The sequence below is a fragment of the Urtica dioica genome, chromosome 8 (genome assembly GCF_054948205.1).
Source record: "Urtica dioica subsp. dioica isolate 48M chromosome 8, U.dioica_male_clone48M_v1_H2, whole genome shotgun sequence".
In the NCBI taxonomy this organism is placed as follows: Eukaryota; Viridiplantae; Streptophyta; class Magnoliopsida; order Rosales; family Urticaceae; genus Urtica; species Urtica dioica.
Window position 1 is genome coordinate 9,185,001 of NC_142763.1, and position 57,500 is coordinate 9,242,500.

The 57,500-nt window shown below is 33.8% G+C and overlaps 1 protein-coding gene, 3 long non-coding RNA genes and 1 pseudogene across 5 annotated transcripts; 4 read left to right on the forward strand and 1 right to left on the reverse strand.

Annotated features, from left to right (window-relative positions):
- Positions 1-13,180: 13,180 nt before the first annotated feature.
- On the forward strand, positions 13,181-16,193 carry LOC149387912 (uncharacterized). The gene is made up of 3 exons (XR_016300753.1): positions 13,181-14,180; positions 14,687-15,298; positions 15,403-16,193. It is a non-coding gene; the product is annotated as an uncharacterized LOC149387912 (long non-coding RNA).
- A 1,601-nt stretch (positions 16,194-17,794) lies between these two features.
- LOC149387913 (uncharacterized) lies at positions 17,795-19,759 on the forward strand. Its single transcript, XR_016300580.1, has 8 exons — positions 17,795-17,966; positions 18,038-18,144; positions 18,334-18,487; positions 18,654-18,693; positions 18,781-18,949; positions 19,126-19,234; positions 19,404-19,452; positions 19,551-19,759. It is a non-coding gene; the product is annotated as an uncharacterized LOC149387913 (long non-coding RNA).
- Positions 19,760-21,748: 1,989 nt separating this feature from the next.
- Positions 21,749-22,456, reverse strand: LOC149387914 (putative galacturonosyltransferase-like 7 pseudogene; annotated as a pseudogene).
- A 482-nt stretch (positions 22,457-22,938) lies between these two features.
- Positions 22,939-25,353, forward strand: LOC149387915 (uncharacterized). Its single transcript, XM_089623827.1, has 6 exons — positions 22,939-23,080; positions 23,165-23,251; positions 23,572-23,717; positions 23,803-23,881; positions 23,990-24,114; positions 24,646-25,353. The coding sequence occupies exons 3-6, from the start codon at positions 23,646-23,648 to the stop codon at positions 24,697-24,699; spliced, it is 330 nt and encodes a 109-aa protein (XP_089479953.1). The 5' UTR covers positions 22,939-23,080; positions 23,165-23,251; positions 23,572-23,645; the 3' UTR covers positions 24,700-25,353.
- Positions 25,354-26,559: 1,206 nt separating this feature from the next.
- Positions 26,560-27,470, forward strand: LOC149387916 (uncharacterized). Of its 2 annotated transcripts, none has more exons than XR_016300510.1 (3): positions 26,560-26,732; positions 27,156-27,214; positions 27,362-27,470. It is a non-coding gene; the product is annotated as an uncharacterized LOC149387916 (long non-coding RNA). The 2 variants fall into 2 exon arrangements; XR_016300511.1 differs by having other exon boundaries at positions 27,408-27,470.
- The last annotated feature ends 30,030 nt before the right edge of the window (positions 27,471-57,500 follow it).

Sequence of the window (57,500 nt, forward strand, 5' to 3'; positions counted from 1 at the left end):
ACTCATATTCTGGAAAAATAAAATGGCGGAAGCAAAATGAGGAAGAAGAAGATGAGAGAGGGGAGAGGAGAGAGACGAAGTGAGAAGAGGGAGAGAGAGAGAGAGAGACCTGACCTACAATACACTACGTATATAATATACAATCACTGCATAATAGATAACATATTATATCATGACCTGACCTATATGCACTAAGGCCCATTTTCAACAAAAATGTGTAATAAGTGGGAAAATTACAATACTAACGCTTATACGCTTCTTTCAAAACATTATAATGTTTTTCTTTTTTTTTTTGAAATATTTAGGATATTAATACATTCAATATACACTCTTTAGTATATATATTACACAATTATACAATTTCAGTCTACATATTTTAGTATACAATTACATGGTACTGTATAAAAAAAAAAATTAAAGTGATAACAATGATAAGAGTATACAAAATAATTGAATGAGCGAAAGACACAAATACTACTTCAAAAATGTTAATTTCGATGATAAAATTAATAAGAGCGTTCATTTTGCAGGTGCGTTTGCGCTTGGCCAATTTTGACGCACGTAGGTAAAAACTCAAATTATTATGATGAAATCATGAATTAGGACTACCAACATAATTGCAATCTGTATTGTATAATTTTGTAATAATTTTATTTAGCACTGCAGTTAAATAGCCTTCTTCAATCATTGAAATTTTATTTTAACAGCCAACGTTCGATTGATAATTGAAAATTCGTTACTCAACTTATGAACTAATCGAAAGGGTCAAAAATACCTTTTGACCGGTTTTAAATTAAAAAATAAATAAAATAATAAATTATTTACATGGCAGTTTCTTAACTTAATTAATATTTAATTAATTTTCTTTCTCCATATAATTATTGATAAGTGTTAATGACAGTTTATCATAGTTTTGTTTTTTGTTTGCTGTTTAAATTGATTAATGGTAGTTTAACAAATGGGTTTTAGAATTACTTGTTTTTTTACGCTATAGTAGTTTATAACACACTTTTTTATTTAAAATATTCAGAAATGAAAGCTTACCCATAAATAATTGAAATCATACATGCATGTATTATACAAAGAATAATCAAACACGTGCAATTTATGATACTACATAACAAAAAATTGAAACGTAAAAGTCCTTGAATGCTCTCTTTCCTGGATTCAGGCTGAAATACAGCTCAATTAAAAAATAAATATTAATTATTAACTATACGAGATTTAGAAAGAAAAAATCAGAAACACATAATTGATAATTGTAGTAACTGTTATTACATATAGTGAACGCCGTTAAATAAAACTTGTTATCGTAGAGGGAGACATCTGGCTGAAAAAGCATAACATGCAATGACTAATGACTAAGTTAAGAATTGGAGAGATCGTGATTGTACCACCTTGCTTGTGTTTAGCAGCTGCTGCTGACAAGTAACAGACATGTAATAACATTTGCCACGTTATAATAAGGAAGAATTTCGCAATAATGCGTTTTTTATGAGCAAAAAACAGCTGTATTTATATATATAGACAAATGTCAAGCGTATAAGAGAGGAAAGAAAATACAGCTGCCCAAAGCGACGTGGCTTGCTCAGGATTCATTAGCTTGTTCTTAATTTTTTTTTTTAATTAATCTATGTAGATAAATGAAAGTTCAGGAAGTATATAACAACAACTATTTTAATGAGTTGGTTTTGATTGCGAGATTCTACAAAGAAAACATGTCTGAAAATATTTTTGTATTGTTATGAGAAATATCTGATGTTGGACTTAATGTTATGATAGTACCTATAATAATAGAACCGAGAGAGAGAGTATGTGGATAGTAACAAATCTATTTTGAAAGGCGGTTTGACCCATTCTTGTTTGCTTTCTTCAAGTTTCATTATATCTCTGTAACAGTTTAAGAAGAAAAAAGCTTGCGTTTATGCATTGTTTTGAATAATGAAATGTTAAGCCACTTCTGATTCTAATTTTAAATTTTTTTGTATTATGCATTCATATATGTTAACGTTTGGATGGGAGGTATATCCAGGGTGGGCAAAGAAGGGGTGAGAGAGAGATAGAGAGATTGAATTCATAGAATCATCAATCAATATGAAAAACCATACACAATTCCGAGCCCAATACACCAAAACCTACTAGAAAATAAACTCTGTTCACAATTCAAGAAGTGAACCAATCCCTCCGATTAGACTCCACTATCCAGCTAATAGAAAATTAATAGTCTAAAATAATAGATTAAACAACTCTTTTCATAAGCCTACCCACTCCGAACACTTATTTATACTAAAACATAATTAAATAAATAAATAGCATGTAACTCAATAACTAATGTACTAATTTACCAAACCTAAGAGCAGCCAATGCATATGTCACGACCCGCGAGCTCTAGCTCGCACGCGAGCCGCGACGTACTTACATCTCTTTCCTCCAGAATATTTAAATAAACATAGCATTTGTATATAGTAAGCGGAAATAAATTAAATAGCTATAAGACATATATCATAAGTAATAGAATTTTCGGGGAAATTTTTCGCTTTTATTTCACATACAAGTCTTATAGCGACTATATACATAACAAAACACACTCGTTTGTTTTGGACATATCTTACATATAACTTATATACAAACATGGACGCAAAACAAGTAACTAGAATACAAGTTTACTAGTTACATAATAAAACACCATTTTTCCCCGTTTAAAACAAAAACTCTCATTGCCACAGGTCGAGCGACGCAAGCCTGGACTAGATCTCCTCCTTCTACCCGAGTAAAGCCTTTCCTTTGCCTACATTACCAAGGGTCATAAACTATGAGTCGAAAGACTCAGCAAGTGGGAGTCTATCTAGTAATAAAAGCGACTAGATGACATGTGACGTGCACATAACACATAAATTATGCATGAAAGACATATGATTCCTATCATATGATATGCAAGCACGTGCATACTTACTACATGTGAACTTGTCATCCTGATCTTCAGGTCATCCAACCACCCACTGCAACAACCCTCAGAATGACAAGTAGCCAACCCTCAGACCCGAGCAATTTAATCATGAGGGTGACTCCAAGTTTTAAACTTCGTCTAGGATCCTCTAATGGTACCATCTCCAATCATAGGGGCGCTCAGGAGCTCCCTGAAAGCTCAGACGTGCCCGGCACGCCGGCAGTTACCAATTACAACACTGCGCCCGTCAGGTATCCCTGACAAAAACACAAGTCTTCAGACTTGCTGGTACCACCGACATCTGTTCTTTTTAAATGTTTGGTACCCGATGGAATCAGAGTACAGCCCCAACTACAACGGGAAGAGCATCGTTTCGAGTAAAACTCGATTAAATATTGTTTAATATGCTCGTCATAGTATTTTGAAAGAGAAATCAAGGTGTGACCCTTGTAGTCCCTAGAACAGATATCTCAGCTGGAATCTGAGAAACGTCTGTCCCTGCTTTTCCCGTAAACCCGTCTATCGGGTGAATCTAAAATTAGTAAGTCAAAGGAAGATTAACTAATCAAATAAGAAACGGCTTGGGTTGTTAGCGGGTTACGCTTGAACTTAACGGGACAAACCCGAAGCTACATTTTCAATAATAGTAGCCGAAGCCTTAATCTTGATTAGTTTGTCAAATTCATGGGCTTTCAACTACTCTTGTTTACTAACACAGTAAAATGCACATAAACATGTGATTCCCTTGGTAAGTAGTTGACTTAATTCCCACTTACATGGACTCCTGATTCGCTAGCTCCTTCCCCCTCTAACGCCTAATCGTTACGGCGATAGCTGAAAATATCTGAGGAATAAAATGGAGCGTTGAACACCATTAGTTCTGCACTAGCAGAAATACTAGTCTACAAATTCTCATCCCAGAGAAACTGAACAAGGCGCACAGAACTCATATCCGTCACACGCAAAACATACGTTCTTACTTAAGAGAATCAGAGAAAACAAGAACACGATTCCCACATGAAACAGTGATCAAGAGAGAGAACAAGTCCTACAAGTAGCGACTAAACATGAAACTCGAGATTAGCTATGCTAAGGAAGCATTTAATAACCCAAATCCCTTGGGCCGAGCCCAAAACTAGAACCGAAACTCAACGTTAAGAACCCAAGAGGGAGAAAAACTTGTTCCTTTCCACAACGATCCACAAGAACCAAAATCACTACTCTTAGACTTGTAAAGAAAGTCTTACCTCTAAGATCATAGAAATTAGAATAACCCGTTGGTTAGACTATAAGCGTAGTTAATAAAACAACCCGTTTAAAAACTATAGATATAGGTTTTGAAAATAATACTAATCTTAATTATGGAAATATGTTATAATAAGTAAAATAATTAATTAAAAATAATTAGAATACTTAGCTTAAATAATAATCAAGAAAGAATAATAATAAGTAAGGTTGTACAAACCTTTATTTTCAAAACCACTTAATTATTTTTTTTCAAAACTTAATACTTGTAATAAGAAACATAAAATATGGTTTAGCTTAATTATGAGCTGTAACAAAAATACTTTAAGCTTAATCATAAGCTTATAGGTTATAAAATTATTTTTGAAAAACATTACAATACGGGAATGTTTCGGATTCAATCACACACGTTCGGTACTCGTAACTCACGGAAACCGACACTCACGGAAACCGACACTCTCGGTTTATCTCGAACCCACGAACCATAGCACACCTGAAGCACCCGATTTGAATCCGAAACAACTCACTAACTCACGTGATTAGTATCATAAACGTACATAACTATTTTACGAATAATATTACATATTATAGTTAAAAGACTTTTAGTAGAAACGACTCGGTTAACAATTAGAGTCGGGAGCCGGTACATTCACGACTCGTCGTCGCCGCCGTCGCTGTTCAAACGCATCGTCGCCGACGCGGAAACGAAAGGATGCCGAGTCGCTGTCGTCGCTGCGTAACTCACTCTGCCTCGACACGCTGAGGTTTCGCAGCCCGTGTCTGCACCGTCGCTGCGCGCTGTCACAGCCTCAAGACATCTCACCGAGCCGTTGACGTATCGCTCGAACTGAACAGCCCCTCTTTGCCTTGTCGCTGAACCCGAACAGCCCTCGCTGCTCGCCCGCGACTCGCCGGAACCATCCTTGCTGCATCCTCGTACCTGCGGTACGAGCTCGGAGAGACACGCAGCACCAACAAGAGAGCATGGTTAGATTAAAAATTGAACCGAGGATACCCAAGTTTCTCGATTCGAAATCAATTCCCGAACAAGGCATTCGGAAATCGAACACTCACCCGATCCTAACCCGTCCCACGCTCAGCAACAACAACAACAAAAACCAAAGACGAGCAACACTTTCAACCAAGTAAATTTTCTAAAAAGAACCTATGTTATTCACATCCTAGCGAGTCTCCGACTCGTCTAAAAACACCACAAATTCAGATCCGATCCTACGCATATCAGTACCACACCACAGACAAAACAAAAATCCACTCAACATACTTCAAAGCCAAGCACATACTCTGAAATCCGAAACCTCCAAAAATCAGCCCAAAAGTGAACCAAAACACAACTTACGTGAAAACTGAAATTGAACAAGTAAAACTCCAATTTTCAACACTTAAAATCAGAGTCCTAATCAACAATTAACTGATTCAAGCATCACACATGAAAACCCCCAATTTTCCCTTCCAAATTTTCGGCCAAAATATCCATAAAAATCTGAAAATCCTAACTCAAATAATTTCAGCTCACTACAAGCACAAACCGAGCCCAAACACAAGCAACCCACGAAATCAACCAAATGAACTCAAAAACCCCTAATAGGAAAACATAGGAATCGGACTAGAAACAAAGAAAACGAGTTGGATTTCCTACCTTGATGTAGAAAACGAACCCACAACTCTCGGCTTCTCCTACTCCACGAAATCCCGCTCAACCTTGTGGAGAGAACAAAATCGGAGCCAATGATTCTCAGCGTGATTGAAGAAGATGAACGAAGGAAAAGAAAAAGAAATGGAGATGAAGAAGATGAATAACGGGAAGGAGAAGAAGAGGACGAACTCACCTAAACCACTCCGGCGTCTCTCGGTCGTTGTTCTCTCTTTTTTTTTTCTTCCGTGCGTTTTTTTTTTTCCCCTTCTTGCTTTGGTTTGTTCCAACGTGAAAGTGAAAAGATAAGGGTAATAGAAGAGTCTAGAATACTATATGTGTGGCTGAGAAATTAATGGGATAAGGACCAAAAATAATCCTACTAACTTCCTCATTCTCAAATTTCCTTTCAAATAAACCACCTTTTGTTTGCAAATCGATCCTTTTACTCTCAAAATAAACATCTCGTCCATAATTAAATGGAAACGATTTAGAAAATAAACCGAGATAATTTCTCGTTGATTCTAATTTATTTTGAATATATTTAAGGTGTTTCGGAAATTATTTTCACTCCCGAGACTCTTCTTAGTACTCGAGGACTCACCGAAAATATTATTCGGGAAATTAAAATCATTCGAGTCCAACTCGAAATTCTCAACTCATTCCGAAATCTTTAATTGACCTTAAATATTTATTTTCTAAATCTAGGACCATTTCACGCTCTAGTGAAATTATAATTTGCAACAATACTCGATTCAAGGAAAAAACTCGTTCATTGATTCCAACGTTCACAAGACGAGTTACACAAAAAGCCTTACTTTACAGCATACCTCCGATGAGTCTACGGAACTGATGCTTCTGAGGAAGGGTGACAGATAGGCTAAAGGGTGGGCTTTCAGCTTTTCTATGAGGGGGTTTTTAATATTATTTTATTATTATAATGCTTTAGCTAGCTATAATGCTTTAACCCTATAGGCTACGTAAGCTAGCTAGGGTTTGTGAAAGCTCACACGTCCATTCACCTCTGCTCTCCTCAAAACCTGGTGGTACATTAATCTCTCTCTTCTCTGACACTCCCTTCCTCTGCCTCGTCACCTTGATACGTAATAACGTGTGATATATTAAAGCGGATTTATATATGTATGGTTCATTGATTTCAACTATCGCAATTATTGATTTTTGCATAAATGAGATTGTCGTTCGTCATATATAAATTGGGTTCACCGGCTTATCTGCTGTTTTTTAAGACCACAAGCAAAAAGTCACGCGCATGAGAATAGTTTGCGATGAAAAAGAAGAAGAAGAGAGCACAGTGGTTCCCAAAAAGTTCAACAAAGCTCTTCTTACTCTATCTATCTACTTCTTCTCACTTAATTCCTCGTCACGTGACTTCTATTATTATGGCTGTGTATTGCGATGACGATGTGATATGCCCTTGAAAAAGACGTAAATCATAAATAAACAACTAATTAACATATATATGGTTGTGCGTTGAATATAGGAATCTAACCACACTATGTGTATATATAAAAGCCGGAGGAAAATGTTTTTCTTTTAATCTTAATACTACCTTAATTTAACTGTTAACTATTTTCTTTCTCTCTCTCTTTTTTTTTTTTTGCTAGCAAACTGTTAACTATTTTCAGGAATCCCCGGTGGGCGATGACGAACAATTTTCATAGCAAGTTAGCAACTTCTTCAACTATAAAAAGTTTTGCCTAAAAATTAAAACCCGTCACAAAAGTATTAACAAAGAGAGTGAGAATAAAGAAACCCACATCCTCATTTTAAAGGAATAATACTAGAATTATGATCACTTTAATAATTTTGTACCAAAATTCATTAATTACATTTTAATAAAAAAAATTATTACTTATCTATAGGAGAGAGAAATGTTTGGTATCAAAATATTTCTAAATGACTAGTCATTTAATTTTTTTTTGTATTTATTTCTTAATCATTTAATTTAATTACATTTAATATTTTAACAAACACATTATGTTTAAAAAATAAATAAACTAACACATTTAACTCTCTCTCTCTCTCTCTCTCTCTCTCTCTCTCTCTCTCTCTCTCTCTCTTGCGTGGCTGATTATATGGGTTGTTAAATGCTAACGGCGTCGGACTGCATAAAAGCGACGTATGGTTCATTTTCGTTCTTGATATTTATTTTGTTCTTCGTGTTAGATTTTGTTCTTCCTTTACATTTTTTTCCTAGTTTAGAGTTTAGATCTTTTCATTAATATATAATGTATGCGAAATGGAGTGATATGTGAAGTAAATTAATATAATTTTTTAAAAGTTTTTTGGAATCTGGAAAAAAAAATTATTTCTTTGAAGATCTATTGATATCTTTGTCAATAAATTTTTGTACGTCAATAAATCTTCAAAGAATATGAAAGTGAAGTATTAAAAGAGATGTAATTTATAAGAGAAATGAAAAAGGAAATTAATAAAGTTAAAAAGGTGAATGTACAAAAGGCAGTAATAGTTCCAAATTAAAACACAAGTAATGGGTTTTGATACTATCAAAATGATCATAATTTCGATATTATCTCAATTTTAAATATATGTTTCTCTTTACTCTGGTTTCCATCGAATCTTCTCGAATCTAAATAATTCAATAAAAATTAAATTGGTTGTCGTTTTTTCTTAATTAGATTTTTCATGTTTTACGCATACCCAATTTTTCTTGTGTTGTTTAAATGGAGAGAATATATAAAAGAAAGGAAATTATGATGGAAAATGTTTAACTAACATTGGGATTTCATTGGAAAAATTACATGGATGGTATTTTAAAAGTGCAACGTTCCAAATATAGTTGGTGTTTTGAATCCTTTCAAAGTTTAGAGGTTTTCAAACTGTAAATGTCATCTTTCTTTTAAATAAAATAGTAAACAGTAAATTAAATTAAATATAACCCAAAACAGTAACAATTTTTGGATTAAAAAAAATCTATAAACATAAAAAAAATGACAATTAAAAACTTGAAAAAGATTATTTTTGTGATAAATATTTGGACCATATTAGTTTTAAAAAAAACACTATCACAAACAATTTTCACAAATATATTCTATTTTTCATGAAAAATAGGGTGGAAAATAAAGCGTCTAAATTTTAAATGCGGGCCGTATAAATTTCTATTTTCTCACTTTATTCTCATATTTACCCTTTATTTTCCATAACATCAAAAACAAGATATAATTTTTATTTTTTCCTCTTAATTTCACTTCCATTTATATGATCACTCGTGTTTTCTCATTCTCTCATATATTGAATTCCAAACGGGTAACAGAGGATAGTCTATGAGGTGTCAGTTTCCTTCTAATGCAATTCTTGCGTATGCGGTCAATCGTGGTATCCTTTTTTTTTTTAGATACAATTAAGAAGTAAAAAGTTATTCAACTTTTCGTTTTGTTGCAACTATTTACGATTTTGTATCTTAAGAAGCATAATAGAATTTCAAGGAATATGCAAATAAAAAAATAAAAATAAAAACTTGTAAATTTCGGATTCACACATCTTATAATACAATGAACTTGATAAGATTATAGCTAGTTTCTAGTAATGGTATCCGATTCTCTACCAAAGTTCATTGAAAAGACCAAGCATTTTGTGCCTTTCTTTTTCTTCTAGCACAAAACATAGCTCACAAAGTTCACAACATCATAGCAAAAAAATAAGAATTTTTTTTTCCTTTGACATAAATTTTGTTGTTCAGTCACCATATCTTATCCAATGGTGAAAATAATAATAATAAATATTATTTTGCTAATTAATATTCAGAAATGAAAGCTTACCCATAAATAATTGAAATCATACATGCATGTATTATACAAAGAATAATCAAACACGTGCAATTTATGATACTACATAACAAAAAATTGAAACGTAAAAGTCCTTGAATGCTCTCTTTCCTGGATTCAGGCTGAAATACAGCTCAATTAAAAAATAAATATTAATTATTAACTATACGAGATTTAGAAAGAAAAAATCAGAAACCCATAATTGATAATTGTAGTAACTGTTATTACCAATTATTAATCATACGTGATAAAAAAAATAATAATAAAAAAACCCAAAACTCAAGAATGAATTCATAGAATCATCAATCAATATGAAAAACCACACACAATTCCGAGACCAATACACCAAAACCTACTAGAAAATAAACTCTGTTCACAATTCAAGAAGTGAACCAATCCCTCCGATTAGACTCCACTATCCAGCTAATAGAAAATTAATAGTCTAAAATAATAGATTAAACAACTCTTTTCATAAGCCTACCCAGTACTCCGAACACTTATTTATACTAAAACATAATTAAAATAGCATGGAACTCAATAACTAATGTACTAATTTACCAAACGAGTGTACCATGCTAAGTAGAACTAAAAAAGTCAGGATGAGTCTACGGAAGTGATGCTTCTGAGGAGGGGCTCTTAAGAACGGAGCGAAAGCGTGAGGCACAAAGAGACCTTTGACTCGCCTGACGTGAAGCGCTTCGTTTGTGGGAGCTCGAGCTTGGTGAATATGGTCAAGTTTGCAGCTGGAAAGCAGGATTTCTTCCTCGGTTTCTCCTATTTCGTTTGTGTTCGGTTCGTCCTCGGAATCCCGTGGATTTTCTCCCACGGGCTTGAGTTCGACGTCTTTCAACTCTACTGTCGGTATCTTTTGAATATAGTATACCAACAAAAAAAAATTATGATCAAGTCAGCGAAACATTCTTCTTCTGATTCACTTTAATTATTGTTGAACACTGAAATCACATTGTGAACGATAAATTAACTTTTAATATTTTGTCCCTTCTTTTGGATTTAGGCTTATAGTTTAGTGGCACGAGAATGGAGATCATCTTCGATCAACATGAATACCATCATTTAGACAAAATTCTGTAAGTGCTCTAAATAGTGGATCATTTTATATGTGTTTTTCGATTTCACAAGAAGAAAGAAAGTTGATATGAACCTGGAAGATTTCAATAGAATGGTACTGAATACAAGATAATCAAGGAATTCGAGAGACCCCAAACTCTCTCAGAAGGCTAGCCTTGCACAAAGGTAAATGATTATTTCTAACCTCTATTTATAGACTAAGTGACAGTCAACATATAAATTATATTTCCAGTCCTAACAAAAACATCTATAGTTTGGACTATCCCACGAACCACGTATTAAATGAACATTTTGGAGCCAAAATTACCAAGACATGAGAAAAGGAAAGCAATTTTCTTTTGTGTTGTCATACATCTTTTGTGTTGTCATACATCTCTTGGCAACGTGAGTGTTGTCGTAACATAACCTTATCACATAATTATTAACCTTATCTCTTACTGAAAAAAATAAACTTATCTTTTGCAGCCTTTTTTTTTTTTTTTTTGCTTACCCCAATGCTTTTATCTTCTGCCAACTGAAATTTTTTACATTTCATTCATGTCCCACCTCGTTTAATTAAAGTCCCACCTCGTTTTATTAGTTATTTTGTTGGACATAACGTTAAATGACATTTCATTCAAACAACTAATGGTTCGAATAGAATTAACCATGCAAGTGTCACTGTGAAGTTTCAAGACACATGAATGTGAACTAAAATAAATATCCACTTTCTATTCAAAAAGTCATGTTTACGCATGAAACATTATATATAATACGACAACAATATATATACTCTTTTTTTTTTCAACCCCTATGTGTGTGAATCAATGAGACAAGCTAGAGATATGACATGTGTGACGAGGGATTCTCTTTTGTGTTGTCATACATCTCTTGGCAACGTGAGTGTTGTCATTGTAACATTAATTATTAACCTTATCTCTTTCTGAAAAAAAAAAATAAAAAAACTTATCTCTTGCAGCTTTTTTTTTTTTTTTTTTTTTGCTTACCCTAATGCTTTTATCTTCTGCCAACCGAAATTTTTTACATTTCATTCATGTCCCACCTCGTTTTATTAGTTATTTTGTTGGACATAACATTAAATGACATTTCTCTCTAACCAAACAAATAATGGTTCGAATAGAATTAACCATGCAAGTGCCACTGTGAAGTTTCAAGACACATGAATGTGAACTAAAATAAATATCCACTTTCTATTCAAAAAGCCATGTTTACGCATGAAACATTATATATAATACGACAACAATATATATATATATATATATATATATATATATGTGTGTGTGTGTGTGTGTGTATTGAGCAGGAAATAAAATTTCAAGAAAGGCAGATGTGTCTAAATTTATTTCATAAGGGTAAATTAAAATAATTATTTTATCATATGCTTAATTATTTCAACTCATTTAATTGTTCACTTGATTAAAAAATATGGTTATAAGTATATACTTGTCATGTGTAAACATATAAGATATATGTATGTCTATGGAATTTATGTATGGTATTATATATGTATTTGTGTTATTATAAACCAAACCAAATATCAAATATCAGCCAGTTTACTGGTTCTTGAAAGGAAAAAATAAAAAGGTCCAGTCAAACCTATGTGTAATTGTGTGTTTTAGTCTTGCTCTTAATACAAAATTTCTCTCTTTCCTAAATAACAAGTTTCAAAGCACAAAAAGGACACCATGCATGATTGCCAGTATGAGTGGGATGCAATAATGGTGGGATGCAGAACATTCAACGAATTATTTTTTGTTTCAGCCAACGAATTATATATATATATCAAAATTTAAAAGCAGATTCATATATGAAGACAAAAGTCCCAATAGGACATATTTTTAACTGTAAATGTGTGAGTTGTCTATGCTTCTACTCGAGCATGATCAACTTTTTGTTTGCTCAACTTGCTCTCCATATATTTATTGTTTTGCGTTCATAGGCTCACAGTTTTTTTTTTTTTAATATAAGCTTATTGTTTCTCACGAATTAACAAGTAATAAAAGACAATTTAAAATAATGATTGCATAACCACAAGTTTCCCTATAAATATAGACTTCATCCACAACAAGTTTTCATATCTTTCAACAAACACATAAGTTAATAACATCACTGCGCTTCTCATCTCTCTCTCTCTCTCTCTCTCTCTCTCTCTCTCTCTCTCTCCCACTCTCTAAATTTGCCTATATCAAGTATCAACCACAAAAAGTTAATATCACCGCTAGAAGCATTTAAAAAAAATATTACCGCTACTCTCTCCCTCTCGCTTGATGTATATATATATATATCTATTAAAATATTAAAATATAATAAGTGTAAATCCGAAGTTACTGTTCATAAGGTTTTATCCAATTAAAATATGCCACGTAAGCCAACTCTTTATACAAACCGTTTTAATTTTTTTGTTTTTAATTTGTAACCGTTTGTGGGTTTGTTGTTAACGCTCTTTTTCTCTCAAGTGAGAATACCCAGAGTTTTTTTATTCACACAAATACCCAGACCACGATATATAAACACGTCGATTCATTGTTTCTCAATCGATACATCTTTTCACTTAAAATAATAAAAACCGTTGTTGGGATATAAAGAAACTTTACAATTTGTTGCTTGACACATTTAATATATCGACGGAAACTCGAGTGATTTTTTAATATTTAATTCTCAGGTTTCTCTTGATTCTTGATTTTGAATGGAATCTCTTCACTTCCACGCGCCGATCATTCCTCGGCTATGAAGACGGCGACGAAACCGACATCCAGGGAATCGGAGACGGCGACGAGGAGGAAGAGGAGGTCTCGATCAGGATCATCGGCGCGTCGGAGCACGAAAGAGATAGCGCCGGAAACCGGACTGGAAATGCCGGAACGAGTGACGGTGGCGCCGGGGACGGAGTCGCTGGAGACTCGGTGGCGGAACGAGAGAGTCTTCGTACCAGAGATAGGATATCCAACATTTTGCGCGGTGGTTTGAGCAGATTTTGCCGTTTACTCTGTTTCTTCTCTCGTTGGAATTGTGCGAAAGTAGCCTCTACGCCAGAAAATCCGGAGACATAAACGAACCCTAAAATGTTTCGTCTGACAATGGCCCTATTCCTTCCTCGCTCCTCCCCTGTGAAACGTTTGTTACTGAACACGAATTTTGTATTGTACATGAACATTTTTTTTTCTTCATAGAAATGGGGGATTTTGAAATTGTGTGTTTGATTTTGGGGTTCTTGTGCTCTGGATCCAAATTTGAAATTATAATTTTAGTCTTTTCACGTGTGCTAGGTTTGAAATTGCTACAGCCTTGCATACTTCCAGGTTCTCTAGCAGCAGGTTGTGCAGAACAACTGTGTATTATTACTACAGCTTTGCATACTTGCAGGTTCTATAGCTTTGGAGGCGACAAGAACTGAGGAAATAATTTCTCCACATCTACCTTCAAATATGATACCCACTCTTTCGTAAGTCTGCTTGTTTGTTATTTTTAATTTGGCTTATGTCGATTATCATGCTTATGTAATCACTGTATGGTTTACTTTTTTTTATTTGAATTTCTTTTAATTGCCCTATTCTGCAAAGTTTTTTCACTGTTTGTTGAAATGCCTCAGTCAAGGTTTGTTGAAATGCCTCAGTCAAGTTTTTTTTTCCTTTTTCTTTGGTCAAAATTACCAATCCTTCGTGTTCCAATTTATCACCCTAAACTTCCAAGACGACATTTAAACCCTAATCCTCAATTTAGCTCATGAAAATAGGCTGCTTTTTTTTTATATATATATAATTCAACGAAATGGTGCACTGCATATATATTTTTCTTAGCCTTTGGTCGATTTGCATTAGTATTTAGTCAGTTAGAGCAGAATACTCTGTATACTGAAATCAATGATTATCGCATGTTGTAGTTAGTGGATGAAATTACAATGTGTTCTCTTTTTTTTTTTATTGATTAGCTTAATTTGTAATTATGCAGGACCATTTAGTTTTGAAGAAAGAAAGCCAAAAGGGAGTTTGCTAAAATTGCATCTTAATCCACATTTTTTCCCAGGTTTCAAGTATCATATATTTGGATACTCCTGTTGGCATTGGCTATTCTTACTCAAGACGCCGAACCAAACAATCCTTGATTAAGAGAAGCCACATGCAAGCCCTGGTCCCACCACGAGACGTCAGCTCACAGGCTCCCAATCTCTCTCTCATTTTCTAATTTTGATTTCATGTTGTAATTTTCCTCTTTTCTTTTAGATTGCAGGATCTTGGGGTTTGTACAAACACCAAAAGTATTTTGGTTGTGAATTCGTGCGCGGCTTTGCCTTTGTCCAAAATCAATTAGGAAGTTATGAATTCGTCCTTATTCTGATTGGCCATTGTTCTATGGTTTGTTTGTTAGACTTGTACACGCTTTTGTATCAGACCATATAAAATTGAGGATTGTTTCTTCTGTTGAATTTATAGTTTGGGTTCTTAAAGAAAACATATTCAATCTATTTGATTCTTTGGGCTTTACTCTTTTAAAATGTATATCATCAGGTGGAGGACAATGTTTGGTATCCCAGCTGTGCCTCTATTTTGTTGGCTCTTTCAGGTTTTCGTATTTTTAATTAAGCTCTCGACACAATTCGTTCTGGATATGATTGATTTGTTTGCTTTAATATCCTAATGACAAATATATGTCCACTTTTCTTTCAGCAAGAGAAGATTCCTCAAGCCGAAAAGGCCATCAAAACATTGTATGGAAAAGAGGATGAGGTCATCGCTTATTTATCATCTGCAGGCCAAGGTTCCACTGATCCCGATGCGCACTGGTTTGATCTGTTTAGTACCCGTTTCTGGAAAGGTATATTGATCTCATGTCTAGCTAAGGATAGTATTTCGTGTGGGCTACTTTTTGGAAAAGCTTCGTATCATGGTCGGGTGGTTCTTGGTTATGTCCAGTCTTCTAACCGAACCAAACATGACCAAATAAATTAAAGGAAAAAAAAACAGATTGAAAGTGTTCTTGTTATATGATGGAAGTACTTTGTAGGTTACGCATTTAGTTCATTTTGAAACAATAACTCTCACATGCGCGTATGTACTTTGTAGGTTACGCATTCAGTTCACTTTGACGGATGGCTCAGAGAAGTTCGAAGCTGCGTGCTTTGGTTACACTGCTGAAAAGATCTTTTCATGCAAGGCTTCACAAATATCCAAAATTTTGGAGCAGGTTAATCAATAAATGAAAATGTGTACTGCTTATCTAAATTATTTTGAATAATTTACAAAACTAATTCACATTTGCTAAAACAAGCTACGCAAAAAGATTCTTTGAAACCAATATTCGAGGCCAAAGAAGCTATCACAAAAACATTCTATGTTCAAGACACGAGAATTCTAAATTCAAGAGGAATGTAAGACCAATTCACCGTTAGCCAAGTTTACAAGCTCTCCGAGCTTAATTGTGTCGACCAAGAATTGAAGAACGAAGATGATGATCTCTTCCCTGCAACATCCACCTCCAACAGAAAACCTAGGCTTTGATTGAACTATTTTTTTATTTTATTTTAAAAGATTATCATGCATTTTCTATGTTTTTCTTTTTTTTTCTTCCATACATTATCGTTGCGTTTTGGGATTGCGCGTGTTGATTGAAAAACTATGGGAAATATTAGTTTTATTTATTTGTTTGTGAATACGATACTTGCTTTATATTTCTTATTATCACAAAATTCAAATGGCTTCACTATTAAGTGTATCATCCACTTAAGTATTCAGTTTAGAGATCTCACTTGAATTGGTTGTTGTTGAACTATCTCTTGAATATTTTAATTACGTTCTTATTAGCCTCGGATCTGCTAATCTATTAAAATCTATTAATCTATTTCTATTAATCTATTAAAATATAATAAGTGTAAATCCGAAGTTACTGTTCATAAGGTTTTATCCAATTAAAATATGCCACGTAAGCCAACTCTTTATACAAACCGTTTTAATTTTTTTGTTTTTAATTTGTAACCCTTGTGGGTTTGTTGTTAACGCTCTTTTTCTCTCAAGTCTCTTTTCTTTCTCTTCTCTTTCTTCTATCATTCTTTCTTCTTCCCTCGCCGCCAGCGAAACACTCACCTAATGCCTCGCGCGTCATCACCGGTGTTCATCGTCTCCGCTCCTCTTTACGGTACGCTCTCTTTGTTTCATCATCTCGAGTCCCCGTTTATGTCTCGATTGGTACGAAGTGGTATATAACTTCGGCTTTTCAGATTAGACATAGGTTTTGCTCCAATTTAATTTGGAAATTAGGTTCTCAGATTTTATATAGGTTTTGCTCGAATTTACTTTTAAATTGGGGCTTTCATTCTTGCTCATTCTTGTTACGGTTCCGGTTTCAAATCTGAAAGGTTGTGCTTGGGACTGGTGCAGGCGAAGCGAACAGAACCACGCTCGGGTGGAGAAGAGAGACTAGACACGACCATGTACTGATCGAATCATCATTCTCGAACTAGGGAAGCTGTAAACATATAGAGAGTACTCTCTTTTTCTTTTCTTTTTACCCTGTTTTGTGTTTAATTCTAACCCAATAAGGCTATGCGACATAGGTTTGATTCATTAGGCTCGATCTTTGGTGAGGGAGATCAAAGCTCTTTGCAAGCAGGTCTGATAGAGAAAGTCAGTGATAAGACCACCGTTGTATGTGAACCATCTCTGAAATGTTTTCCAGTGCATCAAGATTGTGCTCATCAACCTAAATTCACGCCTAAACCTTAGATTATTGTTATCGTCTAGGATTTGGCGCGGAAAAATACTATGTCAACAGCGTGAAAAATTAGTAGAATTTAAATACCGTTCTGACATGTTGCATCACTTTGTGGTTGCTATTTCTTCTGTTTTATTTTGTTCTTTAAATAAAAACGACTCTTAGGTTTGGTTTTAAACTAAGTCATCTTTCTACCATTTGTCTGGTTTTGTTCTTCAAATAAAACACTCTCGGTTTTTGTTTTCAACTTCTTCATCTTTCTACCTTCTGTTTAGTCTTGTTTTTGTTTTTGTTTGTTTGTTTTTTTTTTTTATAAAAAAACTCAAGTTTGGTTTTTTTATTTCCCATTTGCTTGAGCTGAAGCAAATTTGATGTGATCGCCTCTGCGTTATGAATACAGTTTTATTGAATGGTACCCTGTTTCTAAATTTAATGTACATTTCCCTGGTGCTGACAGTGAAGATTTCTTTTTCATTTTACATTCTTGTGCTATAACTTCAACCATCCTCACTTTGATAACATGGTAAGAGTCAGCAGAAAATAGTGTTGGTTTGATGATATATTTGATGCTTATAAAAATTGCTGCTTTGGTAGTAGGTGTTTTAGTGCATTCCATAATGCGTAGCCTATATGCAATCATAACCTTATGTCGAGTATCAATGGTTCAAAAGTAGATATTTGCTACAAAGATCCATATAAAGGTACATTCTTTTATATTCTGCAAAATATATGTTTCTTATTTGCGGGTTATTTCTATTTATATTACTTGTGTGTTCGTGTGTGAGGATATTTCTATTTATATTACTTGGATTTGTCTACATTCAAGTTCACCAGACATTAATGAACGATTTTTTTTTAAAAGCGCGATATGGATGTTATCTTTGTTGCAGAGCTCGGAGTTTGGTTGGAAAGTCACGGTGGCGATGGAGATCGGGTCAGTTGAGGGAGCTCGATCAGATGCCGACCTTAGTGGCCGCCGGAGTTTGCGCTGTCATAATCATCATCCCCATTGTCTTGGAGAAAGTACTTCACAAGTTTGGCAGTGTAAGTGCTTGTTGTGTTTCTTTTTGTCGCTTGAAAGTGATTAGGATATTGGTCTTTGTTTTTTACTGTTTTGAAATGAAGTTTGGTTCTTTGTTTTATGAAATAAAAGCGAAAGCATAAGTTTGATTTATTTGAATAATTTTTCATGGTTTTATTTTATATATAGGCTTGCTCTCTATATGAAGCTCTTGAGAAGGTCAAAGCAGGTAGATTTTACTGAGTTCTGTTTTTCAGGGCTGATATTAAGTTATGTGAATACTGATAGTGTGATTTTCGGTGTGTCAATTTCACAGAGCTGATGATTCTCTGGGCTTCATTTCGCTGCTCTTAACTTTAAGTCAGAACTACATTGCCAAAGTATATATCCCCATTAAAATTGCAGAGACCATGTTACCATGTTCTATCAAGGAAACGAAATCGAGCGATGAGGAACACGGGAGAAAACTGTTGTGGTTCAAAACCGTAAGTATCTACTACTTCATTGGAAAAAGAAACCAACATGCTCATGAGTTTGATGATAAAAACATGTTTTGTCTGGTGAACTAGATTGTTACAGTCCACTCTCTTACTTGAAAACAATTTTAATGAAGATTTTTTTCATTAGTAAACAAGACCTCTAATCCGATTATTGCTGACAGGAAAATGAGCCACTTATTTCTGTAAATGGTTCGCATCAGTTGCACATTATTTTTCGTGCTATTTCATGTGATGTTTAGTGGTTTTACAATGATGCTCGGGAGGCTAAAGGTATGATTAATTTTTTGTAATAATTTTTAAATCTATTTATTATTCAATTAGCATTTGTATTCCTGGTTTCTGCCAGTTTATTGAAATGAACAAAGTTCTTTTTTCTTAAAAAAAAAAATTACATTTGTGTAAAAATGAGAGGTAATTGACTGTGGTTCTATTTTCTCAGATTCATGGATGGAAGAAATGGGAGCAGAAACATCTATTTTTGTCTCTCTGTTAGTTCTTTTGATTTTTATCTAATTCAAAGTTCTGGATTTTGTCAAACCTTGCAAAGTTCTGGATTTTCTTCTTCATCTTCCCCGCCTGCATCTAGGCCATCCGCTCCGTCCGCCGTTGCTTTTCAACACTCAGCTACTCCTGGGGATCAGACAGTAAGTAAGTTCCAGGCTCCCCCATGTGTCGTCCTCTGATGACAATCTGCTCCTTGAGAAGCTACGCATTTATTTTCTCGAACCAGATTTGGCGAAGGCTGTTTCTGCCACAAGTTGCGGCAACAACGGCGGTGTTTGTGATATTCCTAAAGGTGGGCAAAATGGTTAACCGGTTAAACCTTTAAACGTTCTAAAGGTTAAAGGTTAACCGTCTAAAACGGTAATGGTTTAGCCGGTTAAGCGTCTAAATTGTTTAACAGTGACTTAACAAGCATGTGCAAATCTATTTGTTTTTAAAATGGTTTGTTAACCATAAAATAACCGGTTAAAATTAATCGCTTTGGTTAATTTTAACCGGAACGAAAGGTTAATATTATCTGCTCGGTTAATTTTAACAGGATAAAATGTCAATCAATCGATCGCTTAATTTAAACCGGATAAAATACCCATCTTTAGATATTCCCTGTGACATTTGCCGATGGTGTTCGTAATACTCGCGGAGGCGCTCGTGAATGTTGTTGGTGATACTCATTCGTGACCGGAGGGACTTCGACAATCCCAATCGTGGCAACATAGAGGCTCTTTGTAATTGAAGTTCACCATGAACAGTGCATATCTTTTTTTTTTTAATTGAGTTTAATGGTGTTTGTTTTTTTTCCAGCAAGTGTTCATATCGTGGGTGAAGTTTTTGTTGAGATTTTGAAAATGATTTTTTGTATGCTTAGAAATTTCGGGGGTAGTTATTGTAAAATAATTGATTACAAGGTGGAATGATTCATTCCACTGGTTTTGATAGTGATAACTCAAATTAAAAGTACTGATTATTCTATAGAATTATAGTTCTAATATTTCAAACAGAACCAAACATAGCAATACTAAGTCTTATGAATCATTTCCATAACATTAATTCAGTTTGAGCCTAACTAAATATGCCATTTTATAATTCAATATGTGCTTGAATTTATGTTTTATTATTGTATACTTTGGCGAACGTGATGGCCCTTTGGCAGATTCAATAGTAACAGCGATAGTGATTGATAATTAACATAACTCATTGCGAGGAAATTAACTTTGATTTCAAAGTATTTATCAATAATTTCCATTTTCTATGGACACTTTCTGCTTTATATGCCAAATATACATGACATATAACATTTGTTTCACATAGTTAAGATATATAGTGAAAGTCCAACTTTTGCCTCTTATGATTTATCTAATTTTAATGGACATAATAATTTATTCTTTTGACAGAGTTATTTAACTAATCTCATCTTCATTGACCAAAAAATATCAAAATGTCGATGCATGTCTTACATAACAGTATCTAATTACAAAACATTTTGAATGTACACATTCTCATTTTTAAAAGAACATGTGTTTACAATGGTCTTCGTATTGATTTTTATTATTTTATAATTTTTTTATTTTAAATTTAAGTTTTTTTAACGCATTTTAATAACTTCAAAATATGTTAGTTAAGTAATTTTTATTAATTATAAATTATATTTTCTAAGTAAATCTTTATTATCCACGTGCGTAGCACGTGTTACTATCTAGTATAATAATAAGTGCAAATCCGAAATCACTGTTCATAAGGATCTACCAATTAAATTGCGACATGTAAGCCAATTCCGAAATGTTCACACCTCACTTTGAATACAAACCGTTTATTTTTTACTTTGTCAGCGTACGAAATGTTAAGTGCCTATTCATTTTTGTTGTGACTATTTGTAATCCAATAAGATTACGACACAACATCACTTTCTCTTCATTAATATAAGAAGAAATTGTATCTTTGCCCCCTGATTTATGGCCTTACTGCAAAATGCCCCCTATCTTTTTAAAACTATTTGATAACCCCCTGTTATATAAAAAAGTAGTAGTTGGGTCCTTCCGTCAAAAAAGATGCCCAATCGTCAGTTAAATAATCACGTGGAACGCACGTGTTCTGGTAAATAAGGGTAAAATCGTTATTTTGTTAGTCGGATGAGGGAGTGTAATTAAAAAATTAATTTAAAAAACAATTTTTTTTTTCTCTCTTCTGAAGCTTCTATCTTTCTTCTTCTTCATCAGTTTTTCTCTCCATGACCGACCGTTAAAGTGAACCCCCACCACCTTCCGAATTGCTTTTAAACACGGTCTATGAGCCTTTCATCTTCAGCCTCCGAACATCCGTCCCCGCGAAGTTTCCCAGCCAGTTTAACCCCGACCCGCGGAACGAGCGTTCGCTCCTAACTCTCCGGCACAGCCACGAAGCCTCCAGAAGCTCGATCTCGCCGAAAACCCATCGCCAGACCCATTCCCCTCCAGATCTGCAGCTCAGCTCGTAGATCCTGTCTCTCCTCACATTATCCCCTCCCAGCCCGTGCTGGTTCCACCTGTGCTCGATGGGCGCCACGTGTCCCGCGAACACCAGCAGGAACGGCGGCAATGAGCCCAGCTCGTAGATCCTGTCCCTCCTCTGCACCTCCATCCACTTCTCGATTCGCTCCGTGAACCCCACGCGCCTCCACCGCTCCAGATCCATCACCATCACGCCCGTGTTGAAGTAACAGGGCCTCCGGCCCAAGAACGCCGCCGAGTGGGCCGGGTCTCCCCAAAACCGGGGAGTGAAGTACTTGGTGAAGTTCGCGTGGCAATACTCCGGTGCTCCGATTGTTCTTGACCCCAGGCTGGTCCGCCATAGCTTCGAGATGTCGTCCACCACGATCAGATCGGAGTCCAGGTAAATCACTCTCTTCACGCACGATTCCAGAATATGGGGCAAGTAATTCCTGGCGTAGTTGAGAGGCTGTTCCAGGGCTTGTCTCACGGAGGTTGAGATTAAGTTTTTTACCGTCCCCACCATGTGGGCCCCGTGCCAGCGCCTCCCCGACACCGCCGCCGCGATGGTGGGCGCGTGCAACAGGATCACCGCCGCCCCGCACGCCGACGGCACCAGCCTCAGCGACAACGTCAGGAATATGCAGCTCGACGGACATTTTCGTTTGTTCGACGAGGATCTTTTTTTTAATCGGAATTAGACGAGCTTTGACCAAGTGAGAACAACATATGACAATAAGAATTTTTTTCAATAAAATGAAAATCAAAGCAATTTACTTGAGTCCAAGGACATTCTCGTAAATTCATTTACCTCTGGTACCATGTGACTACCACGTGGCCATTTAACTGACGGAGTGGGCTTATAATACACGGAAGGTCCATCAATTTTGTCGGTCGTGATATTGAGGTCCAATAACCTCGATTTTATATCATAAGTCATCTTCTGTCAGTGAGGCCATAAATCAGGGGGCAAATATACAATTTCTTCTTAATATAATGAGAATCCAACAGCAGGTTGAGCGGTTATATTTGCCTTGGAAGAACGAAAGAGAGAAAAAGAGAGGCTCAATAGAAAGAGAGTGCGAGAGATGGAGCGAGAAAGAGAGTTCGGGAGAGAATTGGATGAAGAACGAGGATTCAACCGCTTAAGGTATGGCTCTCCTTGTTTTCCTTTGGTTATCTTTTGAATTTTAGATACGAAATTCTAGAATTTCGTCTTGCGTTTGATTTGAAGGTTCAAAGATGAAATTCGTCTTCAGTTTTGGGGGTTTAGGCGAGCAAGTGGAAAAGAAATTATGATTCATCGTTGGAACCGCTCAAGGTAAACAAATATTTCTTCTCGTGTTGTCATATTCCCGAATTGCGACCTCTTATGGGTTTTTCATTTGGGATGTTTGGGTTCTTCAATGGGTTTTATCTGTTTATTTATATTTTCTGGGTTGGGATATGATTTTTTAGAGTCGAACCTCTCTTAGTGTTTTCCTTATACACGAGTATGATATTTTAACTCTGAAAAAAAGCTATAACAATATTTGTGTATTTTGAAATATGACCTATCTGTAGGCATTTCTAGGGTTTAGCTATGGTATATTGATAAGGATAGGCTTTGAGATTGATATTTGGTGGTATTATGGAATAAAGCGAAGGAAAAAGGAGGCTTGGTCTCGAAAAGTTCGAGTTTTGGGGGGTCTTTGAGTTACACCGTCACAGCGGGTATGGGATTGAACTCGAGGAATGATGAAGAGGATAGTAAAGCTGTGGCCAAATTGGAAGAAGTGTTTTCCTCGGTCAGAATTCTTCATTCTTTTGGTTTAATTTAGGGTTTATGTAATTTGAGTTTGACTGGTGAGAATTATGTAATGTTTTTCACAGATGGCCATCCAAATCAGTAGATATATTGTGACGATGATGAGTACGGGAGTAATCCTGGGAGTTGGCTTTCGGATATCTGGTAAGTATCAACAAAATTAAAATAAATACATAAATCATGTACTGAAAATGTTTAATGTTTAATGGCTTACAAATTTGAACCTGGTTTTTTTTTTTTTTTTTTTTGAAGGGGGTGACAGTGTTGATATGGTACAGCTGGCACAGGGGAATCATCATCGGGACGATGATCGGGTCCAACATGGTTTTGGAGGAGTATTGCCGAGCCGGTCCACGCATAGTCGTTATAACCAGAAGGTAAGCAAAAAAAAAAAACCCAAAATCGCCTTTTGATTTCCTTATTTCATGATGCAATGATTAAGGTTGATAAAAACTCGACGTTGGATTTGCTTGTATCGAACAGTACGAGGGGGCTAGGGAAAGCGCTCGCTCGTGAATTATATATATATATATATATATATATATATATATATATGTGTGTGTGTGTGTGTGTGTGTGTGTGTGTATAGATAAATAAATAGAAGTCCTTTTTTGTCACTATTACTGCCACATAGAAGCAAAGTTGGATTTCAAAAATCAAAATGATTTGGATACACACATTTCTTAGTTCGTCTAGAGCCATAAAGAGATTAACTTTTTACTTTGGTGAATGTTTTTAGGCTTATACTTGTATGTGGTCTTGTTTTATATTACTCTGAGTTTGTGTGAATTTTTATGTTGTTGGCTTTGAAGTTTGTCTTTCACACCTCCCTATTTGGTCTGGCTCAGTACGTAGTTAGTATTACTCTTTTGTAGTTATTTCCAGTGCCTGTGGGTGTGTTATTGCAGGGGCTTGTAGGTTGCAGCACATTCTACTCACTGGTCGCTACAAGCTTCAATTAAATTGTGTTATAGTGATTACATGAATAACTTTGTGTATGAAACTAATGATCTATTAATATTATAATATTATTAAAATGACGAGCTTGACGTTCCGCCTTCTACCTCGATGACGAGCTCTTAAGCATGGCCTTATCCACGAATTCAGGTTCATATTTTCCCTCTCTCTCTATTACAAACTCACTTTACCCCTTTCCTTTAATTGCAGTCCAAATAATTTGATTCGGTGTTTTCTCTTCTCCAAGGTACGTACATTGATGTCTCAAACATTTTCTCCTCACAGTTCATTGATTGATGTCCTGCGTAATTTCTCCTTGCAGTATTAGGTTCTAGGGCATGATTTCGGTCACAAATTTATAGGAGTTTTCTTATTTAAGGTGGTTGTTCATCAAAGTTAGCCTATTTATGTAAAAAAAAATTAATTTACTTATATATTATCAAGTTTGAAAGCATAATTTACTTATATACTAGCAAATTTTATCGAGCCATGCTGAGCGCAAGAACATAGCTTCCGGTAGGTAATATAATCTGAGCTTCATGTACAATGTCTCTCTGTTGCTAGGACTAATTGTAGATCACTCCTTGAGAATTACTCTGTCAAATCCTGTTTTATTAATTTCATTTATAATTTTCTCTATTTTGGATTTTGGATGTTAATTTCAAATGGATCGGTTGATGTTTTGTTCTTGAATTTGGGTTTGTTTCATATTTTCGAAGTATACACCTATATAACCCATTTGTAATTATAGTATGTTTTCCGTATAATGACAAAGTGGTTAATCTCATCAAAATTCAAGTGTAAAGCAATGGTGCAAATAATTGAAAGTTCATAATTATTTAGAAGGTCATGGTACTAATGCTTCTTCCACATTGCAATGATGAAATTCTAGAGATGAAGAATCAAAATCTATTATCTCTTACTTAATTTGAATTTATTTTACTCCCACGGTTTATTATGGAATATTATCTCTTACAATTTCATATTATTTTTCAATTGTATTTTACTTTGATGAATACTGGTAAAACTCTTTAACAAAGATGTATTAAAAAGCCATACCATTATTTTAAAATAAATTTACCAATTAATATCTATAATCACCACGTGCGAAGCACGTTCTACATCCTAGTATATATATATACAAGCAAAATGCCCGCGCGTTGCTTGATGTCTTTTAACAGTAAATTATTGAAATAATAAAAAAAAAATTAATGATGAACATGACGTTAAATAACTTACTAATTGTTAAGATTACATCAATAATATTTCATACATATATTTACATATCTTAATTTATAATGACTGAATTGTACAACTCAAATTGTACCAATGTTATATTTTATTTTACTTCAATGAAAAAAATTATATACACATATACAATAATTACCATATTACAAATCCTATTTCTAAAAATCAAATAGAGAATAAATACAAAATTGCAAATATAGATTATATATACATCTAAGTAAGGAAATTTTCTTCATAGTTAATATTTGTAATATTATTGAAAATCACAATTTTTTTTTTATTTATAAAATACACATTTCTAATTATAAATAAATATTTAGCTTCTACACCTTTTTCTTTATTGTTTTTTACATGTAATTTGAGATAGTTGATACAAAACATATACGAAATAGATCAATAACATCATTGTAAATATAAGAGAAACTACATCGAAGACAATATGCAAAGTTGCAAATACAGTCTATGATGCTATATTTTTGTGTGTTTTTATTAAAATTGCTCTACAAATGTGTATTATTCTAGTGGGCTTTCTTTTAAAAAAGAATAGTGGGCTTTTATAAAGCCCATCTGAAACCCTACTACCCCATTATCTCCTCTGCATTTCTCTTTTCACAGCCGCTTCCCCCTCTCTCTCTATACCGATCGTCAATGGCGAAACCTCCATTTTTTACTACCACCAAAAATACATATGCACGCCAGTCTCGGACATAGTAGAAATATGTGGCTGCGGTGAAACGTCTATGGTATCGGTCTCGGTATCTGACAGTTCGTATTCGATTTATTTGAACCGGTAATCGCATCTCAAACGTATTATTTTTCAGTAGTTATACCTCTACTTTTTTATTCTCTGTAGGGTTTTCTTTTTTTGTTTCATTTGCCCAAAATAAGAAAAATAAGTATTTAACTTGTTATAAGAAAAATATTTCTTTCTTTCTGATGCAAAAAACTTTTCCCAAAAAATCCCAACCTCTCATCAACGAAAAGAATGAGACCACCACTTCTCCATCCACAGGTGAAGGCTACTTCGCCGATCAGGTCTCATTTTGATGATGTTGTGATTTAAGTTCTGCTAACATTTTTTTGGAAATATTATGGAGGGATTTTTTTATTTTATTTTTTCATGGTAAAACACTTATCTGGGTATTAGTATTAAGCAATTTTCTATAGAAAGACTAATAAAAATAAAGCTTATATATTTCCAATTTGTTGACAGATGCTCCATTATTTTTTTAAGGGGAAGATCTTCTGAACTTCATCAAGTAGGATCTTCTGGTAATCCTTTCCTATCAAAACAATTTAATTAATCTATTTTTTTTGTGCGATACTCGATCTCTCATGAGTCCAGCTTTTCTTTCTTTCTCTTATTGTTCTCGATTGTATTTTTTTTGTTCTATTCTGAAATATACACTTTTTCTCCAGACTGTTCTAATTTACTTGATCATTTCCCCATGTTCGTCAAGATTAGTTCTGCGCTGATGTCGAAGTTGAAGGTCTAGATCTTCCGGCTTATTTACTATCTTAGGCTGAGTATTGCGGATCACATACACTCGGCTTCGAGGACTGCCATTGCCGCATCTTCAACTTCAAGTGGTGGTTCGAACTGATCCACGGGTGAACGTTACCTCGCCGATCAGGTCTGATTTTGTTACGTGTGGTGATGGAGGAAAAGTGAGACTGAACAAAGAGAATGAACAAAAAAAAGTAAAAGAATGAACAAAAGTAAAAAAAAAAAAAAAGTAAAAGAATGAACAAAAGATTAAAAAATGAAGTTAAACACAACAAATAGAAATTGATTGTGGTCAGATTGTTACATATTGATGTACAATGGCTGAATTTGTTGTATTGGTCTGATTGTAGTTTTGAAGACGAAAGAGCAGAAGTTGGTGTCGATTTCTTCGGTGAAGGAGCATGGAATATATAGGCCGCTTGGAAAGAAATGAAAAACTTTCCAGAAATTTCATGAAATAGCTGTTGATGATTTTTGCAATGCAAATATCTGGAGAATTCCAGACAATTAATTTACTTCGGGCAGCTCCAACGATTTAAAACTGTCATATGTGGATGTCGGTTTGTATTCCAGAATATTCTAAGTCAGAGTGGCATTTTTGTGATTTTTTTTTCTTTTAGGAGTAGTTGTAATATTTTAATCAGAATGACATTGGCATGCCATGTAATTATGAGACTTTTAAAGGGTATTTTTGTCAAATTTTTTAAGTGTACTGTAGACTTAACAGTAATATGAGTCTGCGTGAATAGTGATTCCGGATTCTCCTTTATATATATATAATAATATATATATACATATTATATTTATGTTTGTGTTAATTAAAGGAGACATTGGGGTGTATGTTTATAGATGCTGACAGAAGATAGAGAGCACAGATGATTTGAAATGCATGGAAGCTATAGCATCTCACTCATTCGTGCTCTCTATCTTTCTGTCGTCGTCACTTTGATATACAACATTATCACCTAAAGTCCCTCTGGTATAACCTGGTGTTTTTTAATCTAAATTTTTTTTATTTTTTTTATTTACTGTGTTATATTGTTCGTGGGGTATTTTTATGATAGTAGAGTTAATCTTTTGCTTTTATTACAGACGCATTGATTTTAAAATTTTGCCGATCTACATACATCTCTAGGGTTTTTTATGTATATGTATATTTCTAGGGCTGACCTCTAATTTCAGCGTGGCATACAATTTACAGATTCTCATTTGATTATGAGTGTATCGATGATCAAGTTCATTTCGTATTTCTGATGCGTGATTTTCCTACCGAAAGCTAGTTTTGAAAATCCACTCTTTCCATTTAATGTTTTGAATACCTTTTTATTTTACTTTATCCTGACAGATTATTGCAATCCGTATATTTATTCCACTGTTAAGATATATCTGAAGAAATAATTCACCCATACAAATAACATATGAGTTCTGTTATGAACTAGTATTTTTTTTTAGCAACTACAAAACAAAAGCTTTGTTTGGCTTAGTTTAAGTGTTGTATATGTAATTTTGAGATGTTCTTTTCAATACCATCTGTATCAGTGTGCATACATTGGAATGTTTCTAAGAGCTGGAATCTATTTAGTGGCAAGTGTTTCGACACGTTTTTATCGTAAAAGGGTGTTTTGATGTCTGATGTCATAATTATTAAAAAGAAGAAGAAGAAATTTGAAGTCTCATTATGTACATTTTTTATTTATTAGAAGCAAAAATAACTTCCCGTTTATTGCAAACCCTAAACCTACATTATTAGCTATATATAACAAAAAACAAAATATAAGCAAAATAACATATATATCTATGTATGGATTATATGTAATTTCTGCAGATTCAAAACCCTAGAATTGGAGGACGGTGGTGACCGAAAAGCCCTTTTGGAATGGTGGTGACCGGAAAAACCCTTTTGTAGGAACGATGTGATGAAATCAAGTGTGTCTTATTTGGTGAAAGCCAATATCATTCTTCAATAATCTTACCAGCTATTGTAACTTTGGACGATTACAGTTAATGTCGCCACAAACACTATACGACTAATTGGAAGAATGTATATGGGACTGAATGCAAATTAAGTTGTTTTTTAAGTCTTTATCTTTCTGGGAGAGTGTTTTTGAGGGATATAACTTTTTATAATGCCTTTTTATCAAGGGGTATACTTGCAAACATGGATTTAAATGTCGCCGAAATTCCCCGATTTTCGCCGGCGGTGTCGTTTTCGCCGGGAAAACGGCCGACGAACTCATGAAAGTCGTTTTTCAATGTTATTTCGTTTGATTTTCTCTGAAAATGACATGCCGTTTGTCCATGTTATGTCGTTTTCGGCTTGAAACTATAAACTCATATTCTGGAAAAATAAAATGGCGGAAGCAAAATGAGGAAGAAGAAGATGAGAGAGGGGAGAGGAGAGAGACGAAGTGAGAAGAGGGAGAGAGAGAGAGAGAGACCTGACCTACAATACACTACGTATATAATATACAATCACTGCATAATAGATAACATATTATATCATGACCTGACCTATATGCACTAAGGCCCATTTTCAACAAAAATGTGTAATAAGTGGGAAAATTACAATACTAACGCTTATACGCTTCTTTCAAAACATTATAATGTTTTTTTTTTTTTTTGAAATATTTAGGATATTAATACATTCAATATACACTCTTTAGTATATATATTACACAATTATACAATTTCAGTCTACATATTTTAGTATACAATTACATGGTACTGTATAAAAAAAAATTAAAGTGATAACAATGATAAGAGTATACAAAATAATTGAATGAGCGAAAGACACAAATACTACTTCAAAAATGTTAATTTCGATGATAAAATTAATAAGAGCGTTCATTTTGCAGGTGCGTTTGCGCTTGGCCAATTTTGACGCACGTAGGTAAGAACTCAAATTATTATGATGAAATCATGAATTAGGACTACCAACATAATTGCAATCTGTATTGTATAATTTTGTAATAATTTTATTTAGCACTGCAGTTAAATAGCCTTCTTCAATCATTGAAATTTTATTTTAACAGCCAACGTTCGATTGATAATTGAAAATTCGTTACTCAACTTATGAACTAATCGAAAGGGTCAAAAATACCTTTTGACCGGTTTTAAATTAAAAAATAAATAAAATAATAAATTATTTACATGGCAGTTTCTTAACTTAATTAATATTTAATTAAATTTCTTTCTCCATATAATTGTTGATAAGTGTTAATGACAGTTTATCATAGTTTTGTTTTTTGTTTGCTGTTTAAATTGATTAATGGTAGTTTAACAAATGGGTTTTAGAATTACTTGTTTTTTTACGCTATAGTAGTTTATAACACACTTTTTTATTTAAAATATTCAGAAATGAAAGCTTACCCATAAATAATTGAAATCATACATGCATGTATTATACAAAGAATAATCAAACACGTGCAATTTATGATACTACATAACAAAAAATTGAAACGTAAAAGTCCTTGAATGCTCTCTTTCCTGGATTCAGGCTGAAATACAGCTCAATTAAAAAATAAATATTAATTATTAACTATACGAGATTTAGAAAGAAAAAATCAGAAACACATAATTGATAATTGTAGTAACTGTTATTACATATAGTGAACGCCGTTAAATAAAACTTGTTATCGTAGAGGGAGACATCTGGCTGAAAAAGCATAACATGCAATGACTAATGACTAAGTTAAGAATTGGAGAGATCGTGATTGTACCACCTTGCTTGTGTTTAGCAGCTGCTGACAAGTAACAGACATGTAATAACATTTGCCACGTTATAATAAGGAAGAATTTCGCAATAATGCGTTTTTTATGAGCAAAAAACAGCTGTATTTATATATATAGACAAATGTCAAGCGTATAAGAGAGGAAAGAAAATACAGCTGCCCAAAGCGACGTGGCTTGCCCAGGATTCATTAGCTTGTTCTTAATTTTTTTTTAATTAATCTATGTAGATAAATGAAAGTTCAGGAAGTATATAACAACAACTCTTTTAATGAGTTGGTTTTGATTGCGAGATTCTACAAAGAAAACATGTCTGAAAATATTTTTGTATTGTTATGAGAAATATCTGATGTTGGACTTAATGTTATGATAGTACCTATAATAATAGAACCGAGAGAGAGAGTATGTGGATAGTAACAAATCTATTTTGAAAGGCGGTTTGACCCATTCTTGTTTGCTTTCTTCAAGTTTCATTATATCTCTGTAACAGTTTAAGAAGAAAAAAGCTTGCGTTTATGCATTGTTTTGAATAATGAAATGTTAAGCCACTTCTGATTCTAATTTTAAATTTTTTTTGTATTATGCATTCATATATGTTAACGTTTGGATGGGAGGTATATCCAGGGTGGGCAAAGAAGGGGTGAGAGAGAGATAGAGAGATTGAATTCATAGAATCATCAATCAATATGAAAAACCATACACAATTCCGAGCCCAATACACCAAAACCTACTAGAAAATAAACTCTGTTCACAATTCAAGAAGTGAACCAATCCCTCCGATTAGACTCCACTATCCAGCTAATAGAAAATTAATAGTCTAAAATAATAGATTAAACAACTCTTTTCATAAGCCTACCCACTCCGAACACTTATTTATACTAAAACATAATTAAATAAATAAATAGCATGTAACTCAATAACTAATGTACTAATTTACCAAACCTAAGAGCAGCCAATGCATATGTCACGACCCGCGAGCTCTAGCTCGCACGCGAGCCGCGAAGTACTTACATCTCTTTCCTCCAGAATATTTAAATAAACATAGCATTTGTATATAGTAAGCGGAAATAAATTAAATAGCTATAAGACATATATCATAAGTAATAGAATTTTCGGGGAAATTTTTCGCTTTTATTTCACATACAAGTCTTATAGCGACTATATACATAACAAAACACACTCGTTTGTTTTGGACATATCTTACATATAACTTATATACAAACATGGACGCAAAACAAGTAACTAGAATACAAGTTTACTAGTTACATAATAAAACACCATTTTTCCCCGTTTAAAACAAAAACTCTCATTGCCACAGGTCGAGCGACGCAAGCCTGGACTAGATCTCCTCCTTCTACCCGAGTAAAGCCTTTCCTTTGCCTACATTACCAAGGGTCATAAACTATGAGTCGAAAGACTCAGCAAGTGGGAGTCTATCTAGTAATAAAAGCGACTAGATGACATGTGACGTGCACATAACACATAAATTATGCATGAAAGACATATGATTCCTATCATATGATATGCAAGCACGTGCATACTTACTACATGTGAACTTGTCATCCTGATCTTCAGGTCATCCAACCACCCACTGCAACAACCCTCAGAATGACAAGTAGCCAACCCTCAGACCCGAGCAATTTAATCATGAGGGTGACTCCAAGTTTTAAACTTCGTCTAGGATCCTCTAATGGTACCATCTCCAATCATAGGGGCGCTCAGGAGCTCCCTGAAAGCTCAGACGTGCCCGGCACGCCGGCAGTTACCAATTACAACACTGCGCCCGTCAGGTATCCCTGACAAAAACACAAGTCTTCAGACTTGCTGGTACCACCGACATCTGTTCTTTTTAAATGTTTGGTACCCGATGGAATCAGAGTACAGCCCTAAACTACAACGGGAAGAGCATCGTTTCGAGTAAAACTCGATTAAATATTGTTTAATATGCTCGTCATAGTATTTTGAAAGAGAAATCAAGGTGTGACCCTTGTAGTCCCTAGAACAGATATCTCAGCTGGAATCTGAGAAACGTCTGTCCCTGCTTTTCCCGTAAACCCGTCTATCGGGTGAATCTAAAATTAGTAAGTCAAAGGAAGATTAACTAATCAAATAAGAAACGGCTTGGGTTGTTAGCGGGTTACGCTTGAACTTAACGGGACAAACCCGAAGCTACATTTTCAATAATAGTAGCCGAAGCCTTAATCTTGATTAGTTTGTCAAATTCATGGGCTTTCAACTACTCTTGTTTACTAACACAGTAAAATGCACATAAACATGTGATTCCCTTGGTAAGTAGTTGACTTAATTCCCACTTACATGGACTCCTGATTCGCTAGCTCCTTCCCCCTCTAACGCCTAATCGTTACGGCGATAGCTGAAAATATCTGAGGAATAAAATGGAGCGTTGAACACCATTAGTTCTGCACTAGCAGAAATACTAGTCTACAAATTCTCATCCCAGAGAAACTGAACAAGGCGCACGGAACTCATATCCGTCACACGCAAAACATACGTTCTTACTTAAGAGAATCAGAGAAAACAAGAACACGATTCCCACATGAAACAGTGATCAAGAGAGAGAACAAGTCCTACAAGTAGCGACTAAACATGAAACTCGAGATTAGCTATGCTAAGGAAGCATTTAATAACCCAAATCCCTTGGGCCGAGCCCAAAACTAGAACCGAAACTCAACGTTAAGAACCCAAGAGGGAGAAAAACTTGTTCCTTTCCACAACGATCCACAAGAACCAAAATCACTACTCTTAGACTTGTAAAGAAAGTCTTACCTCTAAGATCATAGAAATTAGAATAACCCGTTGGTTAGACTATAAGCGTAGTTAATAAAACAACCCGTTTAAAAACTATAGATATAGGTTTTGAAAATAATACTAATCTTAATTATGGAAATATGTTATAATAAGTAAAATAATTAATTAAAAATAATTAGAATACTTAGCTTAAATAATAATCAAGAAAGAATAATAATAAGTAAGGTTGTACAAACCTTTATTTTCAAAACCACTTAATTATTTTTTTTCAAAACTTAATACTTGTAATAAGAAACATAAAATATGGTTTAGCTTAATTATGAGCTGTAACAAAAATACTTTAAGCTTAATCATAAGCTTATAGGTTATAAAATTATTTTTGAAAAACATTACAATACGGGAATGTTTCGGATTCAATCACACACGTTCGGTACTCGTAACTCACGGAAACCGACACTCACGGAAACCGACACTCTCGGTTTATCTCGAACCCACGAACCATAGCACACCTGAAGCACCCGATTTGAATCCGAAACAACTCACTAACTCACGTGATTAGTATCATAAACGTACATAACTATTTTACAAATAATATTACATATTATAGTTAAAAGACTTTTAGTAGAAACGACTCGGTTAACAATTAGAGTCGGGAGCCGGTACATTCACGACTCGTCGTCGCCGCCGTCGCTGTTCAAACGCATCGTCGCCGACGCGGAAACGAAAGGATGCCGAGTCGCTGTCGTCGCTGCGTAACTCACTCTGCCTCGACACGCTGAGGTTTCGCAGCCCGTGTCTGCACCGTCGCTGCGCGCTGTCACAGCCTCAAGACATCTCACCGAGCCGTTGACGTATCGCTCGAACTGAACAGCCCCTCTTTGCCTTGTCGCTGAACCCGAACAGCCCTCGCTGCTCGCCCGCGACTCGCCGGAACCATCCTTGCTGCATCCTCGTACCTGCGGTACGAGCTCGGAGAGACACGCAGCACCAACAAGAGAGCATGGTTAGATTAAAAATTGAACCGAGGATACCCAAGTTTCTCGATTCGAAATCAATTCCCGAACAAGGCATTCGGAAATCGAACACTCACCCGATCCTAACCCGTCCCACGCTCAGCAACAACAACAACAAAAACCAAAGACGAGCAACACTTTCAACCAAGTAAATTTTCTAAAAAGAACCTATGTTATTCACATCCTAGCGAGTCTCCGACTCGTCTAAAAACACCACAAATTCAGATCCGATCCTACGCATATCAGTACCACACCACAGACAAAACAAAAATCCACTCAACATACTTCAAAGCCAAGCACATACTCTGAAATCCGAAACCTCCAAAAATCAGCCCAAAAGTGAACCAAAACACAACTTACGTGAAAACTGAAATTGAACAAGTAAAACTCCAATTTTCAACACTTAAAATCAGAGTCCTAATCAACAATTAACTGATTCAAGCATCACACATGAAAACCCCCAATTTTCCCTTCCAAATTTTCGGCCAAAATATCCATAAAAATCTGAAAATCCTAACTCAAATAATTTCAGCTCACTACAAGCACAAACCGAGCCCAAACACAAGCAACCCACGAAATCAACCAAATGAACTCAAAAACCCCTAATAGGAAAACATAGGAATCGGACTAGAAACAAAGAAAACGAGTTGGATTTCCTACCTTGATGTAGAAAACGAACCCACAACTCTCGGCTTCTCCTACTCCACGAAATCCCGCTCAACCTTGTGGAGAGAACAAAATCGGAGCCAATGATTCTCAGCGTGATTGAAGAAGATGAACGAAGGAAAAGAAAAAGAAATGGAGATGAAGAAGATGAATAACGGGAAGGAGAAGAAGAGGACGAACTCACCTAAACCACTCCGGCGTCTCTCGGTCGTTGTTCTCTCTTTTTTTTTTTTCTTCCGTGCGTTTTTTTTTTTCCCCTTCTTGCTTTGGTTTGTTCCAACGTGAAAGTGAAAAGATAAGGGTAATAGAAGAGTCTAGAATACTATATGTGTGGCTGAGAAATTAATGGGATAAGGACCAAAAATAATCCTACTAACTTCCTCATTCTCAAATTTCCTTTCAAATAAACCACCTTTTGTTTGCAAATCGATCCTTTTACTCTCAAAATAAACATCTCGTCCATAATTAAATGGAAACGATTTAGAAAATAAACCGAGATAATTTCTCGTTGATTCTAATTTATTTTGAATATATTTAAGGTGTTTCGGAAATTATTTTCACTCCCGAGACTCTTCTTAGTACTCGAGGACTCACCGAAAATATTATTCGGGAAATTAAAATCATTCGAGTCCAACTCGAAATTCTCAACTCATTCCGAAATCTTTAATTGACCTTAAATATTTATTTTCTAAATCTAGGACCATTTCACGCTCTAGTGAAATTATAATTTGCAACAATACTCGATTCAAGGAAAAAACTCGTTCATTGATTCCAACGTTCACAAGACGAGTTACACAAAAAGCCTTACTTTACAGCATACCTCCGATGAGTCTACGGAACTGATGCTTCTGAGGAAGGGTGACAGATAGGCTAAAGGGTGGGCTTTCAGCTTTTCTATGAGGGGGTTTTTAATATTATTTTATTATTATAATGCTTTAGCTAGCTATAATGCTTTAACCCTATAGGCTACGTAAGCTAGCTAGGGTTTGTGAAAGCTCACACGTCCATTCACCTCTGCTCTCCTCAAAACATGGTGGTACATTAATCTCTCTCTTCTCTGACACTCCCTTCCTCTGCCTCGTCACCTTGATACGTAATAACGTGTGATATATTAAAGCGGATTTATATATGTATGGTTCATTGATTTCAACTATCGCAATTATTGATTTTTGCATAAATGAGATTGTCGTTCGTCATATATAAATTGGGTTCACCGGCTTATCTGCTGTTTTTTAAGACCACAAGCAAAAAGTCACGCGCATGAGAATAGTTTGCGATGAAAAAGAAGAAGAAGAGAGCACAGTGGTTCCCAAAAAGTTCAACAAAGCTCTTCTTACTCTATCTATCTACTTCTTCTCACTTAATTCCTCGTCACGTGACTTCTATTATTATGGCTGTGTATTGCGATGACGATGTGATATGCCCTTGAAAAAGACGTAAATCATAAATAAACAACTAATTAACATATATATGGTTGTGCGTTGAATATAGGAATCTAACCACACTATGTGTATATATAAAAGCCGGAGGAAAATGTTTTTCTTTTAATCTTAATACTACCTTAATTTAACTGTTAACTATTTTCTTTCTCTCTCTCTTTTTTTTTTTGCTAGCAAACTGTTAACTATTTTCAGGAATCCCCGGTGGGCGATGACGAACAATTTTCATAGCAAGTTAGCAACTTCTTCAACTATAAAAAGTTTTGCCTAAAAATTAAAACCCGTCACAAAAGTATTAACAAAGAGAGTGAGAATAAAGAAACCCACATCCTCATTTTAGAGGAATAATACTAGAATTATGATCACTTTAATAATTTTGTACCAAAATTCATTAATTACATTTTAATAAAAAAAATTATTACTTATCTATAGGAGAGAGAAATGTTTGGTATCAAAATATTTCTAAATGACTAGTCATTTAATTTTTTTTTGTATTTATTTCTTAATCATTTAATTTAATTACATTTAATATTTTAACAAACACATTATGTTTAAAAAATAAATAAACTAACACATTTAACTCTCTCTCTCTCTCTCTCTCTCTCTCTCTCTCTCTCTCTCTCTCTCTCTTGCGTGGCTGATTATATGGGTTGTTAAATGCTAACGGCGTCGGACTGCATAAAAGCGACGTATGGTTCATTTTCGTTCTTGATATTTATTTTGTTCTTCGTGTTAGATTTTGTTCTTCCTTTACATTTTTTTCCTAGTTTAGAGTTTAGATCTTTTCATTAATATATAATGTATGCGAAATGGAGTGATATGTGAAGTAAATTAATATAATTTTTTAAAAGTTTTTTGGAATCTGGAAAAAAAAATTATTTCTTTGAAGATCTATTGATATCTTTGTCAATAAATTTTTGTACGTCAATAAATCTTCAAAGAATATGAAAGTGAAGTATTAAAAGAGATGTAATTTATAAGAGAAATGAAAAAGGAAATTAATAAAGTTAAAAAGGTGAATGTACAAAAGGCAGTAATAGTTCCAAATTAAAACACAAGTAATGGGTTTTGATACTATCAAAATGATCATAATTTCGATATTATCTCAATTTTAAATATATGTTTCTCTTTACTCTGGTTTCCATCGAATCTTCTCGAATCTAAATAATTCAATAAAAATTAAATTGGTTGTCGTTTTTTCTTAATTAGATTTTTCATGTTTTACGCATACCCAATTTTTCTTGTGTTGTTTAAATGGAGAGAATATATAAAAGAAAGGAAATTATGATGGAAAATGTTTAACTAACATTGGGATTTCATTGGAAAAATTACATGGATGGTATTTTAAAAGTGCAACGTTCCAAATATAGTTGGTGTTTTGAATCCTTTCAAAGTTTAGAGGTTTTCAAACTGTAAATGTCATCTTTCTTTTAAATAAAATAGTAAACAGTAAATTAAATTAAATATAACCCAAAACAGTAACAATTTTTGGATTAAAAAAAATCTATAAACATAAAAAAAATGACAATTAAAAACTTGAAAAAGATTATTTTTGTGATAAATATTTGGACCATATTAGTTTTAAAAAAAACACTATCACAAACAATTTTCACAAATATATTCTATTTTTCATGAAAAATAGGGTGGAAAATAAAGCGTCTAAATTTTAAATGCGGGCCGTATAAATTTCTATTTTCTCACTTTATTCTCATATTTACCCTTTATTTTCCATAACATCAAAAACAAGATATAATTTTTATTTTTCCTCTTAATTTCACTTCCATTTATATGATCACTCGTGTTTTCTCATTCTCTCATATATTGAATTCCAAACGGGTAACAGAGGATAGTCTATGAGGTGTCAGTTTCCTTCTAATGCAATTCTTGCGTATGCGGTCAATCGTGGTATCCTTTTTTTTTATATACAATTAAGAAGTAAAAAGTTATTCAACTTTTCGTTTTGTTGCAACTATTTACGATTTTGTATCTTAAGAAGCATAATAGAATTTCAAGGAATATGCAAATAAAAAAATATAAATAAAAACTTGTAAATTTCGGATTCACACATCTTATAATACAATGAACTTGATAAGATTATAGCTAGTTTCTAGTAATGGTATCCGATTCTCTACCAAAGTTCATTGAAAAGACCAAGCATTTTGTGCCTTTCTTTTTCTTCTAGCACAAAACATAGCTCACAAAGTTCACAACATCATAGCAAAAAAATAAGAATTTTTTTTTTCCTTTGACATAAATTTTGTTGTTCAGTCACCATATCTTATCCAATGGTGAAAATAATAATAATAAATATTATTTTGCTAATTAATATTCAGAAATGAAAGCTTACCCATAAATAATTGAAATCATACATGCATGTATTATACAAAGAATAATCAAACACGTGCAATTTATGATACTACATAACAAAAAATTGAAACGTAAAAGTCCTTGAATGCTCTCTTTCCTGGATTCAGGCTGAAATACAGCTCAATTAAAAAATAAATATTAATTATTAACTATACGAGATTTAGAAAGAAAAAATCAGAAACCCATAATTGATAATTGTAGTAACTGTTATTACCAATTATTAATCATACGTGATAAAAAAAATAATAAAAAAAAAACCCAAAACTCAAGAATGAATTCATAGAATCATCAATCAATATGAAAAACCACACACAATTCCGAGACCAATACACCAAAACCTACTAGAAAATAAACTCTGTTCACAATTCAAGAAGTGAACCAATCCCTCCGATTAGACTCCACTATCCAGCTAATAGAAAATTAATAGTCTAAAATAATAGATTAAACAACTCTTTTCATAAGCCTACCCAGTACTCCGAACACTTATTTATACTAAAACATAATTAAAATAGCATAGACTCAATAACTAATGTACTAATTTACCAAACGAGTGTACCATGCTAAGTAGAACTAAAAAAGTCAGGATGAGTCTACGGAAGTGATGCTTCTGAGGAGGGGCTCTTAAGAACGGAGCGAAAGCGTGAGGCACAAAGAGACCTTTGACTCGCCTGACGTGAAGCGCTTCGTTTGTGGGAGCTCGAGCTTGGTGAATATGGTCAAGTTTGCAGCTGGAAAGCAGGATTTCTTCCTCGGTTTCTCCTATTTCGTTTGTGTTCGGTTCGTCCTCGGAATCCCGTGGATTTTCTCCCACGGGCTTGAGTTCGACGTCTTTCAACTCTACTGTCGGTATCTTTTGAATATAGTATACCAACAAAAAAAAATTATGATCAAGTCAGCGAAACATTCTTCTTCTGATTCACTTTAATTATTGTTGAACACTGAAATCACATTGTGAACGATAAATTAACTTTTAATATTTTGTCCCTTCTTTTGGATTTAGGCTTATAGTTTAGTGGCACGAGAATGGAGATCATCTTCGATCAACATGAATACCATCATTTAGACAAAATTCTGTAAGTGCTCTAAATAGTGGATCATTTTATATGTGTTTTTCGATTTCACAAGAAGAAAGAAAGCTGATATGAACCTTGAAGATTTCAATAGAATGGTACTGAATACAAGATAATCAAGGAATTCGAGAGACCCCAAACTCTCTCAGAAGGCTAGCCTTGCACAAAGGTAAATGATTATTTCTAACCTCTATTTATAGACTAAGTGACAGTCAACATATAAATTATATTTCCAGTCCTAACAAAAACATCTATAGTTCTGGACTATCCCACGAACCACGTATTAAATGAACATTTTGGAGCCAAAATTACCAAGACATGAGAAAAGGAAAGCAATTTTCTTTTGTGTTGTCATACATCTTTTGTGTTGTCATACATCTCTTGGCAACGTGAGTGTTGTCGTAACATAACCTTATCACATAATTATTAACCTTATCTCTTTCTGAAAAAAATAAACTTATCTTTTGCAGCATTTTTTTTTTTTGCTTACCCCAATGCTTTTATCTTCTGCCAACTGAAATTTTTTACATTTCATTCATGTCCCACCTCGTTTAATTAAAGTCCCACCTCGTTTTATTAGTTATTTTGTTGGACATAACGTTAAATGACATTTCATTCAAACAACTAATGGTTCGAATAGAATTAACCATGCAAGTGCCACTGTGAAGTTTCAAGACACATGAATGTGAACTAAAATAAATATCCACTTTCTATTCAAAAAGCCATGTTTACGCATGAAACATTATATATAATACGACAACAATATATATACTCTCTTTTTTTTTCAACCCCTATGTGTGTGAATCAATGAGACAAGCTAGAGATATGACATGTGTGACGAGGGATTCTCTTTTGTGTTGTCATACATCTCTTGGCAACGTGAGTGTTGTCATTGTAACATTAATTATTAACCTTATCTCTTTCTGAAAAAAAAAAAAAAAAAAAACTTATCTCTTGCAGCTTTTTTTTTTTTTTTTTTTTGCTTACCCTAATGCTTTTATCTTCTGCCAACCGAAATTTTTTACATTTCATTCATGTCCCACCTCGTTTTATTAGTTATTTTGTTGGACATAACATTAAATGACATTTCTCTCTAACCAAACAAATAATGGTTCGAATAGAATTAACCATGCAAGTGCCACTGTGAAGTTTCAAGACACATGAATGTGAACTAAAATAAATATCCACTTTCTATTCAAAAAGTCATGTTTACGCATGAAACATTATATATAATACGACAACAATATATATATATATATATATATATATATATATATGTGTGTGTGTGTGTGTGTGTGTGTGTGTGTGTGTGTGTGTGTGTGTGTGTGTGTGTATTGAGCAGGAAATAAAATTTCAGGAAAGGCAGATGTGTCTAAATTTATTTCATAAGGGTAAATTAAAATAATTATTTTATCATATGCTTAATTATTTCAACTCATTTAATTGTTCACTTGATTAAAAAATATGGTTATAAGTATATACTTGTCATGTGTAAACATATAAGATATATGTATGTCTATGGAATTTATGTATGGTATTATATATGTATTTGTGTTATTATAAACCAAACCAAATATCAAATATCAGCCAGTTTACTGGTTCTTGAAAGGAAAAAATAAAAAGGTCCAGTCAAACCTATGTGTAATTGTGTGTTTTAGTCTTGCTCTTAATACAAAATTTCTCTCTTTCCTAAATAACAAGTTTCAAAGCACAAAAAGGACACCATGCATGATTGCCAGTATGAGTGGGATGCAATAATGGTGGGATGCAGAACATTCAACGAATTATTTTTTGTTTCAGCCATGAACTCAAATTATTAGTTTAAATTTTATATATATATATATATATATATATATATATATATATCAAAATTTAAAAGCAGATTCATATATGAAGACAAAAGTCCCAATAGGACATATTTTTAACTGTAAATGTGTGAGTTGTCTATGCTTCTACTCGAGCATGATCAACTTTTTGTTTGCTCAACTTGCTCTCCATATATTTATTGTTTTGCGTTCATAGGCTCACAATTTTTTTTTTTTTAATATAAGCTTATTGTTTCTCACGAATTAACAAGTAATAAAAGACAATTTAAAATAATGATTGCATAACCACAAGTTTCCCTATAAATATAGACTTCATCCACAACAAGTTTTCATATCTTTCAACAAACACAGAAGTTAATAACATCACTGCGCTTCTCATCTCTCTCTCTCTCTCTCTCTCTCTCTCTCTCTCTCTCCCACTCTCTAAATTTGCCTATATCAAGTATCAACCACAAAAAGTTAATATCACCGCTAGAAGCATTTAAAAAAAATATTACCGCTACTCTCTCCCTCTCGCTTGATGTATATATATATATATATATACAAGCAAAATGCCCGCGCGTTGCTTGATGTCTTTTAACAGTAAATTATTGAAATAATAAAAAAAAAATTAATGATGAACATGACGTCAAATAACTTACTAATTGTTAAGATTACATCAATAATATTTCATACATATATTTACATATCTTAATTTATAATGACTGAATTGTACAACTCAAATTGTACCAATGTTATATTTTATTTTACTTCAATGAAAAAAATTATATACACATATACAATAATTACCATATTACAAATCCTATTTCTAAAAATCAAATAGAGAATAAATACAAAATTGCAAATATAGATTATATATACATCTAAGTAAGGAAATTTTCTTCATAGTTAATATTTGTATTATTATTGAAAATCACAATTTTTTTTTTTTTTATAAAATACACATTTCTAATTATAAATAAATATTTAGCTTCTACACCTTTTTCTTTATTGTTTTTTACATGTAATTTGAGATAGTTGATACAAAACATATACGAAATAGATCAATAACATCATTGTAAATATAAGAGAAACTACATCGAAGACAATATGCAAAGTTGCAAATACAGTCTATGATGCTATATTTTTGTGTGTTTTTATTAAAATTGCTCTACAAATGTGTATTATTCTAGTGGGCTTTCTTTTAAAAAAGAATAGTGGGCTTTTATAAAGCCCATCTGAAACCCTACTACCCCATTATCTCCTCTGCATTTCTCTTTTCACAGCCGCTTCCCCCTCTCTCTCTATACCGATCGTCAATGGCGAAACCTCCATTTTTTACTACCACCAAAAATACATATGCACGCCATAGTCTCGGACATAGTAGAAATATGTGGCTGCGGTGAAACGTCTATGGTATCGGTCTCGGTATCAGACAGTTCGTATTCGATTTATTTGAACCGGTAATCGCATCTCAAACGTATTATTTTTCAGTAGTTATACCTCTACTTTTTTATTCTCTGTAGGGTTTTCTTTTTTTGTTTCATTTGCCCAAAATAAGAAAAATAAGTATTTAACTTGTTATAAGAAAAATATTTCTTTCTTTCTGATGCAAAAAACTTTTCCCAAAAAATCCCAGCCTCTCATCAACGAAAAGAATGAGACCACCACTTCTCCATCCACGGGTGAAGGCTACTTCGCCGATCAGGTCTCATTTTGATGATGTTGTGATTTAAGTTCTGCTAACATTTTTTTGGAAATATTATGGAGGGATTTTTTTATTTTATTTTTTCATGGTAAAACACTTATCTGGGTATTAGTATTAAGCAATTTTCTATAGAAAGACTAATAAAAATAAAGCTTATATATTTCCAATTTGTTGACAGATGCTCCATTATTTTTTTAAGGGGAAGATCTTCTGAACTTCATCAAGTAGGATCTTCTGGTAATCCTTTCCCATCAAAACAATTTAATTAATCTATTTTTTTTGTGCGATACTCGATCTCTCATGAGTCCAGCTTTTCTTTCTTTCTCTTATTGTTCTCGATTGTATTTTTTTTGTTCTATTCTGAAATATACACTTTTTCTCCAGACTGTTCTAATTTACTTGATCATTTCCCCATGTTCGTCAAGATTAGTTCTGCGCTGATGTCGAAGTTGAAGGTCTAGATCTTCCGGCTTATTTACTAACTTAGGCTGAGTATTGCGGATCACATACACTCGGCTTCGAGGACTGCCATTGCCGCATCTTCAACTTCAAGTGGTGGTTCGAACTGATCCACGGGTGAACGTTACCTCGCCGATCAGGTCTGATTTTGTTACGTGTGGTGATGGAGGAAAAGTGAGACTGAACAAAGAGAATGAACAAAAAAAAGTAAAAGAATGAACAAAAGTAAAAAAAAAAAAAAAAAGTAAAAGAATGAACAAAAGATTAAAAAATGAAGTTAAACACAACAAATAGAAATTGATTGTGGTCAGATTGTTACATATTGATGTACAATGGCTGAATTTGTTGTATTGGTCTGATTGTAGTTTTGAAGACGAAAGAGCAGAAGTTGGTGTCGATTTCTTCGGTGAAGGAGCATGGAATATATAGGCCGCTTGGAAAGAAATGAAAAACTTTCCAGAAATTTCATGAAATAGCTGTTGATGATTTTTGCAATGCAAATATCTGGAGAATTCCAGACAATTAATTTACTTCGGGCAGCTCCAACGATTTAAAACTGTCATATGTGGATGTCGGTTTGTATTCCAGAATATTCTAAGTCAGAGTGGCATTTTTGTGATTTTTTTTTCTTTTAGGAGTAGTTGTAATATTTTAATCAGAATGACATTGGCATGCCATGTAATTATGAGACTTTTAAAGGGTATTTTTGTCAAATTTTTTAAGTGTACTGTAGACTTAACAGTAATATGAGTCTGCGTGAATAGTGATTCCGGATTCTCCTTTATATATATATAATAATATATATATACATATTATATTTATGTTTGTGTTAATTAAAGGAGACATTGGGTGTATGTTTATAGATGCTGACAGAAGATAGAGAGCACAGATGATTTGAAATGCATGGAAGCTATAGCATCTCACTCATTCGTGCTCTCTATCTTTCTGTCGTCGTCACTTTGATATACAACATTATCACCTAAAGTCCCTCTGGTATAACCTGGTGTTTTTTAATCTAAATTTTTTTTATTTTTTTTATTTACTGTGTTATATTGTTCGTGGGGTATTTTTATGATAGTAGAGTTAATCTTTTGCTTTTATTACAGACGCATTGATTTTAAAATTTTGCCGATCTACATACATCTCTAGGGTTTTTTATGTATATGTATATTTCTAGGGCTGACCTCTAATTTCAGCGTGGCATACAATTTACAGATTCTCATTTGATTATGAGTGTATCGATGATCAAGTTCATTTCGTATTTCTGATGCGTGATTTTCCTACCGAAAGCTAGTTTTGAAAATCCACTCTTTCCATTTAATGTTTTGAATACCTTTTTATTTTACTTTATCCTGACAGATTATTGCAATCCGTATATTTATTCCACTGTTAAGATATATCTGAAGAAATAATTCACCCATACAAATAACATATGAGTTCTGTTATGAACTAGTATTTTTTTTTAGCAACTACAAAACAAAAGCTTTGTTTGGCTTAGTTTAAGTGTTGTATATGTAATTTTGAGATGTTCTTTTCAATACCATCTGTATCAGTGTGCATACATTGGAATGTTTCTAAGAGCTGGAATCTATTTAGTGGCAAGTGTTTCGACACGTTTTTATCGTAAAAGGGTGTTTTGATGTCTGATGTCATAATTATTAAAAAGAAGAAGAAGAAATTTGAAGTCTCATTATGTACATTTTTTATTTATTAGAAGCAAAAATAACTTCCCGTTTATTGCAAACCCTAAACCTACATTATTAGCTATATATAACAAAAAACAAAATATAAGCAAAATAACATATATATCTATGTATGGATTATATGTAATTTCTGCAGATTCAAAACCCTAGAATTGGAGGACGGTGGTGACCGAAAAGCCCTTTTGGAATGGTGGTGACCGGAAAAACCCTTTTGTAGGAACGATGTGATGAAATCAAGTGTGTCTTATTTGGTGAAAGCCAATATCATTCTTCAATAATCTTACCAGCTATTGTAACTTTGGACGATTACAGTTAATGTCGCCACAAACACTATACGACTAATTGGAAGAATGTATATGGGACTGAATGCAAATTAAGTTGTTTTTTAAGTCTTTATCTTTCTGGGAGAGTGTTTTTGAGGGATATAACTTTTTATAATGCCTTTTTATCAAGGGGTATACTTGCAAACATGGATTTAAATGTCGCCGAAATTCCCCGATTTTCGCCGGCGGTGTCGTTTTCGCCGGGAAAACGGCCGACGAACTCATGAAAGTCGTTTTTCCATGTTATTTCGTTTGATTTTCTCTGAAAATGACATGCCGTTTGTCCATGTTATGTCGTTTTCGGCTTGAAACTATAAACTCATATTCTGGAAAAATAAAATGGCGGAAGCAAAATGAGGAAGAAGAAGATGAGAGAGGGGAGAGGAGAGAGACGAAGTGAGAAGAGGGAGAGAGAGAGAGAGAGACCTGACCTACAATACACTACGTATATAATATACAATCACTGCATAATAGATAACATATTATATCATGACCTGACCTATATGCACTAAGGCCCATTTTCAACAAAAATGTGTAATAAGTGGGAAAATTACAATACTAACGCTTATACGCTTCTTTCAAAACATTATAATGTTTTTCTTTTTTTTTTTGAAATATTTAGGATATTAATACATTCAATATACACTCTTTAGTATATATATTACACAATTATACAATTTCAGTCTACATATTTTAGTATACAATTACATGGTACTGTATAAAAAAAAAAATTAAAGTGATAACAATGATAAGAGTATACAAAATAATTGAATGAGCGAAAGACACAAATACTACTTCAAAAATGTTAATTTCGATGATAAAATTAATAAGAGCGTTCATTTTGCAGGTGCGTTTGCGCTTGGCCAATTTTGACGCACGTAGGTAAGAACTCAAATTATTATGATGAAATCATGAATTAGGACTACCAACATAATTGCAATCTGTATTGTATAATTTTGTAATAATTTTATTTAGCACTGCAGTTAAATAGCCTTCTTCAATCATTGAAATTTTATTTTAACAGCCAACGTTCGATTGATAATTGAAAATTCGTTACTCAACTTATGAACTAATCGAAAGGGTCAAAAATACCTTTTGACCGGTTTTAAATTAAAAAATAAATAAAATAATAAATTATTTACATGGCAGTTTCTTAACTTAATTAATATTTAATTAAATTTCTTTCTCCATATAATTGTTGATAAGTGTTAATGACAGTTTATCATAGTTTTGTTTTTTGTTTGCTGTTTAAATTGATTAATGGTAGTTTAACAAATGGGTTTTAGAATTACTTGTTTTTTTACGCTATAGTAGTTTATAACACACTTTTTTATTTAAAATATTCAGAAATGAAAGCTTACCCATAAATAATTGAAATCATACATGCATGTATTATACAAAGAATAATCAAACACGTGCAATTTATGATACTACATAACAAAAAATTGAAACGTAAAAGTCCTTGAATGCTCTCTTTCCTGGATTCAGGCTGAAATACAGCTCAATTAAAAAATAAATATTAATTATTAACTATACGAGATTTAGAAAGAAAAAATCAGAAACACATAATTGATAATTGTAGTAACTGTTATTACATATAGTGAACGCCGTTAAATAAAACTTGTTATCGTAGAGGGAGACATCTGGCTGAAAAAGCATAACATGCAATGACTAATGACTAAGTTAAGAATTGGAGAGATCGTGATTGTACCACCTTGCTTGTGTTTAGCAGCTGCTGACAAGTAACAGACATGTAATAACATTTGCCACGTTATAATAAGGAAGAATTTCGCAATAATGCGTTTTTTATGAGCAAAAAACAGCTGTATTTATATATATAGACAAATGTCAAGCGTATAAGAGAGGAAAGAAAATACAGCTGCCCAAAGCGACATGGCTTGCTCAGGATTCATTAGCTTGTTCTTAATTTTTTTTTAATTAATCTATGTAGATAAATGAAAGTTCAGGAAGTATATAACAACAACTCTTTTAATGAGTTGGTTTTGATTGCGAGATTCTACAAAGAAAACATGTCTGAAAATATTTTTGTATTGTTATGAGAAATATCTGATGTTGGACTTAATGTTATGATAGTACCTATAATAATAGAACCGAGAGAGAGAGTATGTGGATAGTAACAAATCTATTTTGAAAGGCGGTTTGACCCATTCTTGTTTGCTTTCTTCAAGTTTCATTATATCTCTGTAACAGTTTAAGAAGAAAAAAGCTTGCGTTTATGCATTGTTTTGAATAATGAAATGTTAAGCCACTTCTGATTCTAATTTTAAATTTTTTTTGTATTATGCATTCATATATGTTAACGTTTGGATGGGAGGTATATCCAGGGTGGGCAAAGAAGGGGTGAGAGAGAGATAGAGAGATTGAATTCATAGAATCATCAATCAATATGAAAAACCATACACAATTCCGAGCCCAATACACCAAAACCTACTAGAAAATAAACTCTGTTCACAATTCAAGAAGTGAACCAATCCCTCCGATTAGACTCCACTATCCAGCTAATAGAAAATTAATAGTCTAAAATAATAGATTAAACAACTCTTTTCATAAGCCTACCCACTCCGAACACTTATTTATACTAAAACATAATTAAATAAATAAATAGCATGTAACTCAATAACTAATGTACTAATTTACCAAACCTAAGAGCAGCCAATGCATATGTCACGACCCGCGAGCTCTAGCTCGCACGCGAGCCGCGAAGTACTTACATCTCTTTCCTCCAGAATATTTAAATAAACATAGCATTTGTATATAGTAAGCGGAAATAAATTAAATAGCTATAAGACATATATCATAAGTAATAGAATTTTCGGGGAAATTTTTCGCTTTTATTTCACATACAAGTCTTATAGCGACTATATACATAACAAAACACACTCGTTTGTTTTGGACATATCTTACATATAACTTATATACAAACATGGACGCAAAACAAGTAACTAGAATACAAGTTTACTAGTTACATAATAAAACACCATTTTTCCCCGTTTAAAACAAAAACTCTCATTGCCACAGGTCGAGCGACGCAAGCCTGGACTAGATCTCCTCCTTCTACCCGAGTAAAGCCTTTCCTTTGCCTACATTACCAAGGGTCATAAACTATGAGTCGAAAGACTCAGCAAGTGGGAGTCTATCTAGTAATAAAAGCGACTAGATGACATGTGACGTGCACATAACACATAAATTATGCATGAAAGACATATGATTCCTATCATATGATATGCAAGCACGTGCATACTTACTACATGTGAACTTGTCATCCTGATCTTCAGGTCATCCAACCACCCACTGCAACAACCCTCAGAATGACAAGTAGCCAACCCTCAGACCCGAGCAATTTAATCATGAGGGTGACTCCAAGTTTTAAACTTCGTCTAGGATCCTCTAATGGTACCATCTCCAATCATAGGGGCGCTCAGGAGCTCCCTGAAAGCTCAGACGTGCCCGGCACGCCGGCAGTTACCAATTACAACACTGCGCCCGTCAGGTATCCCTGACAAAAACACAAGTCTTCAGACTTGCTGGTACCACCGACATCTGTTCTTTTTAAATGTTTGGTACCCGATGGAATCAGAGTACAGCCCTAAACTACAACGGGAAGAGCATCGTTTCGAGTAAAACTCGATTAAATATTGTTTAATATGCTCGTCATAGTATTTTGAAAGAGAAATCAAGGTGTGACCCTTGTAGTCCCTAGAACAGATATCTCAGCTGGAATCTGAGAAACGTCTGTCCCTGCTTTTCCCGTAAACCCGTCTATCGGGTGAATCTAAAATTAGTAAGTCAAAGGAAGATTAACTAATCAAATAAGAAACGGCTTGGGTTGTTAGCGGGTTACGCTTGAACTTAACGGGACAAACCCGAAGCTACATTTTCAATAATAGTAGCCGAAGCCTTAATCTTGATTAGTTTGTCAAATTCATGGGCTTTCAACTACTCTTGTTTACTAACACAGTAAAATGCACATAAACATGTGATTCCCTTGGTAAGTAGTTGACTTAATTCCCACTTACATGGACTCCTGATTCGCTAGCTCCTTCCCCCTCTAACGCCTAATCGTTACGGCGATAGCTGAAAATATCTGAGGAATAAAATGGAGCGTTGAACACCATTAGTTCTGCACTAGCAGAAATACTAGTCTACAAATTCTCATCCCAGAGAAACTGAACAAGGCGCACGGAACTCATATCCGTCACACGCAAAACATACGTTCTTACTTAAGAGAATCAGAGAAAACAAGAACACGATTCCCACATGAAACAGTGATCAAGAGAGAGAACAAGTCCTACAAGTAGCGACTAAACATGAAACTCGAGATTAGCTATGCTAAGGAAGCATTTAATAACCCAAATCCCTTGGGCCGAGCCCAAAACTAGAACCGAAACTCAACGTTAAGAACCCAAGAGGGAGAAAAACTTGTTCCTTTCCACAACGATCCACAAGAACCAAAATCACTACTCTTAGACTTGTAAAGAAAGTCTTACCTCTAAGATCATAGAAATTAGAATAACCCGTTGGTTAGACTATAAGCGTAGTTAATAAAACAACCCGTTTAAAAACTATAGATATAGGTTTTGAAAATAATACTAATCTTAATTATGGAAATATGTTATAATAAGTAAAATAATTAATTAAAAATAATTAGAATACTTAGCTTAAATAATAATCAAGAAAGAATAATAATAAGTAAGGTTGTACAAACCTTTATTTTCAAAACCACTTAATTATTTTTTTTCAAAACTTAATACTTGTAATAAGAAACATAAAATATGGTTTAGCTTAATTATGAGCTGTAACAAAAATACTTTAAGCTTAATCATAAGCTTATAGGTTATAAAATTATTTTTGAAAAACATTACAATACGGGAATGTTTCGGATTCAATCACACACGTTCGGTACTCGTAACTCACGGAAACCGACACTCACGGAAACCGACACTCTCGGTTTATCTCGAACCCACGAACCATAGCACACCTGAAGCACCCGATTTGAATCCGAAACAACTCACTAACTCACGTGATTAGTATCATAAACGTACATAACTATTTTACAAATAATATTACATATTATAGTTAAAAGACTTTTAGTAGAAACGACTCGGTTAACAATTAGAGTCGGGAGCCGGTACATTCACGACTCGTCGTCGCCGCCGTCGCTGTTCAAACGCATCGTCGCCGACGCGGAAACGAAAGGATGCCGAGTCGCTGTCGTCGCTGCGTAACTCACTCTGCCTCGACACGCTGAGGTTTCGCAGCCCGTGTCTGCACCGTCGCTGCGCGCTGTCACAGCCTCAAGACATCTCACCGAGCCGTTGACGTATCGCTCGAACTGAACAGCCCCTCTTTGCCTTGTCGCTGAACCCGAACAGCCCTCGCTGCTCGCCCGCGACTCGCCGGAACCATCCTTGCTGCATCCTCGTACCTGCGGTACGAGCTCGGAGAGACACGCAGCACCAACAAGAGAGCATGGTTAGATTAAAAATTGAACCGAGGATACCCAAGTTTCTCGATTCGAAATCAATTCCCGAACAAGGCATTCGGAAATCGAACACTCACCCGATCCTAACCCGTCCCACGCTCAGCAACAACAACAACAAAAACCAAAGACGAGCAACACTTTCAACCAAGTAAATTTTCTAAAAAGAACCTATGTTATTCACATCCTAGCGAGTCTCCGACTCGTCTAAAAACACCACAAATTCAGATCCGATCCTACGCATATCAGTACCACACCACAGACAAAACAAAAATCCACTCAACATACTTCAAAGCCAAGCACATACTCTGAAATCCGAAACCTCCAAAAATCAGCCCAAAAGTGAACCAAAACACAACTTACGTGAAAACTGAAATTGAACAAGTAAAACTCCAATTTTCAACACTTAAAATCAGAGTCCTAATCAACAATTAACTGATTCAAGCATCACACATGAAAACCCCCAATTTTCCCTTCCAAATTTTCGGCCAAAATATCCATAAAAATCTGAAAATCCTAACTCAAATAATTTCAGCTCACTACAAGCACAAACCGAGCCCAAACACAAGCAACCCACGAAATCAACCAAATGAACTCAAAAACCCCTAATAGGAAAACATAGGAATCGGACTAGAAACAAAGAAAACGAGTTGGATTTCCTACCTTGATGTAGAAAACGAACCCACAACTCTCGGCTTCTCCTACTCCACGAAATCCCGCTCAACCTTGTGGAGAGAACAAAATCGGAGCCAATGATTCTCAGCGTGATTGAAGAAGATGAACGAAGGAAAAGAAAAAGAAATGGAGATGAAGAAGATGAATAACGGGAAGGAGAAGAAGAGGACGAACTCACCTAAACCACTCCGGCGTCTCTCGGTCGTTGTTCTCTCTTTTTTTTTTTTCTTCCGTGCGTTTTTTTTTTTCCCCTTCTTGCTTTGGTTTGTTCCAACGTGAAAGTGAAAAGATAAGGGTAATAGAAGAGTCTAGAATACTATATGTGTGGCTGAGAAATTAATGGGATAAGGACCAAAAATAATCCTACTAACTTCCTCATTCTCAAATTTCCTTTCAAATAAACCACCTTTTGTTTGCAAATCGATCCTTTTACTCTCAAAATAAACATCTCGTCCATAATTAAATGGAAACGATTTAGAAAATAAACCGAGATAATTTCTCGTTGATTCTAATTTATTTTGAATATATTTAAGGTGTTTCGGAAATTATTTTCACTCCCGAGACTCTTCTTAGTACTCGAGGACTCACCGAAAATATTATTCGGGAAATTAAAATCATTCGAGTCCAACTCGAAATTCTCAACTCATTCCGAAATCTTTAATTGACCTTAAATATTTATTTTCTAAATCTAGGACCATTTCACGCTCTAGTGAAATTATAATTTGCAACAATACTCGATTCAAGGAAAAAACTCGTTCATTGATTCCAACGTTCACAAGACGAGTTACACAAAAAGCCTTACTTTACAGCATACCTCCGATGAGTCTACGGAACTGATGCTTCTGAGGAAGGGTGACAGATAGGCTAAAGGGTGGGCTTTCAGCTTTTCTATGAGGGGGTTTTTAATATTATTTTATTATTATAATGCTTTAGCTAGCTATAATGCTTTAACCCTATAGGCTACGTAAGCTAGCTAGGGTTTGTGAAAGCTCACACGTCCATTCACCTCTGCTCTCCTCAAAACATGGTGGTACATTAATCTCTCTCTTCTCTGACACTCCCTTCCTCTGCCTCGTCACCTTGATACGTAATAACGTGTGATATATTAAAGCGGATTTATATATGTATGGTTCATTGATTTCAACTATCGCAATTATTGATTTTTGCATAAATGAGATTGTCGTTCGTCATATATAAATTGGGTTCACCGGCTTATCTGCTGTTTTTTAAGACCACAAGCAAAAAGTCACGCGCATGAGAATAGTTTGCGATGAAAAAGAAGAAGAAGAGAGCACAGTGGTTCCCAAAAAGTTCAACAAAGCTCTTCTTACTCTATCTATCTACTTCTTCTCACTTAATTCCTCGTCACGTGACTTCTATTATTATGGCTGTGTATTGCGATGACGATGTGATATGCCCTTGAAAAAGACGTAAATCATAAATAAACAACTAATTAACATATATATGGTTGTGCGTTGAATATAGGAATCTAACCACACTATGTGTATATATAAAAGCCGGAGGAAAATGTTTTTCTTTTAATCTTAATACTACCTTAATTTAACTGTTAACTATTTTCTTTCTCTCTCTCTTTTTTTTTTTGCTAGCAAACTGTTAACTATTTTCAGGAATCCCCGGTGGGCGATGACGAACAATTTTCATAGCAAGTTAGCAACTTCTTCAACTATAAAAAGTTTTGCCTAAAAATTAAAACCCGTCACAAAAGTATTAACAAAGAGAGTGAGAATAAAGAAACCCACATCCTCATTTTAGAGGAATAATACTAGAATTATGATCACTTTAATAATTTTGTACCAAAATTCATTAATTACATTTTAATAAAAAAAATTATTACTTATCTATAGGAGAGAGAAATGTTTGGTATCAAAATATTTCTAAATGACTAGTCATTTAATTTTTTTTTGTATTTATTTCTTAATCATTTAATTTAATTACATTTAATATTTTAACAAACACATTATGTTTAAAAAATAAATAAACTAACACATTTAACTCTCTCTCTCTCTCTCTCTCTCTCTCTCTCTCTCTCTCTCTCTCTCTCTCTTGCGTGGCTGATTATATGGGTTGTTAAATGCTAACGGCGTCGGACTGCATAAAAGCGACGTATGGTTCATTTTCGTTCTTGATATTTATTTTGTTCTTCGTGTTAGATTTTGTTCTTCCTTTACATTTTTTTCCTAGTTTAGAGTTTAGATCTTTTCATTAATATATAATGTATGCGAAATGGAGTGATATGTGAAGTAAATTAATATAATTTTTTAAAAGTTTTTTGGAATCTGGAAAAAAAAATTATTTCTTTGAAGATCTATTGATATCTTTGTCAATAAATTTTTGTACGTCAATAAATCTTCAAAGAATATGAAAGTGAAGTATTAAAAGAGATGTAATTTATAAGAGAAATGAAAAAGGAAATTAATAAAGTTAAAAAGGTGAATGTACAAAAGGCAGTAATAGTTCCAAATTAAAACACAAGTAATGGGTTTTGATACTATCAAAATGATCATAATTTCGATATTATCTCAATTTTAAATATATGTTTCTCTTTACTCTGGTTTCCATCGAATCTTCTCGAATCTAAATAATTCAATAAAAATTAAATTGGTTGTCGTTTTTTCTTAATTAGATTTTTCATGTTTTACGCATACCCAATTTTTCTTGTGTTGTTTAAATGGAGAGAATATATAAAAGAAAGGAAATTATGATGGAAAATGTTTAACTAACATTGGGATTTCATTGGAAAAATTACATGGATGGTATTTTAAAAGTGCAACGTTCCAAATATAGTTGGTGTTTTGAATCCTTTCAAAGTTTAGAGGTTTTCAAACTGTAAATGTCATCTTTCTTTTAAATAAAATAGTAAACAGTAAATTAAATTAAATATAACCCAAAACAGTAACAATTTTTGGATTAAAAAAAATCTATAAACATAAAAAAAATGACAATTAAAAACTTGAAAAAGATTATTTTTGTGATAAATATTTGGACCATATTAGTTTTAAAAAAAACACTATCACAAACAATTTTCACAAATATATTCTATTTTTCATGAAAAATAGGGTGGAAAATAAAGCGTCTAAATTTTAAATGCGGGCCGTATAAATTTCTATTTTCTCACTTTATTCTCATATTTACCCTTTATTTTCCATAACATCAAAAACAAGATATAATTTTTATTTTTCCTCTTAATTTCACTTCCATTTATATGATCACTCGTGTTTTCTCATTCTCTCATATATTGAATTCCAAACGGGTAACAGAGGATAGTCTATGAGGTGTCAGTTTCCTTCTAATGCAATTCTTGCGTATGCGGTCAATCGTGGTATCCTTTTTTTTTATATACAATTAAGAAGTAAAAAGTTATTCAACTTTTCGTTTTGTTGCAACTATTTACGATTTTGTATCTTAAGAAGCATAATAGAATTTCAAGGAATATGCAAATAAAAAAATATAAATAAAAACTTGTAAATTTCGGATTCACACATCTTATAATACAATGAACTTGATAAGATTATAGCTAGTTTCTAGTAATGGTATCCGATTCTCTACCAAAGTTCATTGAAAAGACCAAGCATTTTGTGCCTTTCTTTTTCTTCTAGCACAAAACATAGCTCACAAAGTTCACAACATCATAGCAAAAAAATAAGAATTTTTTTTTTCCTTTGACATAAATTTTGTTGTTCAGTCACCATATCTTATCCAATGGTGAAAATAATAATAATAAATATTATTTTGCTAATTAATATTCAGAAATGAAAGCTTACCCATAAATAATTGAAATCATACATGCATGTATTATACAAAGAATAATCAAACACGTGCAATTTATGATACTACATAACAAAAAATTGAAACGTAAAAGTCCTTGAATGCTCTCTTTCCTGGATTCAGGCTGAAATACAGCTCAATTAAAAAATAAATATTAATTATTAACTATACGAGATTTAGAAAGAAAAAATCAGAAACCCATAATTGATAATTGTAGTAACTGTTATTACCAATTATTAATCATACGTGATAAAAAAAATAATAAAAAAAAAACCCAAAACTCAAGAATGAATTCATAGAATCATCAATCAATATGAAAAACCACACACAATTCCGAGACCAATACACCAAAACCTACTAGAAAATAAACTCTGTTCACAATTCAAGAAGTGAACCAATCCCTCCGATTAGACTCCACTATCCAGCTAATAGAAAATTAATAGTCTAAAATAATAGATTAAACAACTCTTTTCATAAGCCTACCCAGTACTCCGAACACTTATTTATACTAAAACATAATTAAAATAGCATAGACTCAATAACTAATGTACTAATTTACCAAACGAGTGTACCATGCTAAGTAGAACTAAAAAAGTCAGGATGAGTCTACGGAAGTGATGCTTCTGAGGAGGGGCTCTTAAGAACGGAGCGAAAGCGTGAGGCACAAAGAGACCTTTGACTCGCCTGACGTGAAGCGCTTCGTTTGTGGGAGCTCGAGCTTGGTGAATATGGTCAAGTTTGCAGCTGGAAAGCAGGATTTCTTCCTCGGTTTCTCCTATTTCGTTTGTGTTCGGTTCGTCCTCGGAATCCCGTGGATTTTCTCCCACGGGCTTGAGTTCGACGTCTTTCAACTCTACTGTCGGTATCTTTTGAATATAGTATACCAACAAAAAAAAATTATGATCAAGTCAGCGAAACATTCTTCTTCTGATTCACTTTAATTATTGTTGAACACTGAAATCACATTGTGAACGATAAATTAACTTTTAATATTTTGTCCCTTCTTTTGGATTTAGGCTTATAGTTTAGTGGCACGAGA

What these genes read in the sequence shown, in the direction of transcription:
- LOC149387915 (XM_089623827.1), top strand. Translation starts at nt 23,646, where the DNA reads ATGGGATTGAACTCGAGGAATGATGAAGAGGATAGTAAAGCTGTGGCC. An exon ending in AGTTGGCTTTCGGATATCTG is followed by an intron (nt 23,882 to 23,989) that starts GTAAGTATCAAC and finishes TTTTTTTTGAAG; the next exon opens with GGGGTGACAGTGTTGATATG. An exon ending in ATAGTCGTTATAACCAGAAG is followed by an intron (nt 24,115 to 24,645) that starts GTAAGCAAAAAA and finishes GTGTTATTGCAG; the next exon opens with GGGCTTGTAGGTTGCAGCAC.